Genomic DNA, 72,089 nt, shown 5'->3' on the forward strand with positions numbered 1-72,089 from the left:
GGAGCAGAATGTGAAGCTGAGCGCAGATGCAGGTGAGCTTCTGGAAGACCCTACTATGTACAGACGCATAGTAGGAAGCTTGATTTATATGACTATTACCAGGCCAGATTTGAGCTATGCTGTTGGATTGGTATGTCAGTTTATGCAGGCTCCAAGGAAACCGCATTTGGATGCGGCTAGACGCATACTCCGGTATGTGAAGTCCACATTGCAGTATGGACTATTTTATGAGACTGGGGTTCAGATACAGTTGCATGGATACACTGATGCTGATTGGGCTGGTAGCATTTCTGATAGACGATCTACCAGTGGATATGTGTTCTCTTTTGGGAGTGCTGCAGTCACTTGGAGCAGCAAGAAACAGTCTACAGTTGCCTTGTCGAGCACAGAGGCTGAGTACAAGGGTGCAGCAATGGCTGCATGTGAGGTAGCTTGGTTGCATAAGCTACTTTATGATATGCATCAGTCTACAGATGGGCCAGTTGTCATTTATTGTGACAACATGAGTAGTATACACTTGGCAAATAACCCAGTCTATCATGCTAGAACAAAGCACATTGAGGTGCATTATCACTATGTGCGGGAGAGGGTTTTACTAGGTCTTATTGATCTAGTTTATGTCAGCACAGAGGATCAGGTAGCTGACATATTCACGAAGGCATTGGGCGCAGAGAAGCTGCGCAAGTTCAGAGACCTGCTTGGTGTGCAGGAATTGGGATTGAGCTCGAGGGGGAGTGTTGAGATATCGAGCTCCACTCGTGATATGCCAGGGTGACCGTTGTGCATTTATGTCACCGACTTGTCAGTTGCAGATGCGGTTGGTACACCGCCCATGAATAATAGCTACATGATAGCTATCCTTATCTACTCTAGTTTGTGGCTCAGTTAGTATGCCACCTTAGTTAGTTGAGTTTGGTTTGAGACCCATATATAGGGTTCTTCTATTTCTTTGTATGAGAGTTCTTTTTTTGGCTTACACAACTAAGAAGAGAAAAACTGTTTTCAGCCTCCACCCTTGTGTGTATTCCCCCATTGTGCAAGCAAGAAAGCTACAAGTGAGACTCCTTCCTTCTCTCCCACAATCTTGACACCTAATGACTTGCCTACCCTCCTTTGGAAAATCATATCCTTGATTTCCTTAGGTGTAGAGAAGGGCCTGTCAAGCAAAAGTGATTCATTGTTGGGGATAGACACATCACAACTACCTAGGAAGTCCTTCATCCTCCTATTGTAGTGGCAAAGGTCAGAGGGTTTTGTATTGACAATTGAGGCTAAATGGGCTTCAAAGGCTGATGTAATACCATGAATGTCTTGTTGCAATTCTCGTGTGGGGGTTTCAATAGCCGCAATAGTTTCTCTCTTATGCTTGACTCTAGGTGCACTGAAGAAGGACTCTAACATGCCATCTCCCATAAGCTTCCCTTTCCCTTTGAGCTACACCTTGGCTACTTCAATTCTCTTTTCTTCTTGGAGTCTCACATAGTTCTCCATATTGATAATAAGCATCTATTGCATAAGGCCATCATTAGAAGAGGTGGAGAGAGCTTCAAGTAGGCATTGCCTTGAATAGGAGATAGAGGTGTGGTCTCTCCATCTTTCTTGAGCCTTCTTCCTACCAAAAGACTTAGATAGTCCTATGATGGCATGTAGACATATTTTCCATCTAAATTCAAAGGAGAGAGCTAGATCCAAGGACTGCAACCATACCCTTGCTAACTTCCTTTAAGAACCATTTGTCTTTAAGTAATGAGGTATTTAGTGTAAAAGGGGGAGGGCTTCCTTTAAGATTGTTGGTCCTCAAGGAATGATGTATTTAACCTAAAAGGGGAAGGGGCCCCTTCGAGGCTTCTTTCCAAGACAATATTTAGTGTTGCTAAAATGGGTGTATGATCAAAGGTACTTACCTAGTGGAGACCTCTAAGGCCGGGGTGGCTACCTCTCCACCATGCACCATATGTGAGGTAGCATCTATCTAGCCTACTAGCTCTCCATGTGGTAGGAGAGCTCTGAGTTGAGGGTAGTGATGTCCCTCAACTTAGCTTGATATGCAAGGTCATACTAGGCCTGTCTCTCTTCTAGTAGTATGCATGTACCTCCACAAGAACAATCGTTAGGCAGGTATGTTGTATTCTAGTCACCAATAAGAATGGCCAATCTGCAACCTAACGAATGTCATAAACATTCCCATTGTCTTTTCCTTGTCCTTGCTAAAATATTGGAGGCATACAATGAGGTCATAGCAAGTTGCTCACCTCCCACTTTAACTAGGGCTGCAATGCAACTTGTATCCCTTGCCCTCCAAATGAATGTAGGCACGAGTTATTCAAGGACCAATAGCAGGTACCACCACACCCTCTACTAACTACATCATGCATATAGATGTAGTTTGGAATGGCAATTTTATCTCACAAGTAGGCCCATTGAGCTTTACCTCTTGTAAGGTGATGACATGGGGCTTGTACTTATTGATCAAATTGTAGCATATTTGTTTTTTGAGGTCAAAGCTCATTCCACTCACATTCCAAAATAGAACCACGATCTTGGCCAAGATCTTGGCCCTCTCATAGAAATTCAATCGGTTTGTCCAAGAGTTCATGCTCTTCGATCGAAGCAAAGTAATTTGTGTCAACCAAAGGGGTTCTAGTCAATTGTTTGATTCTATGGTTGACTTTGCTTCCAATGTGCTTTGTGGCTTGGGAGGTTCTTCTCCTTGTTCTTAGACATAGATGGTGAATCTTTGTCCTTGGACATAATGATACCTATGTGACATTGTTGAACCCTCCTCATTTTCCTACAACTTTCCTAAGCATATAAATGTTGCTAAAGTAAATGGATGTGTTTTGTTGTTACCAATTTACCATTAGAGTAGATTTTTTCTATTATTTACATGATCACATATTAGACTTACTTGCAAGTGTTCAAATTATGTCAATGGCTAACAACAATAAGATTTAGGACACAACATGATGTTTTCAATGTGGGATGAGAGATCAAATAATTGGCCATTGATATGGTGGTTATTGGCATGCACATTACATTTTCTTAATTTATAGACTACTATTAACTTAGCTCATCTTGCTTTTGGAATTGTCATCAATCAAATATGTGAAATCCTAGCTTTTTCTAGCAACTCTATATACTTATGTTGTGCTATTGCAATTTATATTGTCGATTATGACTCTTTTGCTCTCATGTCCTCTCCTTAAAGGAACAAAATTGTTCATCCATCCACATGCACAGTACCTTGGCACTTCAGGCCCACTAACCGTGCTTCATGTGATTGGTATCATTGCAAAGATTGCAAGGCCATGCCTAACTCATTTTATGTTTTGTGAGCAAAGGGAAGCAACTGTGCTATTGCATGGTTACTTCCCTTTGCTTACAAAAATTAAAATAAACAATGTGCTTCATGCATAATAAACATGCAATCTGTGTGTAATAACATGTCTTTTAAAGCTACTTGAGGCTATGATCCAAATTCTTTGATATTAACTGTAGGTTTTATGTGAGACAAATACTTTATATTTTTATATCCTCTTTGCCTAAAACCTTTAAAGAATATATCCTTGCTTATCACTATATAAGCCCCTTATTATCAATTGTACTTTATTTGAATGAGTCTCATTTATTTTGAAGCTATCTATGCATTAATAGCTTCACACTTTTTAGATAGTGCCAAATCCATGAAGTGGGATGCGCCCTTGCATCTGAGATTCTCATGTACATATTTAGGCTAGATGTATAAAGATTTAGCAACTTGAGTTATGGTTTGATTTCTTTATTTTGTAGAGAATTTGTATAAATTCAAGACCAGCTAAGGGTCATTTTCAAAGATAGATTCAAAAATTTTTTATAGCCTTGTAAAACACCTTGTAAACATCTTAAGGCAATCAAAATTTATTTTCTAATATGTGCACATCTATCCATAAGGACTACCATTCCTTTGACTCTACCAAAAGCCCTACCATTCCTAAGTGTGCATAAGGATGTAGATGCATACTAAAGGATCATGCACACATACACACTTGTTATCCATTTCTAAATAGATGTTACTCTAGAAATATGTTTATAACAAAGTATCAAAACTTGGGCTCAATACCATTGGGGTTTATTACTTTTTTTAAATCTATACAATGGGAGAAAATAGTATGGTCTAAAACTCACTTGTGTATCCCAAAATAATATCTAGTACCAAGTGGTCAAGGTTTTGGAAAATACTTCAACAAGAGTTCTCAAGAACAATTGTTTGCATAATTAGAGGTAAGGCAATGGTTTTTTCGATTGGGATATCAGCCACCAAGCTACTTACTTACATACTAATCATTAACAATCAACAATTTATCCCTGTTGTACAAATATAAATAGACCATGGAATAGTGCAACTATAAGACACTTTCAAGGTGTCTTTTCTCTTTAGCCCGTATGTATATGAATGACATGTAAAGTGATATAGACATGTATAGGCCAAGCTCTCTCTCTCCTTCTCTCTCTCTCTCTCTCTCTCTCTCTCTCTCTCTCTCTCTCTCTCTCTCTCTCTCTCTCTCTCTCTCTCTCTCTCTCTCTCTCTCTCTCTCTCTCTCTCTCTCTCTTTATATATATATATATATAATGTCTATTGTAATGGATGAGCAACAAAGTATCATTCTATTAAGCTCTTATAGTAATGCTCTAGACACCCATACACAAATGTTGGCCTTCTTAGCACATGCATGCATATATAGTGTCACTTCTCTCTCTCTCTCTCTCTCATATTTGTGTCTATTGTGGATTGGTAAAAGATTATTGTTTCATGTGTTAAGCTCTCATAATAATGCTACACATATATACCCATGCATAAGATGATGTTACTCTTAGCTATATTTGAGATCATTATAATCTGTTGGCAATAGTATTGTTTCCAATCTTTGAAGCTCCCATATGCGTGTATATATTGTCATCATAAAAGGTCCTCAAACTTGCATGCACCCACACATGCATGTGCACGCGTGCGCGCGCACACACACACACACACACACACACTCTCTCTCTCTCTCTCTCTCTCTCTCTCTCTCTCTCTCTCTCTCTCTCTCTCTCTCTCTCTCTCTCTCTCTCTCTCTCTCTCTCTCTCTCTCTCTCTCTCTCTCTCTCTCTCTCTCTCTCTCTCTCTCTCTCCCCCCCCCCCTGCCTCCTCTTAAGATGGGCATACCATCACTGTTTGGCATGTGTGATATGTGCTTGTCAATTCAAAATTAGATAATTGATTTAAAACTAAGGCCACTTGAAGTTTCACAGTTGAGCCACTTGGGGTTGGTAGTTGCAAAACCGCTTGAAAATGTATTTCAAAAGATACATGTAGATTTGGAACTCATCAAACCATGCGATTTTCAATGATCATTACAACTTTAGGACCATGATCCATGCCTTTGTTTGTAGTAACTCCCATAAGGCAAATGACATGCATTATTATTTCCTACAACATCACGATCTTCATTCATATAGCACATTGTTGGGGCTCAGCTTGGGGCTACTCATCATATATCGCATCAATAATAAGAGGTTGATTGACTTGCTTGGAGCTAGCAAGGAAGAAATCCTTCTCATTAAGTGCTAAAAAGGGAGTACTCTGATCATTGCTAGCATCAATATTGCTATTGTTGTTGATGATGATATTGGTGTTTGTTGTTACATTATTTTCATTAATACTCATAAAAATATTGCCTCTTGTTACAAATTTGATCAAGCTTGAAAGAAAGGTCATAGGAAAGTAAGGCTTGTTAGCATTGGGGTAAAGGGGATGATATCATGATGGGAAGACTTGCAAAATTGATTGAGTGCGATGAAGGGCAGCGGCAAAGGAGAGTCTAGAGGGAGGGGGAGGGGGGCACTACTCAACATAAAGTGAGTGAGACCTATCCATAGACCAAGGTTGGAACACTAATCGGGTGAAACATAAACACACAGATGCACAAACACACACACACACACACAAAGAAAAAAAATAGTATTTTGTTTTTTTCATCAATGTTTCAAGAGGAGATGGATGATGATTACCTTGTATGTCCCCCCCCCCCCCCTCTCTCTCTCTCTCTCTCTCTCTCTCTCTCTCTCTCTCTCTCTCTCTCTCTCTCTCTCTCTCTCTCTCTCTCTCTCTCTCTCTCTCTCTCTCTCTCTCTCTCTCTCTCTCTCTCTCTCTCTCTCTCTCTCTCTCCGTGCACACCCCCCAAATATATAGTCAATGTTAATTTAGATTACAATGTTGAAGGTTTAGAAAAAAGGATTACAATGTTGACAGAAACTACCATGTAGGGAATGATCTCAACAATGCTAGTAATTGCAAATACACCAAATATCTAATTTGAAATATGGTGAATGCCACATTATAAATAAGCAAATCTCTCATCATGAATATAATGAATGAATCAAAACTATTTCCATGAACCTCCTTGGTACAAAGAATGTTGTGAAAATTTTACAATAGGTAGTGAAAATAACTAAAAGGAATGGTGTAAGAGATGGCATCTACATGAGATTGTCATGAAAATGATACTTTGTTGGATAGTCATGGAGATCAAGCTAACTTATTGGATTTGTGTGATAATGGTGTTTAATTTCAAGATCTTTCCAAAGCCAAAGTCAATAACCTTTACATGCATGACCAAGGCAAGCATTGCACCTTGCATGTCAAAAGAATGGTGGCACATGGCCCATCATGGGCACGACACCTTTCCTCTAGTCACGTCCCTAAACTTTCAACTTAATATTTGAATCTATAGTGTTTCACAAATTGCATGCAAAAGAAGTTGAATTGCAGATCCATAACTATGATGGGTGTAAGTTCTTGTTGTACAAATGGTAGAGGCATATGGCAATTGGACTACACACCTTTATTAGATGTCATTACTGACAAAGACCAAAATGCTTTGAAATCTCTCATCCATTCAACTATTATAATCATCCCCATTCTCTTGCACATTTTCAAGATGCAAGAAGTGCAAGGAGCTCAAAAATGCAAAACTTCAAGGATAAGTCTATTAAAATCCACACCCATGCACGTGCGTGCACACACACACCACACACACGCACGCACGCACGCATGCACGCACGCACACATGCACGCACACGCTCACATGCACACGCACACGCACACACACACGCACATGCCCACACGCCTGTGCACACACACGCACACGCACACGCACACGCACACGCCCGCACACGCACACGCACATCCACACGTGCGCACGCGAGCGCGCGCGCACACACACACACACACCTCACTTGCACAAGAAAAATGTCATTAATAAAAGCCCTCATCCAACACTATTGCTCTATGCCAACCAACACACACACACACTCTCTCTCTCTCTCTCTCTCTCTCTCTCTCTCTCTCTCTTTATGCATCAATGTGTCCATGGACGTTGGTTTCTTTCCCATTAAAAAAACACATAGAAATTGGAAATACATCGCCATCAAAGCTGTGACATCTGTATGACATAGTATGGTAGAGAGAGAGAGAGAGAGAGAGAGAGAGAGAGAGAGAGAGAGAGAGAGCCTGGCTTTAGCTCCATCTTCCCCCTACAAATATGTGAAAGCAAAAAACATTATCTTCATCACCATCATCATCTCCTTTCAACATTATGCTCACATTTGCACCCCATCCACTTCTTAATTTAGTTATCCCTTGGGATGTCTCTTCTCCTATTTGCATGCTCCTCATGTGCTTAGATCCTTCAAGATTGCACAAATCCTTGGTAGCATAGCACATTGACAAAATCATGCCCCCATTACTACACAATTGACTCTTGGAGACCATGGGCATCACCTTCATTGTTCATAGTACAATGGTGTGTGAGAGCTCACCCTTTCACATAGCCTCTCTTAACCTTAGCTCTTTCCATAAATCTTATGCTTTACACTCTTGAGACACACATGCACCAACACAAGCACCATGATGTAAGAGAGGAAGAGCACCAAAGCATTGCCATGCATTGCTTGCAAGATAAAAAACTACTCTAATAAAATATAATAAAAGATTGCATGGATATCAAACACAAACTTGAAGTAATTAGTGAATGTCCTTGCCTTGAGCCTAACTAATGCTTTGGCAGATCCTACTGATCTTAATAAGCAAGCGATAAATGTAAAATTAGAGCCAATTAAATCTTAATAAGATATAAGATATGTCTTTATTTTTAGTACTGATTTTAGAAATATAAAGCCATGCATCAAGTTTGGAAGTTCTTGAATATCACGTGCATCCACTTGGAAAGTTCATGCATATTTAGCTATCTAATATTACATCCACCTTTTCTTTTGAGAGGTTTGTGGTCATTCTATATGTAGCTCCCACTATTTTTAGCTATCTAATATTACATCCACCTTTTCTTTTGAGAGGTTTGTGGTCATTCTATATGTAGCTCCCACTATTTCCTTTATGCATGGGATATCATACATCAATGTAAAGTGATAGCCTTGGGGTTGGTCATGGATAGGGTCTGTTGGTTTGCAAAAAGGAGAGCAAAAACAATCAGTGCTTGTGAAACATGTACTCTTAAATCCTTTTGTATTGCATTTTGCCTTAAAGCTTTTGATGTTTAGACCTACAAGTATCATGCACACGAATCAAATTTGGTAAAATTCTAGGGGACTCAAATGTTGACTTTTCATGCTTTGATTGTCCAACAATTTGTTGTTTCTTAAAGGCAATCTAAGCTTGCTTGGCCAGCTATTGTTGTATGTTTCCTACATTTGTGTGCTTATCACACATGAATTAGCCACTTTTAAAGAAGCAATTGAGCATGCAATATCTATTAGTACAATATGAAGTTGTTATTAGATCAATTTAAGTTATTTCCTTGTAGTTATTTGATTTCTTTTCATTACGAGAATAAGAAAGTAGCAAAATCCAATCATTTTGTATTTCAATAATTTGGATTGTTCAACTATTTTATGGAGTATGAACATGTTTCTAAGCTTGTCACCTTTGGATTAGTTCATAGGAGAGCATGTGCTTTTTTGCCTATTGCTAGTTTGTCATACATTTTTTTTGCTTAATCCATTGGATTGGCTCATGTGAGAAAGTGTTGTTTTTGTTGATTTTGTTTTTCTCATTTCTATATCTACAAATTCCCAAAGGCAAGCTTCAATTAGGTGGTTATTGTTGCTTGTTTATCTCATCTATGTTAGGTCTAATCACTATTCAACTACACAACATGATTATTGCACATGAATCAATAGCCACTTCCAAACAAGTGATTGCGTATGCAATAACTCTTAACAACTTCATAGATGTGATAACTCTTAGCAAAATATGAAGTGGTTGGTGGATGGGTTAATGCAATTGCTTTTGATGATATATGTGCCACTTTTACTATGTCTATGGAAAGTAGAATAGGAAATTAGGGTAGGACAACTTGCTAAGATAAAAGTGGTGTGGGGATAGATCCAACCCCTAGTTATTGACTCATCACTATCTCACATGTACTTTTGTCCCCCCCCCCCCCCCCCCCCACCCAAGTCGATGGGATCAATGGTTGAAACCCATGGGTGCATCTCAAGACATCGCGTAACCCATGCAAAAGTGCTGACTTGTAATGCAATGGTCGAAACCCACGAGCACACCTGAAGACATCTTGTAACCCATGCAAAAGCATTGACTTGTGGCGCACAACTTGCCAATAACCCTAAGGGAGCCCTTGCGACTTGAATTCACGACCTCCATGTTGGCACAAGAAGTGCCTATCTATTGAGCTATGGTTTCTTACAAAGATTTATAGCCCTTTTTAATCCTAGAAAGTGATTTCAACCTTTTTGCAACTATGTGACACTATAATGATGTGACATCATGCAAGGATTACCGCCCTATACGTGGATGACACATGTGTCGCTTCGATGTCGATCTCATCGTTGATTGAATCACTTGGGGGGACAGATCTCCATGTGAGAGTGCCAAGGCAGGAGAAAGGAGCCAGGAAAGGGGGGGGCTAAGGGCCCGGGGGCCCACCTATTGCATGTGTGTAACAACGATGGGAAAAAAGTTGGGTAAGGTGCCACATGGGATGATAGTAAGTGTTATCCAGGCAATGTGAACTGAGCTCTCCGCGTCTGTCTCTGTTTCTCTGTCTGTCTGTCTGTCTCCGTCTCCCTCGATCTCTCTCTGTGGTGAGAGGCAGGTGGCGCTGATTAGATAGATGCGCAGGAACCATGGCCAGGGCTGGAAGCTTCGACGCAGACAAATTTGATGCAGGAGGTGCAGCAGCAGCAGGAGGAGGAGGAGCGGGAGCAGGAGCAGATAAGCCCTCAGGCAGCCACAACGGCGGGCGCGTCTTCCGAAGCTTCTTTCTTAAGGCGCTGTGCATCGCAGGTGGAGCTTTCCTTCTTCGCAAGCTCACGAAGACCACCACCAGATGGGACCACGCCAAAACTGTCGCTCAGGCCCTCAGTGGGGAGAAGGTATGCGAAGGGGGGAAATGGATCAATTTCTTGAAAATACATGGATTCTGCACATTATTTACGCGAGTGAAAGGATGTGCCCTATTTTGATGCATGAAGATAATTTGTGGATTCGGCATTCCCTTTTTAATGTTTGTGCGATAGAAAGGATGTGTTTTTGCTGCCTGAATCTAATAATCAGCGGATCCTGCATTCCTTTCAACGTTTATGTGACAGAAAGGATGTGTTTTTACTGCCTGAATCTAATAATTAGCAGATTCTGCATTCCTTTTAATGTTTATGTGACAGAAAAGACGTGTTTTTGCTGTCTGAATCTTCACATGATGGCGACTAGATCATGCTCATGATGTCAACTCCAGTTTTTGAAGCATCTTCATGCTCTATACAGAACATTGTGTATGGGACATATCCGACGGTTGGCTTGGGGTGTTTCTGTGGATATACTGGACTCGATGTCTGTAGGAGGATCTTTCATTGCTATATTCAAGTGTTGCAATTGGAATTGAAATCAATCACACCCATGCATGGTTCATGGCAGTAAGTTGGCAGCCATTCCCTCTCATAATTAACAACTCATAAGGAGCACCACATTCTGAAGGGATGGTTATTTTACCTGCTTGTGGATTCGCTTATCCACCTTCAGTTCCAGTAGGTGAACATGGATCATAGCACCACATTTTGAAGAGATGGCCAATTTAACTTTTGATATTTGGATTCTGGAGTTGCTTATGTGCATCCCTTCACTTACAATATATATGCAGATATGGATCATGGGATACAAGCCCGGATGTGGGAATCCTATAGAACCAAGGATATTTGCAGCCAAAAGCAAGAACTGCCATTCGGTCAATGGTTCATCCAAGTTTGCAAAGATTATGCTTCAAGTTGATGAGTATAGAGTTAGGAGACACAAGATTACACATGGCAACTGTTCCTAAAACCTTTATTATAGAAGCGACTCAAAGGATTTGGATCATAAGTTGATGCATTTATACGATAGAGATTATTTGCATCAGCCATTAGAGTTATATGCTCAAGACAATAAGATACCTACAACAGACGCTAAGTCCTTTCACACATCAAGAGGTCCCTTAGACCTCATAAGGCCATTAGCCCTCCTAGAAAGTGCCGCAATGTGCTACGGAGTTTCCCCCCACCTACTTTCGGGTTCAGTGGCTTCCATGACTCTTGGCCTCATAGTCCACTCTATTGAGAGGCAATGGCTGTTCGCTACCATCTTCAGCTCCATAGTCTACTCCATTGAGAGACAGAGGTTGCCACCCACGTGTGGCTCTTTAGGGGTTGCACATTCCTTCTCCCTCATATGAGTCCATGGATATAGGGTTCCGCCACAAGCATCAAGGAGATTATTTGTGATTCCCCTGCCTCCCATCCCTCTTCTTCTCAGCTTTAGAAGGCCACCTTTGGTACTTGCTTGGAGGATTGTTTCACTTCCTTTATGACAACCCTAATCCTAGGTACCTTGTTTGACACTCTTGTTAGCATAAACCCCTTGGTCATCCCATGAGTTTTTGGATTCTCTATCTTCTTGCAAGGGTTTTGATTGCTCATTGGAGGTCTCATGGTGGAGATTGCTTATTTAAGGCAATTTTAATGGCTAGGAATTGCTCCAAGGTCTCTGTAAAGACACAATAAGCATTTTTTGCTATGTCTCAATCTATTGTGTATGGATTGTCTCCTTAGTATGAAAGGCAATGAACTTTTCATGGTGGAGATTGCTCATTTGAGGCATGTTGTTAAGTGTTGCGATGTGGAAGTGGATCACTGGTTGATTAGAAATGGATTGAGAGAGAGAGAGAGAGAGAGAGAGAGAGAGAGAGAGAGAGAGAGAGTGTGTGTGTGTGTGTGTGTTCTGATTGGGTCTTTCTGAGGCACAAATACACCACTTGGCCACAACCACATGAGAAGGTTTTGTCTTCTTTTATCTGATTTTAGGGTTGCTGGCACAATTGGGTCACATGAAATGCTTTTGTTTTTTATTCCGTTTCTGGTGTTCAGAACATCTTGCTAGACTGAAGGGTCTCCAACATTGGCAATTGGATGTTATTTAGCACACTGATCTTCTTTCAAGGAAGGACTTGGTTCCTTGGCATATGGCAATTTTTGCTACTCCTTTGCCGTGACTTTTGTACTCTTTTACTTGTGACTTTTGTACTTTTCTAGTCATTTGGTACAATGCAATTACTCATTGCTCATTGTGCGCGCGCGAGAGAGAGAGAGAGAGAGAGAGAGAGAGAGAGAGAGAGAGAGAGAGAGAGAGAGGTGTGAAGATAAATACTAAACAATGAGAGTAGAATATGTACAAGAGAGTGTGTGTGTGTATCTCACTCAAAAACCTCACACTGATTGATTGAATCTCTCATAGACTGTTTGAATTTACTAACCCTAGGTGAGCAAGCAATAAACATAGAATATCAGCAGTTAGTTGGAATGTGAATATCGGCGCGCTTGCTGGAAATAATGACCAAAACAATAAAGTAATGTCATGAAATGCAACATAGAGCCTGTCCGCCTTGTCTTGAACTATCCAACTACCCAAATTTCTTAGGTAAAGTGATCGAACTTTAACTTATATTTAGAGGATTTGGTGCTTGCTAATCGATTGTGCATGAAATGCTGTTTGACTATGCATAATTGACGTGAACAAGAGTCGATCCTCTAACACCCCCTCTTAGATCTTGGATGGGTCATGAGACTAAGGGATCCGGAATGCATATGTGATATGGCTTAAGGACGAGCCTTGGTGAAAAGGTTTACTGATTTGTCTTTATTATTGCAATACTCTATTGTGATTGTACCATTTAGTATTTTCTCCTTGATGTAATGATACTAGATCTTGATATGCTTGGTCAAGTGTGTGAAACACTAGGTTCTAAGTAATGATTATGCAACTCTGGTCGTCACGTAAAATGGTTGTAGCATGGCTTTGAGGATAGGAAAACTCACCTAATAGTTGTCCGGATTGAGAAGTGGATGTAGCAATGGAAGCGCATATGTATGCTGAAATAAACTGTTGAACACAAGACAGAAGAGAAAGGAAAGAGAGAACAAAAGAAAACTGCAAAAGAAGAGAACTTAGAATGCCAGGGAAATGGAATCCATATACCAAGACATGAGACAACACAAAACCAATGTGAGTCATTGGCTATGAAGGCACTGGTACCAACTCCTCTCTCCACAAAAACCTGTTAAATGATGAAAGACTGAGGAGGAGAGACTGACAATAAATAGGCCATACATCAGCCATAAATGTGGGTTGGTCGGCCAACATTTAATGTTGGGAAGTGGCATAAATTTCCATAAAACACATAAAGAAAAGGCTAAATAAAATGCCTAAAATATCAAGGTGCCTAGCCTCTTGAATCACATGCACAGACTTAGCCACCATGAACTGACATATCTGCTAACACCCTCTCTCAGATCATGGGTGATATGATACAATACAATGTCACAACGATGATAACCTATCAAAGTCCATACAACAAGAAACATCAGAAAGGAACCATGGATAGCCAAGTAGTGAGTGGCCAACCCACCACCAAGATACCTCAAAGAGAATTTGATGTTGATGTTGATTGTACTAGCTCCTAAAAATAGAGAAGAATCATAGTAACTCTCAATATCTGTCAATAATGTCTCATAGTACTATACAAGACCATTCTATCAACAATGCCTTTGGACATATGTAACGATGGATTCCCCGCCTTTGGCCAGACTACCAAAGTGTCCTCTCATGTGAGCTTAGTCTAGGAGCCAATCCCGGTCTCTGTCAAAGAACCAGCTCATCACGAACTTGGATGTCAATCCTAGCTCCAAGATTTGAACCTTCCAAACTTCGGTCGATGTGTCAGGGACATTTCTCTTTGGAACATGTGCACTTGTGTACGTGTATAGATGAGGCTCGCCAACCCAACCTCACCACCCTCTCACCCCTTCTCTTTGGCACTAGAGAGTCCTGAGGGATGATCACATCACCTGTACTAGAAAGTAGCAGAGGAAGGGGCTATCAAGCTCTTCCCTTGATCGGAAGATGAGGATCCCTTCCGTGCCTTGGCCTTCGTGATTGCCAGAGGATTTGAGTCGGAGTCTGAGGAGGAGGATGACTTGACAAAGGAGTCCACATCATGCTTTGTCTTCTCCTTCTTCTTGAAAGCCACTAATGCTTTATAGTCCTTTTGCAAATGTCCCTTTTTACCATAGTGATAATAGTGGGCCTTCGACTTCTTTTTCTTGTCACCCCTCTCCGAAGCTGCAAAAGCCTCACTTGATCCTGCATAATGAGATGGAAGCCGGCATTGTAGACACAAAGATGCCTCATGCTCAAGCAACATCAAGGACATATGCATGAAGCTCATAGGTGTAGATGATATCTACACCCTCAAAGCATTTGTGACTTCATTAAACTCCAAGGGGAGCTTGTAGAGTACTGTTCCCACGAGATGTGCCTCGGGAAGGGCAGACTACATGTGTCGAAGCTGGTCATGTACATGTGTAACACAGAGCAAAAATGACTGAATAGTGTCCTTAGGCTTGAACTTCATTTGCTGAAGCTATCTATAAAGTGTCATTGCATGCATGGTGGAAGGTGTCTCCTACAACATTTGAAGCTTCGACCATACTTACGAGATTTCCTACAAGAGGTAACCACCTGTAGAACTTTAGAAATACATTGAAGAAGAGGAGAATAGGCAGGTGTATCATCCATATCCCATGTAAGCAGAACTTCCTCACGGTTGTCCTTATCAAAGTCTTCTGGAAGTGTGAAAAGGACTCTAAGGATGTGGAATAGCTCCACAAACAATGTACCAGATCTGCTTTTGCACAAACTAGGCCTTCATGATAGCACTCCACATTAGATAGTCAAGTCCATGTAACTTATCATCAGTAGAAGTGCATGGAGGAGCTATTGAGAGAGGATAGGAAGAGAAGATAGAGAATAGAAGGTATACAGAGAGAGAATACAGCCAAACCAACAGCAAAGACTTTACAAAATGAGAGTTCACATGCAGTGTGACATAAAATTTGATCAGGATAGAAGGGCAACTGCTGCAAAATGATGAAAACTCAGTCAAAAACTGCTAGAAACAGTGAAAACAGGCTGTAGAAACAGTTGTTCAGCCAGGATTAGGATCAGAAAACCAAAAATGCAGGCTGTGAGAGCAACTAATGCAGCACACTGACGATTACAGGGCTGACAGCTGTCTTAGTCTGAAAATGCAAGGTGCTGGGCACAAAATGCAGGCTGCAGTGGATGATAGACAGGTTGGAATCAAGCAGCAGCAGGTCTCTTGATCAGAAGAGGTGAATCTGACTTGTAATTAATAGAAAAACCAGCAGCGGGAAACTAGATCCTGCAATCTGATATCATGACAGAAGTGGATGTGGCAATGGAAGCATATACGTATGCTGAAATAGACTGCTGAACACAAGATAGAAGAGAAAGGAAAGAGAGAATAGAAGAACACTGCACGAGAAGAGAACTCAGAATGCTTGGGAAATGGAATCCATGTCCCAAGACATGGGTAGTACAAAGCCAATGTGAGTCACTAACTGTGAATGCATTGGCACCAGCTCCTTTCTCCACAAGAACCTGTTAGATGATGAATGACCGAGGAGGAGGAGAGACTTACAATAAATAGGCCAATTACCAGCCATAAATGTTGGCTGGTTGGCGAGTATTAAATGCTGGTCAGCTAGTATAAAATGCCATAAAACACATAAAGAAAAGGCTAAATAAAATGCCTAAAATATCAAGGTGCCCAGCCTCTTGAAAGATAGTAGAATGCTGAAGACTGCAGAGTATGAATGCTGAATATTGAAGGCATATATATACAATGGGCTGTCAAAGTATCATAAAACTAGCCTTCCTCCTCGAAGGGGATGGTAATAACCTAACTTGACAATAATTACAGCAAGTAAATAAATCACATAAACTAAAACACACACTTTACCACTTAAATCTTGGACAATGGACATCCAATTGGCCCCAAAATTGGCGCCCCTTTTAGTATTTTTTAATCTTCAATTGCAAATGGATGGAGTACAATTGAGATTTGCTAATCTCCTCCACTAATCCAAGTGCCCTTTGCTTTAATAAATGACTAACAAGCCTTCAAACCAAAATTTCCCTTGGTTTGCTTGGGGATAGGGTTTCATCTTGCTCCTTGTGAGACAAATTTAGCCCCAAATTTGATATTGGCTGGTTGGCCTCTTGAATCTTCCTAAAATTCTTCAATGTCAATTGTTGCAATTCAAGTCCTAGGCCCTCAATTTTGAGCACGCATCCTGAAATGACTAGATTTTGCTAAGATAACTTGAGAAATGGCTTGAGGATAAGAGAGAATGTTGAGGAGAGAGGAAATTCAGACTTCCATTGCGAGAAAATGAAAGAAATCAGGTGCTGCCCTATCTATACAGTTGTCTCCACCGATGGAATACCCCGAATATGATGTTGCTTGGCTGAACCAACCCTGAAACTGTTGTCACCTATTGCAATAGTCTCTTCTAGGTATGTCACTAGCTCTTGGAGGGTCTCTTGCTGGCTAGAAATGGTGTGTCAATTGTTGTAGTGGCAATGGTAGCTCTCTCTCTCTCTCTCTCTCTCTCTCTCTCTCTCTCAGTTGGCACAAGGCTAGAGTAGACTTCCACCAGCCCCCAGAAACGTTTTTTCCTACTTGCATGGGCAAGTTTTGCCAAGTGGTTGCTTTCTAATCTCATTTTTCAACATTATCCAGCTTATTAAATTAGTTTTCAAAATATTAATTAATTTTGGCCTAGCCAATTTGTCTCCCAACTATCCTTGAGCAGTTATTAGCCCTTAGATCGGCACTAATTAATTAATTAATGCATAGTCTCTAATGTCACCATTGATGTCAATGGCCAATAATTTGGTCTAGGCCCAAATCTAACACTGGATACCACCTAATACTTGTTAGATACAACTTATTACAACTTTTGCCTTTGACACCCACTAATTTCTCAGGGTCCTTGGCCCGCCATTGTGAAATAACTAATTTGCATATCACATGTGCATTTCACATTTGCACATTTGATTAACACTTAATCAAATGTTAAGCAAAGCATCAAAATTTCACATCCTCATGACATATCACTAGCTGGAGCTTTGTCACACTTGCAAGAAAAGTGAAGTGGTTCTGTGACAAATGGGTAGGGCTGTCGAAATAGGTAGGAAATAATGCAAGAAAATGACCACGTTGGCTAGCTAAATCTGATTGATTGCTGCAACATATGGCAAATTGCACTAAATAGAATAAAATAATGCAAGATATGTAGCGAACAACTACATACCTTGTGGCATTGATTGTCCAACATGTTTGGCTTGTCCTTCTTGTTCCAGAGGAAGACTAGACTGTTGCCAAGTTCTCAACGAGTCATGTATTACGTATCCAAGGATGTCCAAGCAGCAAGTCATAGTCAATGCCTTTCATAACAACAAAGTTAATTGAGAATTGTACTCCGGCAATTTTCAATGGCTAGTCTTTTAGTACACCTTGTGGTGGGACCTTAAGGCTTAAATCCATCGGTGACAATTGAATTGAAGTGCACAAGTCGGCACATCTTGGTTAATGATGCTAATGCTACCTCGTGTATCAATGATTTCTGGTCTAATAGAGTCTCTAAGGGCCTGCCCATCAATTGGTGACTGCATAAAGTGGTGCCCGACCTGATCTGTGGAACAAAGTGCAACTGCTCTAAACTGCCATGTACATATTTGTGCTGGCCTTTGGGATGACCATATCTCTAACACCCCCTGGTTAGCAGTCTAGTCAACCCATGAGTGATGTTGGGCATGTGTAGTAGTGGGCTGAGTATTACTGTTTATCTTAGGTATTTTATATTGTCATTGTTATGGTGATTTGGGCCATTATTTGCTGGCTGATTGCATCTATTGTGGTCCCAGATGCTGGCTGACCTGATCATTTTTATGGCAGATTTTTGTGCTATATATTTAGGTTCCCTACTCCAAAGTATCCATTCATCACTCGTAGATTCCAATGCAAGTCTTGTTGGAGAGAGGAAAAGGGTGCTAGTGCCCATCAAGCTAGTGACTCACTATTGTATGTGACTGTCTTGTGTTTGGTGTATGGATTCCATTTCTTGAACGTGTCTTTGAGTTCTCCTTTTGCAGTGTTCTTGTGTTTTCTCTTTTCTCATGTTGTGCAATCTATTATAGCAGTGTTCTATGGTTCCATTGCTGCACCCACTTCCCACATGGTATTCGACGTCTGTGTTTGGGATTTGGGTGCTGTTTTCTGTTGTGGATAGTCTGCCCTCGCAGTTTTCTGGTGCTGATCAGCCTTCTTCTGTCTACTGCAGCCTAGGCGACCAACTTTTGGGTAATTTTTTGCTGTTTTTCAGCCTTCAACCTTTTGCGCTTTCATGCTGCAGTCTGCGATTTGATTTTCTATAATATTTTACTGCCACAGGCTGCATCTAATGCTCTTGCTGCCTGCGTTTTTGTCATATGAATTTGCATTTTCGGCATTTCATCTTCTTGCAGGCTAACTGACAATGTTTCCAGCCTTTGTCAGTGCTCGTTGGCTGTAGCAAGTTTGATTCCCTTGGATTTTGCAGACGTCTTGTGATCAACTTCTATTGCCATTGTGTATGAACTCTTGATAGTGCATCTGTGTTGTGTTTGGCTATACTCTCACTCTCTTCCTTATCTTCTATTTCTATCCTCTTTAGATAGCTCCTCCTTGCTATTCAGCTGTTGACAAATTTTGCAGCCTTGATTACTTAACATGGAGTGCTATGATGAAAGTATGGTTTGTGCAGAAGCAATTATGCTACATGGTAGCCTCCCACTCCTCTTCTAGATGATTGGGACCAGGTCAATCATTTGATGATACTTGTGCATGTTCTTCTCTTTTCCGATGTATCTCTAAAGAGGTTGTGCCGGTGGTTACCTCTTGCATGATAGCTTTAGCAGCATGGGAGAAGCTTTAGTTGTTGTATTAGGCTCCCTCAACCATGCGCATAGTTGCCCTCTATGGACAGCTCTGGCAAATGAAGTTTAAGCCGAAGAATACTATCTAGTCATTCTTACTTTGTGTTACACAAGTACACGATCAGCTTTGGTACATGCAGATTGTGCTACCAAAGACCCATCTTGTAGGGATTGTGCTCTATAAGCTCCCTTCGAAGTTCGATGGAGTCACCAATGCTTTGCGGGCCTAGATATCATCAATGCTAGTGAGCTCTACCCATATGTCCTTCGTGTTGCTTGAGCATGAGGCGTCTTTGCGGCTACAAGGAAGGCTCCCAGCTTAGTATGGTGGCTCCAATGAGGCATTTGCAGCTTTAGAGAGGGGGTGATTGGAAGAAGTCAAAGGCCCATTGTTATCATTGTGGTAAGAAGGGACATTTGTGCAAGGATTGTAAGGAGTTAGTGGCCTCCAGGAAGAAGGAGAAGAAGGGACATTTGTGTAAAGATTGTAAGGAGTTAGCGGCTTCGAGGTTGGTTGCACTTAGGGAGGCTACTTGCATTGAAGTTTATTGGTTATGGGTTTTAAGGCTTATTGCGGGTACAATGCTCCTGGATGTATTGCTTCATGTCATTGGGCACCCGAATGTTATGAGATTTAGGTATTGAGCTTTGCTTGGTTCTATCCGCTTTTGTGGAAGCACTTTGATATTTTATTGCAAAGCATGGACTTTTGAGTCAATGGGAGACTTGCACTTGCTTATGTACATGTGCTCACTTGGTTATGATATATATTACTCATGTATACATTGATGATTGTGGACTGATTTAGCTTTGGTTTATACACCTAGTATTTCCTTGTCGGATGTGTTTGTTAGCTTAGATGCATTCTTGGTTATGTATTTTGAGCTTCATTGTCCATATGTAGTGAGCTAGTTGTAGATTGGCAGGTCTTTGTTGCTTTTGGGAGATCTTGTATGCATAGTTGGCTTATGTACATGCTATACTCTTGTTTGGGATGGGATTTGTGTCTTTGACATTTTTTGGGTTGCTGACATTATTTGGTACCCTGGTGGTTTATGCTCTATTTTGCACTACTAGTCACATTGTATATCCCGGTTGTTACCCATATATTCTTGGCAGTGGAAGCTTTGTCTTTTGCTCATTTGCCTACAGTTGTACATTCATTTATTGCAGCTTTGTGAACATTCATGTTTTGAGCAATTCTTTAAGAGTAGACACTTGTTACAGACTCTACGGTATCTATTTTGTGGAAACTATATCTTGCATTATACCCTGCCTCTTGTAGTCAGTTTTGGGCTGATTTTGGGAGCTGTTTTGCTATTATTACAGCAGCCCATTAACTCTTTGCTTTGTAGTTATTATGGCATCTGCTAATTGGGGATAGTGCCATCTTTAACATAGGCTAGTTGGATGGCACCAACTTCAATCATTGGAAGACTCAAATTTGGCAGGTTTTGGTGTAAAAGAAGCAAATTCGACTGTTGAAATGCAAATGTATAAAGTTCAAGGAGTTTGATATAGAGGCATGGGCTGATTTGGATAAGTTATGCAAGTTATTGAGATAGAAGGTGGTGCATATGATTTATGGCAAAAGATATGTGATCTTTATGACAAGCAGTGTCTTGTATCTTAGTCGTATTAGGTAAAGAAGCTTATGGACCTTCACATGAAGGAGGGCACTCCTATATCCACTCCTTTGAATAAGTTCCACTCCATTATTAGTCAGTTTATTTCGCAGGGCATTAAGTTTGAGGATAACATAAGGTCTTTATTCTTCCTTGCCACACTACTTGAGTGTTGGGATACATTCTGTATTGCTATGAATGCTAATTCTCTTGAAGGTGGGTTTGAATGTTTCGATTAAGAGGGAGCTTTCCTTACAAAGGAAGTAAATAGGAAGAACATTGATGTAGTCGTACTTTTTATGCTCTTACAATTAGAGACCGATATGATGGAAAAAGGAATAATAATTGCGGTAGAGACTCACAACCCAACAGGTGCAAGTCCAAGTCTCGTGGGCAATTGTGCAGTATGTCTCGTAGGAAGTGAATAGGAAGAACATTGATGTAGCCGTACTTCTTATGCTCTTACAATTAGAGACCGATATGATGGGAAAGGGAATAATATATTGTGGTAGACTCACAGCCCAACAGGTGCAAGTCTAAGTCTCGTGGGCAATTGTGTAGTATGTTCCGTACTCCTTAGTCCTCTCTTACTTGTGATTATTGTGGGCAACGGGGTCACCTAAGGCGATAGTGCCATAAGATGCATAATGATAGGTGTGAAAAAGACAGATGGGAAGCATAGAATAATGCTAAGTTTTTTGATGATCTCACCATTGTTCCTAAGTCCAATGTAAGATAGAAGAGATAAATGCCTTGGAGTACAACTCAAATGATTACATACTTGTTGCTTCTTCATTTGATGTTACTCAACTGCTTGATGTTCAGTGTGGTTACTCTTAGTGTTGGCTTTTTGATTCGGGGTCTTTCTTCCATGTTACCGCACATCGTCATTAGTTTTATTCCTATTGCATTATTATAGGTTCAGTCAGACTGGGTGATGATCATGTATGTGACATTGTCACCGCACATTGTCATTGGTTTTATTTCTATTGCATTGTTATAGGTTTAGTTAGATTGGTGATGATTATGTATGTGACATTGTTGGCATAGGTGATGTGAGACTATAGTTTGGTATTGGTGCTCCATTTATGCTTCATGATGTACATTATGTCTCGGCTTTGACTAAAAGCCTTAGCTGAGTAAAAGCCTCATCTCAGCTAGATAGTTGGATGATGACAGGTATCATGTCTCTTTTGGTGATTCTGCATGGTAGATTACACATGGCAATCTTATTTTTACTAGAGGTGCCAAGGTTGGCATACTATATACCTTGCTTGTATCTAGGTCTATTGATCATGTATTGGCTGTGATTGAGCTTCCTCATGTATCACTTTGGCATCATTGTCTTGGGCATATGTTCCTTAAAGGAATGAAAGTTGTTACTCGTTTGCAATATTTGTTGCCTCTTGACTCCTCATGTTTTGACTCTTGTGATCATTGTTTATATGGCAAGTAGATTTTAGAGATTGTCATCCCCTGGACGGGCATTTTCCTCAGTTAGCTGTGTACATATGTATTTTCCAGCCAGGCAGCCATTCAAGAGTGTTACAGTGTGCGGAGCAGGTTGAGGTCAGAGTAGCAAACACGCAAGTGCATGTTAGCAGCCACGTCATCGTTGCTAGGTTAGATGCCATGTGGCAGTTTGCAGTCGGAGAGTTTTGCACTAGTCGGCTGCATTTAATGTAGCCGACTTGGTCATTATTTGGCATTTCTTTTCTGCTATATATAGCAACTCTCCAGCACATTGTTCTACATTTGTATCTGACAGATTTCAGCCTGCTGGTGATGGAGATTGCACTCGAGGCTGACGCAGATAGAGGTCCTCGAGGTGGAGACATACGTAGATATTTTCTCTGCACCCATGTATAATTTTGCATCCTTATACAACATTCTTCACTGCAGATTTTCTGCGTTTCACTGTCTCTTTCGCTCTCTCTTCTCTCTCTATTCACTCTTTGTCACGGTCATTCACTTTTGCATTACTTCACTTTGACATGATATTAGAGTATTGAAGGACTAACCTAGGGTGGACCTATCTGAAGAGGAGTTTTCAGCACGACACAAGACTACGTTTTCAGGGTTCAAGTGCGAGCAGGTGGGCTGTGCATCAGAACGAGGCTGAGGCGAGTGTGGGCGTGCGAGAAAAGAGAAGATTTGTTGAAGCTACTGCTGTTTTTTTGCTGTTAGAGAAGGAAGAATGTTGCGTTTTTGGCCTTCAAGTGCAGATTTTACATTTTCATCGCCTTTGGTGACTGAAGAAAGTTCGAAAAGCGGAGAAAAGAGCCCTAGTAGGTTGCATTCTCACAATCAGAGGGGGTTTCTTTTGCGTTTATGTAGGCATTGCAGGTGAAGATGTTTACAGAGTCTGATGTGGAAGTCCAGGCGATCATGGACCGAAAGGTGCCCGGCTTACTGGCTCTTCCATTAGATCAAAAGCTCGATGGTGACAATTACCGCATTTGGTGTGTGATGATGTTGGCCATATTGGAGTCTTATGATTTGGCGGAGCTTGTGACGGAGATTGACCGGCCCTTGGTGAGAGAAGAGTCCAAACTCTCTTCAAATACTCGTGCGGAGTTGACCAAGGCTGAGTCTCATTGGGACAATTTGAATATCAGGATTTGTTCTTTTCTTTTTCTATCTTGTACAACAGCCGTGATAGCCCATATAGAGCACTTGACGGTGGCTCAGGAGATATGGCTAGAGCTTTTGACCAGATGTATAACTGGATGACCCTTATGAAGAGGGTTTCTTTGGAGGTGCAGATGGAGATCCTGTCCATAAATAAGTTTTCTTTGCTTTGGGAACATATCAACAAGCTTTGACAGCTTCAAATGTAGGTTCAAAATGCGGGGAAGCCAATTTCCTCCGAAGATATGGCGATCACCTTACTGTCCCAGTTGCCGCCACGATTTGGTGCCTTTTATTCCGCTCTTATTGCTTCAGGGTGGAGTCGACTCTTCGTTGGGAAGAGTTAGTTCCTGTGGTCTTAGAACAAGAGGAACAGTTAAAGGGACAGAATGCTTCCAAAGTGGAGGCATTGATTGGTCAAGCCTCTCAGAAGAAGGGGAATGAGCAAAAGAAGGAGGAGGACAACAGACCCAAGAAGGACAAAGAGAAAGAATCGACATGTCATATTTGTGGTAAGACTGGCCATTGGAAGAAGGACTGCCTCGAGAAGGATTCTGGAGCGGTGGCTGCACCCTCATCAGTCGCTTTTCTACACTTAGTGGTCATTGAGGACTCTACACTGAAGACTTATGATGCTGCGATGACGGCTCCCCAGGCTCGAAAGTGGATCGTGGATAGTGGTGCCTCACTGCACATGACTCCTTTGACAGTTGGTGTTGCCCATTTGCGACCCTCGCGTGGGTAGATTCTCATAAGAGACAACTTTTCTGTGTCTATTGCTGCACGAGGTGAGATGCAGCTGATTCCAGATGGACATGGTGGTACTCACACTTCTGAGGTGTTTCATGTGCTAGGTTTAGGGTATCATTTGCTTTTGGTCCATAAGATTTGTTCTCTTGGTCTCTTGGTAGAGTTTGACAGTGATGTTGTTCAAGTCCTTGATCGTGGATTGAGGAAGGTTCTCTCTTTAGGGTATGAGGAGAATGGCATCTACAAATTGACATCTTTTTCAGCTCTTACCTCTCAGACACAGTCTGAGCTATGGCATGCTCGGTTTGGCCACCTGAACTATGAATATCTTTGGAAGGCGTTGCGAGGATCGCTTGTTCGAGGTTTTCCAGACATAGTGGTGAGCCAGCAGCCATGTGTCTCCTGCATTTGTGGGAAGCAGCATAGGGATGCGATTCCCAACAAAGCTTCGAGGCGGTCTACTTCACCTATGGAGCCTGTATCTACAGATCTTTGTGGCCCGATGAGGAATGAGTCCTTGAAGGGGAGCTCATACTCATGTTGATCGTAGATAACTACAGCAGGATGACGTGGGCCTATTTCTTGGCACTGAAGTTGGAGGCTTTCTCCCACTTCAAGGATTGGCTTCTCTTCGAGGAGAATTGATTGGGCCAAAGATTGAAGACCTTGCGATCGGACAAGGGTAGTGAATTTGTTTCTAATGAGTTTACTCGGTTTTGTGCAAATAGAGGCATTCACCAAGAGTTTGCTAATACCAACATCTCTCAAGAAAATGGCATCTTGGAACGGAAGTGTGATTGAGATGGCATGCACCATGATGGAGCACCGACAGACACCTTAGTTTCTGTGGGCCGAGGCAGTGGCTACGACAGTCCACATCCTGAATCGATCCCCCACTTCGGCCGTGAAGGAATCGATTAGGCACGGAGATTGAGACAGACAGTCATTACGCGCAGTGAGAGTGACAAGGAGAGTGCGAGAGAGCAGAGTATAGAGTGAACACATTTTTGGGTACAATGACGAGTGTACCACTTTAGGTTTTAGATAGATATATGTATGAAAGTACAATGTGCCTAAGGGTGTGTTCACACTCGTGCACATTTAAAGGCACGATGGCCTTTATTCCCAACAACCTCCCATCTAAAGGCAATGTGCCTTAAGAGGAGAAAAAGAATCAGCTAAGTCTAAGTATGTACAAAGTTGAAATAAATATATCTATCCAACTCCCATCATCTGTCGGCAATGAGCAAACCGCTCTGTTGGAAGACCCTTCGTGAGAAGGTCTGTAGGATTATCATCTGTATGCACTTTGACAAGCTCAATGCTCTTGCTGTCAAGTACATCTCTAATGAAGTGATACTTCACCTGTTTCTGCTTTGTCTTTGCATGAAAGACAGGATTCTGTGCTAGCATGATAGCACTCTGACTATCACAATGGAAAACATGTAGCTCCGTGATTCCAAGCTCTCCCACCAGACGTGAAAGCCATAAAGCCTCCTTGCATGTCTCAGTGGCAGCTACATACTCTGCCTCTGTAGTAGACAAATCCATAAGTGGACTTCCTGCAGTCCGCATGACCAGCATAGTCTGCATCCGTAAAGCCAACAACAGATGCTTTCTGCTTTCCAAAGCAGATGCACAATTCCTTTGTGCCTTTGAGGTATCTCATAATTGTTAGCAGATATTAGTCAGCTCATGGTGTGAGTCTGTGTGCAGAGGCTGGGCATTTTATGCAGTATTTTATGGCGCATTTTTGTGGCCATTTATGATGTATTTTTAGCATTTATTGCTGGCCGACCAGCATTAAATGCTGGCCGACTTGCATTTTATGCTCCCCACTTTTGTGGCTATTTATAGGGCTCCTCCTCCACAGTCTGTGGTACTTCAGCCATCAGTGGAGATCCTTCTGGGAGAGAGGAGCCGGTGCTGAGGAGCCCACGCAGCCAGTGACTCACCGTTGTATGCTGCTGTCTCGTGTTCGATATGGATTCCATTTCCCGAGCATACATCTGAGTTCTCATCTGTCTACTGTGTTCATTCATTCATTCTTTCTTCTGTCTTGTGTTTCAGCATTTATTTCAGCATATTCTTCACGCTTCCATTGCTGCACCACTTCTGACATGGTATCAGATTTCAGGCTGCAACCTATTTGTGCTGTGTTTTCTTGCTGATTTCAGGATTTACACCCTTCTTGCTGATCAGCCAGCTGTCCTTCCTGCTGGCGACTTCTGATTTGCTGCTGGCGACAGTGTTTCAGCATTTGCGTTTTGCGTTTTTCTGGACAGATTTGCGTTTACTGCTGTTCCACTCTTTGCTGCTTGTGTTTCCTTCATCAAACTGCTGGCAACAGTCTTTAGCCCCTGTTTCTTCAGTTTGCAGCCTGCGTTTTGCTGTTTACAGCATTATTTTTGCCTGTTTTTCTGATTATTCAGGCCGTTTTTTCTGTTTTTGGCAGTTTTAACCTGATTTTTTCACTTTGTGCAGCAGCTTTTGGCTTATTTTGGTCAGCCTTTGGGTTATATTGTATGTGAACTCACTATTTTTGGTGTTTTTGGTTGCGTTTTGGCTGTGCTCACTCTCCCAACGACCTTCTTTTCTTCTACTTCTCTTCTTATCCTCTCCAGATGGCTCCTCCGTGTACTTCCTACAAGCTCCCCCCGGAGTTTGATGGAGTGGCCAATGCTTTACGGGCGCAGACATCATCGTCTCCTGTCAGTTTTACACATATGACCTCGATGCTTCTTGAGCATGAGGCATCCTTGAAATTACAGGGGCGGCTTCCGGCACATTATGGAGGTGAGGCTTATGTAGCTTCAGAGAGGGGTGACGGGAAGAAGAAGTCGAAGGCCCAGTGTTACCACTGTGGCAAGAAGGGACATTTGCGGAAGGACTGCAAGAAGTTAGCGGCTTCCAGGAAGAAGGAGTAGAAGACGAAGCGGGATGCTGACTCTACCGATGAGTCCTCTCCTTCATCAGACTCCGACTCCGATCCTCCGACCAAGGAGAAGTCCAAGGCGCGGAAGGGATCCTCTTCTTCGGATCGCGGGAAGGGCTTGGTGGCCCCTTCCTCGGCTGCTTTCTAGTGGTGGTGATGCGGTCATCCCTCACGACTCTCTTGTGCCAGAGAGGGAGTGTGAGCGGGTGTTGGTGGGGCTGCAGTGCCTCATCTATATTTTGATATAGATGCACAGGATCCAGAGAGGGATGTCCCTGACGCATCGACGGTATCTGGCAGTGAAATCCTAGAGACTGGTGTTGATTTCTGGGTTCATGATGAGCTGTTCTTCTTGACAGAGAGCGAGAGGCTTTCGTCTGGAGCTCACATGAGGGGACACTTTGGTGGTTTGGCCAAAGGCGGGGAATCCATGGTCACATGTTCAGAGACATGTTTGGCAGATTGGCTTTGTATGTCCTGAGTGACATAGGTGACATTACACAGAGAGCTGCTATGATTCTTCTCTATTTTCAGGTGTTGTTGGTACGATCGACATCGACATCAGATACTCTCCGAGGCTTCTTGGTGGTGGGCTGGCCACTCACCGCTTGGACATCCATGGTCCTTCTGGTGTTTCTTTGTTGTGTAGTTTATGACTCTCCATCATTGTACTATTTTATTGTATCAGATCACACATGATCTGAGAGAGGGTGTTAGCAGATATTAGTCAGCTCATGGTGTGAGTCTGTGTGCAGAGGCTGGGCATTTTATGTAGCATTTTATGCAGTATTTTATGGCGCATTTTTGTGGCCATTTATGATGTATTTTTAGCATTTATTGCTGGCCGACCAGCATTAAATGCTGGCCGACTTGCATTTTATGCTCCCCACTTTTGTGGCTATTTATAGGGCTCCTCCTCCACAGTCTGTGGTACTTCAGCCATCAGTGGAGATCCTTCTGGGAGAGAGGAGCCGTTGCTGAGGAGCCCACGCAGCCAGTGACTCACCGTTGTATGCTGCTGTCTCGTGTTCGATATGGATTCCATTTCCCGAGCATACATCTGAGTTCTCATCTGTCTACTGTGTTCATTCATTCTTTCTTTCTTCTGTCTTGTGTTTCAGCATTTATTTCAGCATATTCTTCACGCTTCCATTGCTGCACCACTTCTGACAATAATACCTTTCACTGCATCCCAATGCTTCTTGCCAGGGGTTGCCATGTATCTACTAACCACTCCCACTGCAAAAGCAATGTCAGGACGTGTAGCAACCATAGCATACATCAAACTGCCAACAGCTGAAGCATATGGTATCTTGGCCATTTCAGCCTTCTCATCATCAGATGTAGGGCTGTCCTCTGCACTAAGTTTCACATATGGAGGCAATGGAACTCCAATTGTTTTCCCCCCCTCCATATTGAAACGCTGCAAAACTTTGGAGATATACTCCTGCTGAGATAGATAGAGTAAACCTTTAGATCTATCTCTGAGTATTCGCATGCCAAGAATGTGATTTGCATCACCCAGATCCTTCATGTCAAAGCTGCCATGAAGACCTTGCTTCAATGAATTTAAGGCATGAGTATCCCTGCCAGTAATCAGCATGTCATCAACATTCAAAACCAAGATAATTAGGCTGCCATCTGCTGCCTTCTTGGTATACAAGCAATGATCCACTTGACTTCTATGAAAGCCTTGGGATTGCATGAATGTATCAAACTTATGATACCATTCTCTTGGTGCTTGTTTCAGCCCATACAAACTCCTTTTGAGTTTACATACCATTTGTTCTCTCCCTTGTTCAACAAACCCTTCAAGCTGCTGCATATATATGTCTTCATGCAGATCACCATGTAAAAATGCAGTCTTTATATCCATCTGTATGAGCTCCATATCCTCAACTGCAACCAAGCCCAAAATGGTTCTCAATGTAGTCATCTTGACTACAGGAGAGAAAATCTCATCAAAGTCAATTCCATGCTCCTGCTTGTACCCCTTTGCAACCAATCTCGCTTTGTACTTTGGTGAGGAACCAGAAGTGACTTTCATTTTGTAAAACCATTTGCATGGAAGGGTTTTCTGCCCTTTAGGCAACTGCACCAAGTCCCAAGTGCCATTTTTTTCAAGAGATTCCATCTCTGACAGCATGGCTTTATACCATATTTTGCTGTCCTGTCTGTCCATTGCTTCCTTGAAGCAAGACGGTTCACCACAGTTTGTCAACATGACATACTCAGCCACATTAATTGCACCAGGAACAAATCTGTCATATTGTCTAGTAGCCCTAGACGATCTCCTAACCCAATGGTCATTGTTTGCTGGCTGTTCCTGCAAATTTCCATTTTCAGCATGTTGTCCTGGCATTTCAGCCTGCAAATCAGCATTTACAGCTTGCTGTCCTGGCTGTTCCTGCACATGTAATGGCTCATTTTCATGGGCAATAGCTGGCTGATCATTTCCAGCATCATTTCCTGCATTTACAGGTTCATTTACAACAGGTATTTGCTGCTGTACAGCGGGCACATTTTGCTGTCCAATAGGTATTTCTTCCCGGAATACAACCCTACGGATCTCCTCAATCTTTTCGGGCTGTTTGTGCATGCGATCTTCCCGGAAGATAACGTCATTGCTGCGTACTATTTTCCTTTTCTCAGGATCCCACAATTTATACCCCATTTCACCCTCGTCACCATATCCTAGGAAAATGCATTTACAGGACTTTGGCTCAAGTTTGTTGCGTTTTTCTTTACGAATGTGCACAAAAGCCTCGCAGCCAAACACTTTCAAATTAGTAAATGACGGGTGGCTTGCCCGACCACGCTTCTTGGGGAACTCCCCCCCTCCCAAAGACCTGTTTGGTGACCAATTAATCAAGTGAACGGCTGTCATAACAGCCTCTGCCCAAAAACCATGGGGTAATGCAGCATGAGACAGCATCGTACGGACCTTATCTTGGATTGTCCGATTCATACGCACACAGAGAGAGAGAGAGAGAGAGAGAGAGAGAGAGAGAGAGAGAGAGAGAGAGGGGAGGGGGAACAAGGACCTCCCCACCTACACCTAGTCACCTACGCCTCCATGGAGAGAGAGGTTCAGCTGAGAGAGGGAGAGAGGCTCCACCTTGTCATTGGTGGTTTCTAGAGAGTGTGTGTGCTCTTCTTTTTGTGAGAGAGAGAGAGAGAGAGAGAGAGAGAGAGAGAGAGAGAGAGACTAAAAAAAGGACGGCTCTTTGTCAGAAAGTGCAAGAGAGAGAAGATTTTGAATTTTAAATGTGGTTTGGGGCCTCTTGTAGGCTCAAGGAGCCTTGTGGTGGTTCGGGACTTCCAAAAGCTACAACCAAAATAATAATATAGTATAGATGAAATGAGTGAATTTGAATAGAATACAATGCTCAATGCAGCAAGCACACTATGCAATGATGAATACCGAATCTCAAACTCGTGTCTCAAGACCGAGGTAGAGATAGTCGTGCTTTGAGGGATCCTGAAATGTAGCGAGGCAGCCTTCAAAAGTGTCTGACAGCAACAAACACAGCGAAATGAAGCTGGATTAGTGTCGAATGGGTAGTGAGGAGAGAGAAAAATTCAAACACAAATTTGAATGATGATGTGGCAGCTCGGCGGAGTGTTCAATCAGCAAAATGCATATTTTGCGAGTGTTTGAAGCAAGGCAACGATTGATCTAGTCAAGGCGGCAACTCACGAGTGAAAACACAGCCAATATGCAGGTTGCCAGCTGTAGGTGACTCAGGCAGTGAATGTAGCAGGAGATGGGCCACCAACAGCAAACACCACCTCCTGGGGCTGTTAGATAGTAGGTGATAGCAAATGGGGGTGGCAAATTGTGAGAGAAGGCTAGTAAACATGTGCTAGATAGTAGATGATGATGTCGGACAGCTCCGACTTAGATATCCTCCACGAATGGGTTGTGGACAATGAAGCTTCAACACTTGCATATTGCAAAAACGAGATTGGGCTGAATGGAGGTAGCATGTCTAATTATAGAAAGTTTGGTGCCTCCCAAATTAGGATTTGCATGTAGGATAGAGAAACTCACTAGGATCGTGTTTCTTTGAATAAAATTTGGTAGAAGTCATTAATCAAGCATGTTTTGGGGCTGTTTTAAAGAAGCTAATGCAATTTTAGCTCAATCTCCACCTCTTCTACTTTGGTTTAAAGGCCCAATCCAAACAATGGGTTTCTTTCAGAGAGTTGTAGTGAACTTGAGTTGTTCATTAACAAACTAACTGAAATGAGATTTTCAGAAGAATCTTCATCCACCAAGAAAGTGATTGATGGACTAGACATAGTTCCTTGTTGAAGAACCTGATCATGCTAGTGCAACTTTATGGACTTGTGCATTGCCTTGCCATTATAGAAGTAGTTCCCATTGGAGCCAATGCAAGCCGCCTTCTTGGGATGAGGGAAAAGGATCTTGAGATACAATACTAGGAGTTGTTAGCCATGGGTATGTGGGGTGAACTCTTCCTCTTATAATACCTACTACTCATAAAGAAAGGATGACAACATGTACTTGGCACATATGTGTGGACTATCTAGCACTCATCAACTTGACCATCAAGGATTCGTTTCCTTTATTTGGCCACGATGAGCTAGTTTGAGTTAGTTGTCCTACCAAAGTTTTGGAGTGTTGTATTTAATGAACTATTTCTTTTTGAGATTGTTTTAAGTGATTAAAAAAACCCATAAGAATATTTAATTAGTAGCAATTTCTAGGTGGCTTAATAGACACTACCTTGGAGCTCTTGTATCTTTGCCAGCTTCTTCAAGAGTTATTGCATGCAAAACATGCAAAAGAGCGGTGCACATCGTGTACCTAACATTCAAGTGTGTTGTGCTCTATAGACTATTACAAAACCTAGTCTCTCATGAGATAACCAAGAACATTGGTATCCATTACCATCTTGTTTATGAGTAGAAGAATTAGATGTGACCATTTAGCAAGCTTGAATCAAAGGCAAGCTACCATCGAATTTGGATTTCTCCAACGAATGTGCACAAATGGCATACTGATGTTTCAGACTTCTCCATCTTGTTCCAATTTCTAGCCTGGATTGTCCTTCATCATTGCCCCATAGTAGTGTGAGAGTCTTCACTTTATCCTTCTTCTTGGGCTGATGGTGAGGCAATTGTTGATTTGTTGAGGATAGTAGACAATTGTGGTGCACATTACGAGCCTTGAGGTCCCTATTGGCCTCTCATGCATAATCTAAAAATCCTACTGGGTGAAGTTTGAATTAATAAATTGAAATATTTACAAAGGGCCTTGTGGCCAACCAAGCAGACTCAAAGACAGGTAGAAAATGATACATGGAGCCAAAAGGCTACAAAAAACACATCGGTACAATAATAGAGGAAGGGGATCACAAAGGAGACACAACTAGGGTGTCAGTGGTCACAAATGAAATCCATCCATGGAGCAGCCACCTCTTTGAGGATCTTTGAGGTCTTGTCCCGCCTCGCCCTTGCCCTCTACTCTATCCTGCCCCTACCCTTGCCCCTGCCCCTGCCCCTGCCCCTGCCCCTGCCCCTAAACAGTTTCCCCTTTGGGTATCAACAGTACAAATGGAGAAAAAGAAGACCTTTGCCGCAGCAGGCAGCCTCTACATCTACACACCTTTGGTCCCCCTACCAGTAGCAAAGCCTTGGCCATGGAAGTTCTACTTGTCGTAGGATAGGAGAGTTGGCAGCAATGAAACAAGAAATGATTAAGAGGAGGAGCACATCAAAGAATTGCAGGAACAATTGCAAAGAATGAAGAAGGGACAAAAAAAAAGTAAAGCAAGAGCCCATAGGAGAGTCATTACAAGCATAATTGGCCAACTAGATACAAAAAGTGAATTCATCTCGATTTTTGTAAAGAGGTTATATTAGTAATCAAAAAGAATGAAAGGATTGAAAGTAATAAGGGAGAGAGAAGGATTGGTGGTCTGCCCCCGAGACGGGATAGGGAGAATCTTGCTCGAGAACTTGAACAAGATTTCATTTTGGAAATAGAAGTTCTATGAACACAATTTAGCAAGGTTGTTCCTTTCGTAGATTTGAGAGAGTCCATCAGCATTATCTGAAAAGGCACACAAGCAAATATCAGTTAGATGGATATGACAGAGAAGAGAGCAGTGATGAAGTAGACTAAAGTCCCTACAAGGGATAAAAGTGTGGATAACAGACAAGTTGACCCCACTTCAGCTCAAAAATGGCATGAATAAAATTAGCCAAAGTCAGTAGCACGAATAAATTTTAAGTGGGTAGTGTATGGAGGAGTAAAAGCAGTCATCAGGGAGTTACGTACCCCACTTCCCCAGAAGTTGATATACCTTCTAGTCAAATTTAGTTGCCCTTTATATTTGTAATGGAACTTCATGTTGTAATTAAAGCTCTTATGAGTCATAAGAGCTCAGAGTTTATCCCATCTAATTATCTTTATTTTCGTTCTTTCATTTTATGCGCCTTCATGGCACTAATACCCAAAGTGCAATGTACTGAATTATCTGACTTGTCCTATAGGTCAATTTTGGCCTCCAAAGGACGTTAATAGATCTTTTTTTTCGTTTGTGTGTGTGTGTGTTCTTATTTGGAAAATGATATTGTTTCTTAAAATGTTCTTGATGTCTTTAAGAATCATGAAAAATGACTCTCAACCGTGAAATCCTCCTATCAATGCAAAAAGTGTTGCAACATCTTATCATGTTAGACCTATATTTTGGCCACTGAGCACTCGAACCCTACAATTGTAGTGAATCTCTTCTCATTTGTGCAATTGGAAACATTCAAGCTGATGCAGTCGCTATAGTAGAACCAATGTGATGGTGATGCATTTATAAAATTTCTGCAATTTTTGAAGAGTACCTCAGTTTTTATTGGCCTGAGTATTGTGTTTACTGTTTTCAATTGTAGTTCTCAACAGAACAAGCTGCCCGTGATCCAATGAACTATTTCAATATCAGGTACAACTTTTGATGACATTACAAAGATTTTCTTGAGCAGTTTTTCATGTTGTATCAAGGTCTGATTTCTAGACTTGTGGCTCATGATATGTTAGGCCACTTTGATTTGTGACATCTATACATTGGTTAAATTCAGACTTTTGACTATGCCTGAGTGTATCCAGGGTGCTTACATGCCCTGCAACCGTTCTTGCAGATGGATCCAGAGTTCTGTACTTTGAACAGGTACTGGGATGGAATCTACAACTAGTGCACTCCAATGTTTTCTTGAGAAACAATTCTTAAATGTTTTGCTGAGAAACAGTCTTACATTGGCATTCTATGCTTTTTTGTGGCAGTAACAAAGCCTTTACTTGCTTGCATGGTTATAGGCATTTTGCAGAACTCCAGAGAAGCCTTACCGGCAGGTAGATTCTCTCTTTTAATTCCTTTTGCATTGGAACAATAATGTTCACTGCAGACAAAAAGTGTCTCATGAAAATAGATAAAGGAGTTTGTCATTGCAGATGATATGTTTTCATGACATAAAACTGGAATCATACATAAAATATGCACTCAGAAAAAATATCATAGGGGTAACAGAGATTTTTTGTGCTGTTGGCTGGAGGTTCATGAGCTGCTTTTATTATACTGTTATATGAGAAACTGTATGCAATATGTGGAAGAAGAAACATGAACTTTTCCTGCAAATTCAATCAGGATTCCTGGCCGCAAATGTAGCTTGATACTATTTAACCTACCTGTAACTGTCTTGTATTAACTTCACATGCTGAGTCTCTATTGCTTACAGACAGGTCAATTAGTAGGTGCATGGTACACATGTTTGAGCAGCTTCTGCAAGGAGAAACACAAATTTTTCTATTGTACTTGATCAGTGTGTCCTGGTCAGCCGAGTTTCATAATTTCTAGGATGTACAAATTGTGCATTGACATGAGTTTGACAACAATAGTTGTGGCAATTATGGATGACAATTAAAATTCGACGTCAAATTATTGAATACTGTCTGCACTGACATTCTACTCACAATTGGTAACATTGCAGAGATTCTATAAGGTGAAGCCATGCCCTAATGAGATGAAGTGCGATGTAGAGGTGATCATTTTTCTTATTATTACTTTTGCGCTATAAATTATTTCTGCAAATAACATCCTCTGTGATAATATGGTAATGATGAACCACATAGTAACAGTAAAAGTAAACTCACAACTTCATTTCAAATGTAGCTGGCTTCATATGCAATCAGGGACATTGAGGAATACAGGAACTACTGTGATCGGCCAAAAAATCAACGGCCTCAACCTGAGGAAGTAGTAGGGGTAAGGGTTTTCAAACCATAAATTTCCAAACCATAAATTTCCACCTAACTTGTGATCAATATCGAAGCTGAAGTATTTAAGATGAAGATATTGCCGGCAGCATTAGCTGATGCAGTGTAAAAGTTTGAGGAATTCATCACAAAGGTTCAATGGGATAAGTCCCAATACTGATGCCAAGTTTCAGCCCCTAATCACAATGTTTGGGTTAAAGTCTTATTGGATATGTGACATGGTTGGGCAGCTAGATTCACATGGTGTGTTTATCCAAGCTCGGGATCTCCAACACTCTGTTCGTCTGCCTCCTTGGTAGGGTTTCAGAGGTGGAGCATCCTTGTGTGATCAGTCTCTGCTGTTCATTCAGCTTGCAAGCTATCCTATCCAATAGGGGAAGCCAGCACCTTTAGTCCAGGTTAGTACTGTTGCGCTTTCTACCCAAGCATGTTTGTAGGATCATTCTTATAGCCCCTCCTGTTGAGCTACCTCAGATTTGAGTCACACTCAGTGTGCATTTTTCTTTGAATCTCAATGAAATTTAAAGAATTATGAATTTCTAGACTTTAGGTAGGACAACTAGCTCAAAAAGTTCTACAAAAAGGAATCATGGGCACTTCCCACACTTCTTCCCTGGTCCATCACTTTTGCACGCCAGCTCTTCGTTTTTCCTTGCCATCGTCACTCATTGCCATCATCATTGGTGCAGCCCTGCCCACTCCATACGTGTGTTTGGGTCTAGTGCTGCCTCCCTACTCCATCAACCACATGTCTTCCACGCCTGCCATCAGATCTTTCATCGCTACATTTTAGGTTTTAAGCTGCCATCTGAGTTTCCACTGCTTCATTTACAATCATACTTCTGCTACCCAGCTGCTAGGCATTAACATTTTGCTGCCAACCACCCTCCACATAGCTGTGCTTGGCCTCTACATCCCTCATCCACTCTGGAACTGTTGCATTTGATAGTCTCTATTGTCATCACTGCTGCCAAAGCTGTCTATATCAGATTTTTGCATTGAGCATTGGTGGTTTCCTGCACTTGGGAGCCCTCAGCCCACTCCCGTGAGCAAGAGTGGTTGTTGAACAGCCCTCTGTTCCTGGAGCATCTGTTGTATCACACCTAGCATACTTGGTTTGTTCATTTAGTCTCGTTTCATTTCATTCATTTTCTTTCCTCTTCATTTGTATTTTTTTGAATCCGTTTGTTAGTCATGTTTGTGTGCTCTTTATGTTTTATCAACAAACCCTGGCATATCCTCACACATTATTAACGTCAGTGCTGTTTTAAGATTTCCTGAGGTATTGGTAGCATTGGGCTTTGCATAAGAGACATGAATTAACTCATGATGACTTGATCACCTTCACCTTGGGAGTGTTTTGTTTCACACCTCATGAACTCTTAAGGTGGGATAGACACGAAGTTTGGGAATATTTGAAAAGAAAGTATCATTCCTTGAGGCCCAATTGGCCTTCTCAATTTACTCCTCCATCTACTTTGGCACCCACTATCATCAACATCAACTTAACCTGACATTAAGCCGGAGGGAGGTGCATCTTGGGTATGCAACTGGTTGATGAGGATGGCTGCCTCTTAGCTTGGGAGATCAAACCATCTTGCGAGCAATCGGTGATATGATATGTTTATGTTAGCCAAGCCTCGTGTCACAATTTAATAGGACAATAAATCATATCCTTTGAGTACTATTTGTATATTCAACTAGGTTAATTTTGTTTTTCTTTAAAGTTAAAATATGTAGAATAGTGCATTAGAGCTGGTCACACAGTGGATTAGACAAATATAATATATACCTACACCTATATGATCCAATTGGGCTTACATGAGAAGAAATTAAGTATATCAGGGCCAAACTTGCACACAAAAAGTATTAATATCTTGGAGTGTGGGCTAGATCTGTCAGAATGGATGACTATAATCAACAATTTCATTGTTAGATGTAGGGTTGTCCTTTGCACTGAGCTTCACATATGGAGGCAATGGTATGCCAATCGCTTTCCCCCCCTCCATATTGAAACGTTGCAAAATCTTGGATACATACTCTTGCTGTGACAGATAAAGAAAACCTTTTGATCTATCCCTGAGTATACACATGCTAAGAATGTGATTTACCGCACCAAGATCCTTCATGTCAAAACTACTGTGTAGGTTCTGCTTCAATGTGTTCAAAGCATGAACATGCCTACCAGTAATCAACATGTCATTCGCATACAAAACCAACCTAATAAGGTTGCCATTTTCTACCTTCTTAGTATATAAGCAGTGATCCACTTGGCTCCTTTTGAATCCTTGAGATCGCATGAATATATCAAGCTTATGATACTATTCATGCAGTGCATGTTTCACACAACCTTTTAGCTGTTGCATATATATGTCCTCATGCAGATCACCATGTAAGAAAGCAATCTTTATATCCATCTGTATGAGTTCCATATCTCCACATGCAACCAAGTCTAATATGGTCCGCAAAGTAGTCATCTTGACTATAGGAGGATAGAAAATCTTATCAAAATCAATCCCATGTTCTTACTTGTACCCCTTTGCAACAAGCCGTGCTTTGTATGTTGGCGGGATCTAGAAGTGACCTTAATCTTGTAAACCCATTTGCATGGTAGGACTTTCTGCCCCTTCAGCAAATGTACCTAATCCCAAGTGCCATTCTTCTTTAGAGATTCCATCTCTAACAGCATAGCTTTATGCCATTTCTTGTTGTCCTCTTTGTCCATTGCTTCTTTCAAGCATGATGGTTCACCATATTCTGTCAATATGACATAATCAACAACATAATTTGCACCAGGAACAAACCTATCTGGCTGTTTTGTATTTCCGGTCAATCCACGGACCCAACGATTAGTGTTTGTTGGCTGTTCAGCTTGCAAATTTGCATTAGCAGCTTGCTGTTCAAATGGTTCAGCATGTGTCTTGCCTGTTCCGGCTGTTCTAATGACATATTTTCTTGCTGAAACTGTGGTATATCATGGGCAGCTTATTACTGATCAATTTCAGCATCATTACCTGCATTTATAGGGCCATTTACAATAGGTATTTGCTATTGTACAATGGGCACTCTTTGTTACCCTATATGTATCTTTTCTCGGAACATAGCCCTTCTGACTTCCTCCTTCTTTTCGGGTTGTTAATGCATGTGATCTTCCCAAAAGATAATGTCATTGCTGCGTACAATTTGCCTTTTCTCAGGATGCCATAATCTATATCCAATGTCATCCTCGTTACCATATTCTAGGCAAATGCATTTACAAGACTTTGGCTCCAATTTGCTACATTGTTCTTTGCATATGTGCATAAATACCTTGTAGCCAAACACTCTCAAGTGTGCATACGAAGGTGGCTTCTCGGACCATACTTCTTGAGGGACTCTCCCTCCCAAAGACTTGTTCGGTGGACTGATTTATAAAGTGTATGGCTGTCATAATAGCCTCTCCCAAAATCCATGGGATAATGTAGCATGAGATAGCATGGTACGGACCTTCTCCTAAATATTCTTATTCATATGCTCCGCAATACCATTTTGGGGTGGATTATGAGAGGCGATGAGCTCCCTCTTTATCCCTTTGCTGTCACAAAAGGCCTAGAAGGCTTTTGACACATATTTCCCACCATTGTTAGAGCGAACACACTTTAATGTCTTACTGGTCATATTTTTAGCAATTGCCAGGAATGTTTTAAACTTATCTAATGCCTCGTCTTTACGACAGATTGGATAAACCTATACTTTGCATATGGCATCATCAATAAACGTGATACGATATTTCTTTTCTCTTAGAGACAACCTTGGCATCTCACATATATCTGAATGTATCAACTCTAAGGGTGAAGTTACTCATCACTGTCCTAAAAGTGTCCCATTTTTCAAGCAAAGTGCATAGCAAAAATGTTGCCTTGAACTCTTCATCAATATTGAACTTCAAAGCAAACAACTGGTTGAAAATAGAGTTAAACTCATTCAAATGTACAGACATCGATGTACCTTCATTCATACGAAGGTCCATTAATTTCTTCAACTAGTAAACCTTGCTTGCTACACTTTTTTGAGCATATAACTCAAGTCTTTGTCACATATCATATGTAGAATTCAATTTCTCTATATTAAATAGCAGTGTCTGACATTGAAAGCTCTATGGTAGAGCGTGCAAGCTCATCTAACTCATCCCACTCATCTTGATCCATGGTTGTTGGTTTTACCCCTTCTGTCTTTATGTGCTTCAACTGTTTCTTCTGCACCAAGGCATTATAGCATTGCTTATGCGATATAGCAAAGTTCAGTGCACCCTCAAGCTTCTTGATGTGCAAAAGATTGCTGCTATCACTGCTGCCAGCCATGATTTACGGCCCAAAAATGACTAAAACATCAACAAATACAAGCCCAACTGTCACACAAATGACCATGGTACAAAATAAGTACCAACCAGCAATGAAAAAACCAAGTAATTGCGGAAATTTCAGATCCGTAAATCAATTTTCAGAGTCACAAAATGTGTGCTACAGCACACCACAAGTAATTGCAGCTATTCCATTGGCTAATACATCAAATTGCATGAGAAAGCCCCAATTTTTGGCTGCAATTTCTGCTCCAAATGCATCCACATGCCCAAATTTGAGCCACACGGTCAAAAGCCCCAAATTTCTCTGCTCAAGCTGCTCAAATTGCATCAGACATAATTCCCAGTAGATTCCACAAGCCAATTTTGCAAAAATTTCACAAATTTTGCAAAATCCCCAAATTTGTTAGGGTCCAATGTGCTCAATTTGCATAGAGATTTTACTGGAAGTGCATTTCAAGACCAAAATTGACACAAATTTTGTAAATTTTGCAAAAGCCCCAAATTGCGCAGGGTCGAACATGTCAAAGTTTCAAGAAATTGTATTTGTCATTGTGCAATTTTTACAAATACATGAAAAATCCCAATTTTTGAGACCCAAATGTGTGCAAATTTCACCAACTTTACTTAGACGAGTAAAATCTCCGAGCATAATTAGAAGCCCCAAATTCCAAGAGTAAATGCATGCACAATCTCTGAGATTCTTCAATCTGTGCTTAGCAAAGCATGACAGGGCCACAAATTTTCCCAAAAGGATGAACCTTAAAAAAAAAAAGTGATTTCTACCCCAAAAAAAACGTGAATTGCCAAACTGGCGCACATACACAAGTACAAGTGCTAAGGGTTGACGCCCATGCATATATAAAAGGCATGGTGGCCCTTTATTCCCAACAGAAAAGATATTTTGGAAAGCTTCTCTGTGCATTGATGCAATGGTGCATTCCAATTTGTGTGTTTTTGAGTCTTGTGGGAGCAATGGATCCATTTATCAGGAAAGTAGACGAGTCCATGTATTGGATGATCCAGTGATTCTGAGGCTTTTAGTCCATGGAGAAAGATAATTTTCCATCCATGATTTGGTGCATGAATGACTATTACTCTCTAGTCCATGTAGCTGCAGTTGTATTCAATCCAGAATTTCAGGGAAATGTTCAGGCTGCTTGGAGAATCATCTTGCATAGAGTGGTAGTGGTTGATCCCAACACAAGGTGCAAAAACAGAAAACAACTTGCTTTCAAGTCATTCCCTCACTCATGTACCTCCCCAACTGAACAGGAGGTCGATTTAAGATTGGGACAGCTTTACAATGCAAGAAGATGGCCTTGAGCTATGACAGTAGGCTATTTGCATTCTTGGTTTAGGAAGTCACTGTTTTGAGCCCCTCCTGTTTGAAGAGCTATAGAGCTTCTAGCTTTCATCACCTCAAAGAAGAGGACGTGCCTTGTTGGTTTTTGTTAGTCAAATTTGTACATGCCTGGTAAGAATATGATTTTGAAAGCCATTTGCTTTGTGAAGTGGCAAGGAGGTAAGGGTCCTGGAGAAGACTTTCAGTATATACTCGTGATCAGCTGAAGATCTATGGAATCTCAATAATATTTAGCTCTTGCATCTCAGCCTTGCCTGCTTCTCTGATTTAAGCTCTTAAGTTTTGCATTTTCATTTTGGCTTTTCATTGTGTTTAGTTATATACACTGTATTTTGGTAATACAATGCTCTCGAAGTACAAATTCCAACTTCTAGAGTTTAAAAAGATGTGTTAGTATTTTGTGCGCTTGTAATTACCACCCCTAATGTTTGCCCGTGTTTGTGCACTCCCTGTCCCTGTCCTGAATCCCCATGCCATGAGACTCTCTACTACATCCTCTAGTCTTTATCACTCTATCTAATGAATATACTTGCTGTAAGTACCTTAGTTTCCAGGATATGGTTGAATGTCTCACTACGGTTTATTCTATTGTTGCAAGTGTGGTCAGCATATATAGATTTTACTTTGCTCTGCTGTTTCTCACTCTGCATCACTTTACAGGATATTGCTGAGCATCTGGCTACGGTCTATTTGTCTCGTTGTAAGCATGGTCAAAAGTGTCTTTATGAAGGATCGACTCCTCCTGGCGGTTTTCCAAACTCATGGGTAAGTATGCTTAGGTTCTGTACATGCATGATTAACACACACATCTGTTTAAGTAATGAGGTTGGAATCGATTCTCAGGTTGATTGGCTTGCCCCAGCTGATGGTCATTTCCCATGAGTAATAATACAGAAATCAAAGAAGCAGTTGCATTCTGTAGCTATCCCTTGATTGATTCTGAAGTATTGTTTGGCCACTTCAACCACACATTACAGCTTCTTAAATGTTGTTCGTTACAACTTCATTACTGCACTTATTGAATCTTTAATAATGCTGTAAACTGCTTTAACAATCCTATGACAATATGTTTTAACGACTGACCATGTTCCATACTGACACATCCTAAATCTCCATGGTTGCTGATTTTTCTAGAATGGAGCAACACATTGTACATCAGAACTTACCATATACAGAAATGGTGAAGTTCACCCCTGGGACCGAGGATACGATGACGAGGGAAACCAGGTTCCTGTTTTGTCGATTGACTCGTCTGTCTGAAAAACTGATAGACTTCTGCTTCTTCTATTTTTCTGACTATTTGAGAGTGATCAGGTTTGGGGAGTGAAAGATGGACCCTATGAATTCAAACTAGCATCTTCGTTGACAGTGGGTGCTTATCGTGATTCCGATCTCCTCACCTGCAGCAGTAAGAAATTGGAAGAGAACATGATTGAGCAGTAGCATTCGAACTTGTGAATTTGCTTTTGAAAGAAGCAGGATGCATACTGAGGCCTGTGCCTGCACAAGCGACATATCTTGTAAGCAATTGAAATTTCACCAGCCTCTCTGATCCAATACACTCTCTCAAATTGTAGTAATGTTGTATCTTCTTGTAGCTCCTCTTGGAGTTCTGCTGTTGATGATGAGAGATCTCAACTTTGATGTGTGCTAATTCTTTGGAACCCTATTGCAGCGGTATCATGAATGGCCATACCAAAACGAAAAACAACCTTAACATAAACTCTAGTGCTGCATTTTAGATGCCCTCTATCCAAATAAAATCTATTCATAATATACTCAATTAGAACCCTAGTTTGTCCTCATGATTAGGAGCTTCAATTAAGATAAAAAATGATCTCATAAAGGGCACTTGAGCACGAACAAATTTATCTCATCATTGAGTATTTAGCTCATCATTGAGTATCTCATTTGCAGTTATGCATGAAGCAAATCTTGTTACCTGCAATAATAGCTCTCCTTATACCTGATTTCACTTGATTAGGTACAATGAGTGTATGTAAAATTCTAAATTGCACTCAATAGGATAATAGCTTTGTGAATTCTGTGTCTTTGTTCCCTTCTCATTGAATGGTGTTAGCGAGTGTGAGCATAAATAGTGTTTTTCGGTAAAATAGTCCAATTGATAGCAAGAATGGTCTCCAAAGTAGATTGAGATATTGTTGTTGGGGAAACTGTAGGTGTGCCTTGCCCTTTGTATCTTTTAGCTAACAACATATGTTGTTTATGGAGACTTTTAACACTTAGGTTACGATGTGACATGCATTACTAGTAACATTATTATAGGGTGCATGATAAGCAACATATATTTTTGTCATAACATTATAGCCTTCTTGCTTTCTATATCATGGGAAATGATGACATATCTTGGATGCATGATATCCTTGTGCCAAAAAGCTTGGTTCTTGCGATATCACCAAACGGTTAGCTTTACTAGAATGGGCTACCATTAGTATTAGGGTCCAATGGGTAGCTCGAGGGGACATACACCTCCTATGAAGTGATATTCAAGGTGAGCATGACACTCTTTTTGTGGAACGTGTTGGGATAAGGCATTTTACCACGTGAGGGTCAGGGTTAGCCCCTTTTTCTTGGACTGCTTGGGCCCGTCAATGGGGTGCTTGGTATCTACCCTCGCCAACTCAATGCTAGTATTCTTAGAGCTATCAAAATTGAAGGAAGTGGAAATAAATGAACTTCTCCAATGTAAGCAAGGGTGTAAGGGTTTGGCCTTCTAATAGCACTTGGGCAACTACTTGTGCATAATCAACTTGCAAAACAAACAAAACAAAATCTTCTATATCATTTGTTTCTACTTGTCCTTGTTTAAGCCCTTATTTTGGTTACAAGCAATAAAATGCAACTTGGTCATATCCCTCTTTGTGTGTGCTTTTTGTAGTATTCAAAATTCTATAGGGGCAACTAATGTGAGGCAAAATTTGCCATTTGTCTCTAATTTTTAAGTCCCTCTTACCATTGCATCAAAGAAGCCATGAATATTTTGGAATTTTAAAAGTCACTTGTCAAATTGCTAATAATCTTGACTAATAGTTTGAATTGGGTGATTTCCTTAGGAAGGTTGAAGTATGATGTTGGCAAAATATGGTGGTGTAGAATATGCAAATATTTGTCTTTACTATAATTTCAACGATGTAATCATTACCACCCAAGTTGATTGCCACATTGAAAGCAATAGTAACTTTCAAAGTGAATTTTAAATTGGTCCTTTTAGTTAAGTTTTCAACTTTCTTAATAAAATGTACTAGGAACCTTAAAAGGAATGTAGAAGGTAGACTATAAAAACACATTGAAAACCATAAAATTAAGCATCAGGTGGTTGCCAAAGGTCTTGCAAGAGTAGGATAAGTGAATTTTAGCATATAGTGAGGGTTTGTGTTTCCATCTCTATGCAAGAATGCAATGTTATTGATGCCATGTAAGGGGGTTGCTTCTGCCACAAAAATCGTGTGAAGCAAAAATAAAAACAAAACCATGTGAAGGTAATTTTGAAGGGTAAAAGGAATGTTTGTATGCACATGTTTGTGCATGAGACATATGTACATGTGTGAGGATGTGCACATGTAACATCCACCATGCATGTGGTGCACATTCACACACTACATTCTAGAAGAGATTACATTAACTTGGAGTGCAAGTTAATGTACACCCTCATTCTATACTAGAGGAAGAACTAACCTCTTGGATGTATCAATATATTGCCCAAAGGCTTTTAAACATTTTATATACATAAATTGCCATTTTAAGAATAGTCAAGTGAAGGATGAGTGTGGAGTGGTTTTATTTCACGCGATAAAGCAAGACCTTAAAGGCCATATAGTTCTTGTTGTTTGTGTGGCCAAGCCTTCTCATGCAATACTTTGCATGGGAATTGGCAAGCGAGATTTTGTGAATAGGCGAGTAAGGAAAAAGGAGATGTGGAAATGCTTAAGTTTAACATCAAATAAGAAGTGCACTCGCTAGCTCAATGGAGAAGATTCTAGGAGTGTTGACAATATCAAAGGAGAAAAACTAGTGGTGGTTAATGAAAGTGATAGCGAATCAATTGAACAACTATAGTAAAAGTAGGATTTGAAGGTTCAAATGAATAAGGTTGAATAAGACAACTAATTTCATATTGAAGCAAACTTGCAAATAATCTCTAATTTGGTAAACTACACCAATAAAAACATAGAAGAGAAGATTGAAGGGGCTTGAAAAAAAGTCAGACCAAATGTTGATAAAGTTTGTGCTAATGGATTGTGTTTTAGCTCTAAGGCCATGCTGGTCTTTTTCATTGGTAAGCCTTTGAAGCCCATGTAAGCCACCTCCTTATTTAATGTTATTCTTAAAGAAGTTGGAGCTACCATCAGATATTTATGGTGCACACGTTCTTTGAGGTGGTGTTTGGTAAAAGGGAGATGGTGTAGAAAGTATTGACACAAGGAGTGTGTTTTTGGGACTTGGATTTGATATATGTCATGTTGAGCTTGGTCATGATTTCCTTAAAAAAGAGTACCTCTCTTGACACGAGTGGAGGTATCTAATTTGACTGCCTATCCATGGAATTTGTTTTTAGATATTGTCAAATGGCTTGGGAAACCATTATGTGTACCTCCTTGGTTAGGCCATTCAGAGGTAGACTTTGCATGCTTAGGGACATAAAAGTTGAGAAGCTTGAGTTACTTGACATTGACGTTCCGTACATTGGAGGGCTTAAATTTAGGCTCACATGGAGCAACTTTTCAAGTACTTGCTTCAATTGTGCCCTTTGGGACCATTAATGTATGGAGTGCCTGAATTTAAAGGAAGAGCATGAAAAAGCAAAAACACAGCCTAACAAGGGGAGCTGGTTTGATGTTATCAAGGGCCATAAAAGCATGGAAGTTGGGGCTGGAAGAAGTGATGCCAGAAATAGTAATGAAGATGGGGGTTGGCAAATGGTCAGTCATTAAAAGGGAAAGATCTATAAACCAAAATAGAAGGAAATTCTAGCAAATACATGGAACATGTTGCTGCCTCAGATTCAGAACTTCTGGAGCAAAGCCTCGATACCAAAGGCTAGTATTGGTCGTTCTTATTATGTCTTCACTAGCATCAATAAGGTGCCGGTTGATCGACTGGACCAAGAATACCTTGTGATCAATGCTAAAATTCAAATGGTGGTGGTGTAGAGCAGCTCAAGGATGTAGGAGATTGGATACCAAAGGTGCTTATTGCATAGCCCATTGCTTTGTTGAAGGATTGGAGCAGCGACTGGACCAAGAATACCTTGTGATCAATGCTAAAATTCAAATGGTGGTGGTGTAGAGCAGCTCAAGGATGTAGGAGATTGGATACCAAAGGTGCTTATTGTATAGCCCATTGCTTTGCTGAAGGATTGGAGCAAAGTGAAGATGGAAGGGAGAGCATGCGGCTCAAGGACCATGAAATACTCGAGAAGGGTGATAAAGGTTTTGAGAGAGACACATCTAACAACAACCACCAGAATGGGCATGCGGAGAAATCTTAAGCTAGTATGCTTAGCCATTGGAAGCCCATCTCTTTGATGGGAGTTTTCCACAAGCCTCTCATGAGAGCCTTAGTCCATAGGCTTGCTCCCATTATGCACCGCCACATTCATCCCTCCCAATATGGATTTATTAAGGGCAGGTCCTTTATGGGACAATGTACTTAATGTTATAATGGCCTCAAAATGGGCATCAATTTCTTGGTTGAGATATGTTTTCTTGCTTAATTAGCCTTGAAAAACCTTTGATTTTGTTTACTAGAAGTATCTTAGGTTGGTGATGGAAAAGATGGGTTTTGTAGGAAAAGTTTCGAATATTGTCTCCACCCTTGTTGGAAATGTGTAGGCGTTTTGTCACATTGGATGGCTTCTTGCTCCAACCATTCTTCATAGTACAAAGGGGAGTTAGGCAAGGATGCTCGCTAAGGCCCCTCTTGTTCGCAATTGCTACTCACCCACTATTCTACTTCATTGACAAAATGACTTAGAATGGGAAAATAGAAGGAATCGAGGAAATTAATGATGCTTAAAGTAAGCAAGGGAAATGTTTAGCAGCACGGCACATGTTTTAACCCTCTTGATAAGGTAGCTCGCATTAATTTTCACAAATCCTACTTAATTAGTGCAATAGAGGAGATGCTCCTAGACATAGGCTAGAAGAGGAAGGTATTGCATAGGGGAACTATATATCTAGCCATTAGATTATACCTACCTCTAGTTAGTTGGAACAACAAAGTTGATCAAAACTTAGGACTCCTTTGTTGCCAAGGACTCCTTTGTTGGCAATTTTCTCTGGGGTAAATATGGGAAGAATAGGTGCTTGGCACCAATAGGCATGGATCACTTGTGTTGGGAGGATGGGGGTTTTTAGCACATGAGGATAGACTTGGAAGAAGATGCTCTTTGATTAAAACTGCCAGAAAATTATTGGCTCCAAAACACCTTGGGCCTAATTATTAGGAAAAAATTGTACTTTCCAATAACAAGAATTTGTGAGCTTGGGACCTCAACCAATTAAATATATTTGTCTCGTAGGCTATCTTCAAAGTTGAAGCACAATGCTTCATACTAAAGACGGATTTATCTAATAGCATATGGAACGTATACTAGAGAAGCTATGGTAATTGAAACATCCCTTAAAAGATAGAGTCTCTTCACCTAGAGGGCTATTACGAGGGTAGTTATGATAGTTGAAAGATGAAAGGAAGAGGTATATTAGATGGAAAATGCTCTTATGGGGAGGATGGATTTGTAAAGTACTTGCTTTGGGACAAATGTATCCTGGTTGACACCTCCCTTTGTGTTTTTTTTGTTCTTATTGATTCTTTTCTTACATGTGGCTACATGTTGTGAGATTGATATGTGATTGGAACAAGATTGTCTATCAAGAAAGATGTCTTCTTTTGCAACTTGTTTATTGGTCCGGATGATAAGAATCAACCTTATATGCTATGTAAGAGAATAATTTTCCACATGTATTATGTATGAAGATATTGTGGTGAGAGGAATTTAAAGTGATGAAACAAGACCATGTGGATAAGAATAGGTGATAATTGTGAGTAGGATTGTGGAACCAAGATAGAAAGGTCAAGAGATAGTGACCAAAGTATAGGCACTTAGTAGTGATTGTTGCAAACCAATGTAATTGAGAGTGCTTCCACTAGAGAGATGATTAGGAGACCTAAATTATTGAAAAAAACCAGGCACGTTTTACTTGACATTAAAGAAACTCTTTGTGATAGATTTGACTTGGTGGCTTGTCCTTATGTCATAGTAAAGTAGGAGAAATTTCATGCTATAATCATTAAAAGTGGTGCTTTGATCAAGCCATGGGAGAATCAATCATCATGGCTATGGGGTGCATCCATACCATGCAAGCCATGCACATTTAATGATAACTGATTAAGGATGAAGCATCTCCTTTGGTTGTAATAGTGGGTAAGTATTGATTAGATTAATTTTATGCGGGTCATTGGCCAAGGCATGTGACACCCATTGTAATTGGTTTTACAAGGTTTCACCTCTATTTGATCCATAGAACCATGTGCTAATTATGGAGCCTTAATAGTATTTGGTGAGGACTCCAAGATAATATAATCCAAAAGAAAAACATCAATGATTGCATCTTCCTTGTCAAATCCAAAATAGAGGGATGGTGAGGATGACAAGTGGCTAATGGGATGTTCCTCTTTTGTAGTTGTAAATGTCAAATTGTCTCATGTTTGCATGTTGTCGAAAATTGGGATAGGTGTGTGTAAAATAAGGATTTGAACATGATTATTGTGACCTAACTTTAGTTTGAGATATGCAAATGCTATGTTCGAACTCAAAAGGAAGTTGACAAATGGATAAATAAGATTTGTGACAGAAAAAAATTGAACTAGATGGTTGTGATTGAGTTAGCATTTGAGAAAAAACATGATGGAGATGAGAAGGGATAAAATAAGATGACAAAGGAAGGAAATGTAGATGTTATGGTAGGGGATCAAATTTGGTAAGAAAGAAGGAATAGAAAGAAGAGGACGCTGAGAGCTCTAGACCAATGAGAATCAAGGAGACTAAGAGTGGTTGAGTAAGAGATAAGGAGAAGACATGTAGCTATGGAGCCCAATAGTAAGACAAAGAAATGATCGTGAGGATTGATGTGTAGATATATTGGAGCGATGCATGTGGATGATGGCAATGATGCCATAATGAGGACTACAACATTAGTTATAGGAGATGCTAGAAGATAGTAACTAGGTGGTGAGTATGGCATTGAAATCAGGTTATGAGTGTGCGTCATAATGAACATAAGAAGTTTTTAACATTTTCCCATGTGGGAACTAGGGGAAATTTGGACTTAAAGGTTGGGCCTTATAAGAAATTCTAGCTCAACTAGGGTGAGGTAATTCAAAAATAATTGAAAATAACATAAATTTAGTTTACCTGAAATTTCTATTTTTTTCTCGAAATGCATGAATTAATGAAACTTTTAAGTTATCAGTTACCCTTAATTAAGAGTCTAAAGGTCAATACACCTAAAATAGACTACTTGGAATTTGATGGTTCATATCTAGATCAATTTGAAATAATAACACACTTTCTTTTAATCAAAACTTGAGCCAAAATACCATGCCAAGGCTTGAGCTATCTTTGACATGTTATGTTTTGACACATTCTTATTTGAGGTATTCTCATTTCTTAGAAGCAAATTAAAAAAAATAGAGAAGCTTGGGAGGATGGCTTGGGCCGAATCAACATCGCAAAGGGAGATGGACATGACCTAATCATCATCAAAGAGGTACAAGAGAGATGTGTATCACTTCCATGTCAGCTTGCTCCACATAGATGTCTAATAAGATGGCTAGATCAATATCAAAGAGACATACAGTATCCTAACAAGTAGGTTGATTATGAGTGTGAACCCTTAAGTAAGAAAAATAAACCTTGTCCTTTGTCTTCTACTTCTAAAGAAATATTAGGGTCTTGTAAGGTAACAAAAAAGCTTTGAGACATGTAAGGTATGAAGTTTTTAATAATGTTTAGTTAATATTAAAATAGGTAAATGGAAAAATTACAACATCCTTAAGATGCAATGAGGCCTAAGCCCTATGGAAAAACTTCCTGAAAAAAAGTTTGAATACCCATCCTTTACTTTTAAGAGAACTTAGCACTAAGAGAATCTCCTATCACTCATGTCAACACTAAGCTTGCTCACACTTCTGAAGACCACCCTATTCCTTCTAGACCATATAAAATTGATTACAATACCACAAAGTAGACTTATTAGCTGCCAATAGCTCTCATCAAACTTTGCATGATCCCCCAAAGAGGGTGAAAATCATCATGCAAATTAGCTTGCCATAACCATGCTCTTGCTGCTTCCCATTGTTGAAATGCATGGATCTAGAGCATGGCTATGGCAGATGGAACACAAAGACAATATTCATGATGAAATAGATTAGATAGACCAACTATTACTCAAGTGAATTAGGTTCCAAGATGGAAGCTTGGACTCATAAACAAAATCTTGAGTATGACACTAACTATGACTGAAAAGACAAAGTACAGTTGTATTCCATCATTGAATAATAAGAAGGTACACCACTTTATAGGCTCATGATGGTTCCCTTTTTCTCCACTGTGCTTATGGGATTCATGCATCCTCTCTAGTAAACTGTTTGAGTCTTGCCCTATTGCTCCATATAAAGAGGCTGTCACATGGGTGTGATTGCATATTTCTTAACACCCCTCCTCAATCACAACCGTAAAAGAAAGCACTAAGTGTACAGAGACTTCCATGAGTAGAACCTTGCTAAGTGTGGGTATGCCACAAACATGGTAATCATTCCTTGAGGCTATCGTAGAAAAGGCTAAGTGTGGGTACTAAAAAACATGGCTAACATCCAGGGGCTGTTACAAGGCCTCACTAAGTGTGTAGAGGTTTTCATGGATAGGCTTACACGAGGGGTTTTACAAGGCATATGTCAGGAGCATTAATGGAAAGTACATACAATAAAAAGTTCTAGTGAAAAGTAGAGACAAGGACCGACAGGCCCTTGTGGTTTTCTTCATCAGATATGCCATGGTAGGCATAACATATCTTCTTTTCTTTGTCTTCTTCTTTGATGTAGTCCATTTTGCTTTCTTTAATGCTCTTTTTATCTTCGTGGTCTTCATTTTCTTCGTCTTTTTCTTTCTGGTCGGTTTGGTCTTCTTCTTCATTATGGTCTTTCTAGTCTTCATTGACTTTGTCTTCTTCTTTATGGTATTTTTGGTCTTTTTCTTCATTGACTTTGCTTGTATTAGTCTTCACTTTGCTTGCATTAGTCTTCATGTCCATGTCCCCCTCAAGCAAATATGTTACAATCTTCGGTTTTTTCATAATGGCCAAGGTCACTGGAATGTCTGCAAAATCTTCAAATAAGATCATTGATTGCACTTTAGAACAAGTAAGTCTATCCATCCCTACAAGTGGAACAAACAATTCTTCCATGTAGTATAGATGAGTAGCATGAGTCATGTTACTCTTCATGAGAAGCATCCATTTAAAATTCTTCATTCTTGGCATTTCATGATAGGAAATCAACTTCAAATGACTGAGAATAACCAACCCAGATGATCTTGAATGTGCTAAAAAGCACAAGTGCCAAAAAAAAACACTAGGTTAGTATCAAGAGATATTAGATGTCAAGCTTAATGATGAGCTTGTCTTGTAACTTGAGTCCCCTTCTTGCTGGTAAATCAGTTGAATGCTTGCTGGAAACTGAGCTGGGATTCAGCTTAGAAAGAGTGTTATAGTAGATTAGAGTGGCATTGGCAAGCTTGAGCGTTGAAGAAAGTAAGAGATTAAGGTAAAATATGAGCCTGATGTTGAAAATGAGTTTGGTTTCTTGCTTCCCTTGTTGATTTGAATTGGAAACTGATAGATCAGAGTGAATCAAAATTGCAGAGGGTTGGTTGAGCCCAAAGGAGTGAGAAATTGAAGAGTCTTATGAGCTTGAGCTCAAAAGCTATGGCTGCCCTTTAGGGTTTGCAGGAGGCGGCTATTTTTTTGCTGATTACAACAGCTATAGTAAAGCATTTGCCACAATATTTGGTGGGGGAGAAGCTTACATAACAAGCTTCAAATCTCCTATGGTTGTAGAATGAATTGTGGTGGTGTGTGTGAGTGGTGGAAGCTGTATGACTGGGATAGGGCGCAAATCTAGCAACGAGCTAAAAAATCCACAATGCCAGGCAGAGGAAGAAGCAATGTCATGATTTTATGTGACAACAGGGAGCACCTTGAGCAGAGAAGGAGGTCCACGGAAGAAATCATGAGTTGATATGGCTTATTTTGAGAGATCCAAGATCTCCACTGTGATAGGGTGCAGGTTGGCTATGGTGGCTACCCTAAGGTTGAAAATGAAAATGAAGTTGAATATGAAGTCATGAGCTACCACTGAGTTGGACTGAGGTTGAGATAGACTAAGAGAGTGGAGAGAGGAGTTGAGTTGAGCTTAGCCATGCTCACCATGGCTTTGGTACCATGTTGAAACGCATGGATCTAGAGCATGGCTATGGCGGATGGAACACAAAGACAATGTTCATGATAGCATAGATTAGATAGACCAACCGTTACTCAAGTGAATTAGGTTCCAAGATGGAAGCTTGGACTCATAAACACAATCTTGAGTATGACACTGACTATGAGTGAAAGGACAAAGTACAGTTGTATTCCATCATTGATTGATAAGAAGGTACATCACTTTATAGGCTCATGATGGTTCCCTTTTTCTCCAATGTGCTTATGGGATTTAGGCATCCTCTCTAGTAAACTGTTTGAATCTTGCTCTATTGCTCCATACAAAGAGGTTGTCACATGGGTGTGATTGCATATTTCTCAACACCCACAAGGGAACTTCCTTCACATAGTCCCAAAATAGACGTTTCTTTGATTCCTCAACTTTGCCACATAGAGGGCACAATGATGACATTCTTGCTCAACCTTGTCCGCAGAGGTACTCTCTTTTAACATCAAACGCCGATGCATAAAATTGATATTGTAGGATGGGGTGGACCTCCTGAGCCTCTTGACCCTTCTCGTCAACATAGACAACTTAGCTAAGGGAAATTCTTTCCTTCAATGTGTCTACATGTTCATCAGAATTGCAAGTGAAGGGGCCTTGTAGTCTCTCCAAGAGTGACGTGACCACATCCGCTTTCTTATAGGAGAGACTAGTCTTTCAGAGGAGAATCAACAACTCTCAAGGAAATTCTATATCTCCTTTGTTGGAGTACAAGCTCAAGCCTACTAACTTCTCTATCATTCATGCCACCAACCTCCTGAAGATTCGACAAATGCGATAGGTCAAGGTCCCATAAGTCTGCCCAGGTCATTAGGCCTTTTGTTAGGAATTGCCTTGGACAATTTAGGATCCTTGAAAGGCGCGGCCACCTTCGGATCAAAGGAAAAGGGAGAGATCCAAATGTTGCATCCTAGTGATAAGTCACCTTCTCTCACTCCCCTTAAGATCCATGAAGCATTGCTTTTTATCATCTTTTGCCAAATGGAAATCAATGCTTGTGCAACATCAGATTGTGGGACCCTGATATAAGCTTGCACTCTAGATAAGAGATCCAACCAATCAGCCTCATTCCAAGTCATGCCACAGATTGTGGATGTAACAATCCAATTATGAAGTATGATCATCCATGGCTACTCACCATCATTCAATCTCCTTGTGAGTTTAGCTATAAGAGCTTGTGATTTGAGAGCTAGGTTCTCTAGATCAACACCTTCCATCCTTCTATCTTCAACGAGCACATTCCAACTTATTTGTGGCAGGGACTTTCTATCCTAATGAGGCCATAGAAAGTCCATGATAACCTTTTCTATCTTCCCCCATGTTGGTTGGCTGAAGGGCAAGAGAGATCCCACATAGACCATCATAGAGGACATATTCTTGACGATTCTTGCCTTGCTTGCTAAGGAGAATGGAGCATCCAAAAATCCCTTCATCTTAGCCTAAAATGTACTTGAAAACTAGTTTAAGCGCTACTTCATAATGACTCTGATGCTAATGGGAGCCCCTAAATGCCTAACCATTTCACCAGGCTTTGTTACTTGGAAGCCAAGTTTCACAACACAATTATCAAGATCCTTCCAAGGTAGAAAGAACATCTCTGACTTAGCAAAATTGGCCTTTGATGTAAACAGTTTAGAAAACTCTGCATAAATTCCTTATCAGCTTCAATGATAGAGGCGTTATCAATTGCCAAAAATTGGATAGAGGTTTGAGAAACATCAAGTAGGGCCCTAGTTTGAATCTTCCCCCTCCCCCCCCCCCAAAGCAAGAGGGGGTCCATTATTAGGGTAAATAGCAAGGATGCCAAAGGCCAAGCCTACCTGATTGACCTTAATAGAGCAAATGGAGTGGTAAAATGTCCATTGACATTGATGGTTGCTAAAGCCTCTTTGAAAAGTGATGCTTCCATATTGATAAAACATGCCCAAACTTTAATGAAGTGAGAACTGAGAGAATAAAGGCCTTGTTCACCTAATCATAGGCATTATCCCAATCCATGTTTATGAGAATGAAATCAGAAGACTACTAAGTGCCAAATCTATGGAAAAGATCTTGTTCAACACCGCGTCGTGGATGTGCCTCCCTTGTACAAAACCAAATTGCTGTGGATGGATGATTTTGGTGAAAAGATTCTTCACTTGAAATGCTAGGGATTTAGCTAGTACTTTATTTGAGAAGTTAAGCATAGTTAGTGGGTGCTAGTTTGTTGGTTTGGAGTGATCCTAAGCCTTAGGGATAAGTTTTATTACCCTTAAGTTCATTTCAGTAGGTATGACACCAAAGGCTCTTACATAATTAAGTAAGGCCACAAGGTCTGCACCATAGACAACACCATAGACGAGCTAGATTTTTTGGAAGACCTTAACAAGAAGCCCATTAGCTCTAGGGGACTTACTAGCTTTGAAGTTGGAAGACAAAGTCCTTGACTTACTCTAGGGAGAATGGTTTGTTCAATAACAGCACTTGCTTACTTAGTTGGGATAAGGGATACCACATCCCCTAAGAAGGATTGGAGCCTTTGTTCAAAGTGAGGGACACACGGAGGTTTGTGGCTCACTATTGATCCTAGATGGTCTCTAAACACTTGAGCAATATGCCTTTCTTCATACACTAGGTTACTAGCTCTATCCTCAACACATGTAATTGGCTTCTCCTTTTTCTTGGCTTTTAGCTTGATAAAATAAAACTCATCGGGGATGTCACCCAAGACCTCCCATTGACCTCTTACTTGCACTTATTGCTACTTGCACTGCTCCTTCGTTTAACTTTTTGATGAAATCATTGATGTCTTTGGGATAACAATGCATGATAGCATCATTAGGGTATTCGTTGAGGGCTTCCAAGATAGCTAATCTTGCCTAGTTAATCACTTGAGAGACAAGCCTCTTGCTGGCTAGTTTGTATTTGCCATGGGATTTAATTAGATCAATGAGGGTTGCCTAGCATTTTTGCCATATGTAACCCAAAGAAAGGGAAGAATCCCTAGCTTCCTCCCAAGCCCTAGAGATCTTGGACATAAATAACTTGTCCTCAAGAAAGGAAATGTTTGTCTTGAAGGAGGGGGGGGACCTTTAGGGCTACCAATGAGGAGGATCATTCTGAAGGTGATTAAAATAGGGATGTGGTTGGATGTAACAATATCCTAGAGTTCTTGATACCTCATTTTCCCCCCAATCCACCATGTTCCCTGAGTGGAGTAAAATCTATCCGGTCTTGCACCTCTTCGAGTAGACCTAATGTGGTGGTTGTGCTAGGTCCTTAAGGTCACAAGTTGACAAGAACAACTTCCAATTCTCTCTCTCTTCAATTAGCATGGATCCAGAACCATGTGAGCAATCCACTTCCCTATAGGTCATATTCCAATCCCCTCCAAATACTACATTATTTCCCCATAGGTGTTGTTATAGAAAAATCTATTGCTTTGATCTGCTTGCACATAAATTGGATGCATACACCAAGCACACAAGAAACTCCTCTTGTGTGATTGAAACCTTAACTCCTAGACTATTGCTATCACTCGTAAAGAATATGAGAGTAGGAGCAAACTCATCATGAATTAAGAGCATAGTACCACCTTTCCCTTTGGCAGCCACACCATAGAATGTAGTATAACTGCTCACACTGAAGGACTTGCATGCATCCTCATCCAATTTAATAACTTGAGATTTGTATCTCTTGACTAAACCAAACATGATATGCTTCTTGATATGTGAGGCAAAGCCTTGCACATTCCAAGAATTTTTTTTAATTTTGGGGGAGAGAGCAAACCTCTCATCACACCTGATGTATTTTAGCCATTAGCTCATGATTATGGAGCATAAAAGTTTTGATCCACGTGAGGATTTCTAGCCAACTTTTTGAGAGAAGTATTTTTATTGGACTTCTCGGGTTTACCTTTGCCATTGCGACGATAGATCTTGGGTCCCAATTTTCTTTGTTTCCTTGTTTGTTAGCTAGAGGGAGGGGTTCCTTCCTTTGATGTGAGCCTTTCTACAAAGATTATAAAGATGAACCACCATTGGCTTCCTTCCTGATCGACTTGGGAGGCTCTTGTTGAGTATGAGCCCCCTTGCTAGACTCGTCCCTTGCTCTTCAGTTGCTAAATTTTTGGTTCTCTTTGTCAATAGCCATGCAGTCTCAGCACCAGCACTTGAAGATTGCAAAGCGCTAGGCATGTCGACTTGGAAGAATAGTTCTTGGAAAAATGGCCATTTTCCGTGCATAAATAACAAGAATTAGGAAAACAAAGAACTTGAATTGAGAACCACCTCCATTCCTCTTGGTACTTACAACTGTAGAAACTTACGGGGTTCAATGTATTTATCCCATAGAATACATGTGTGGCTAGATGGTTGGAGGCGGCCCCAAGACATTGTTGGAGTAGGAGAGTAAAGGACCTTACCTAAAGTAGACACAACAAAACCCACTTTATCCACTAGCCATGGAGGGAGGTTTGTGAAATCAGTCCACACAAGGCATTCATGCACCAAGATTCCATTAGGAGAAAAGGAAGATGATCAGGATAGAGTATAGACAAGGTTCCTTGTGAAACCCATAGTTAGTGCAAGAACGCAATACCTTTCAACTTTGGACCCAAGAAGTGACAAGAATATGCCTTTAGTGAGATGAACCTAAACATATATTTAAGTGTCCACCTCGTGTCCAAGATCCACACAATGCCAGCCTAGACCTGCACAATGCAAGGAGGGCATCGAGATTTTTATGTATTCCCTCGCCCATTGGATCCACACAATGTGAGGAGAGGCAGTTGAAAATTTCAAGGCCTAACCCTTGTGTTGCACACGTTTAAAGCTTGCACAATGCAAGGAGGAGCCCACTGTAGACAATATTTAGAATGGAATTATTGCACTGTATTGGCCACCATCCAATTCCTTTATAAATGGTCTCCTAGTGTTTTTTTTGAGTGTTTTTGGACACCCCATGGGACTTTCATGCCATTCTTGATAAAAAAAATCAATTGTTAGTGCCAAAGGAAAAACATTTGTGGAGAATAGAGCAAAATTGACGGTGGCATTGTGTCCAAAGCACCTAAAACCCCTAATTGGGATCGAAAAATGCTCAAAATGGACATTGGGAGACTTTCCAAACACACTATGGTGGGCTCCCCTTTGTTATGTGCTTGACCTACACCTTAATAATGTGAGGGGAGGTCCTCAAGATTTTCGCATTGTGTTGGCCCTAGGCTAGCATAAAATGAGAGCACCTTGGACCAACATGATGCGAGGGGGAATTCTCTTGATAGTCTCGAGAGAGCCTCACGTTGTGCTAGCCCAAGGCACCCCTCATGGAATCCACCTCTGGTTGTCAATATCTAAATTGTCATATATTCTAATTGCTCTGATAGAGGAGAAGAGATGCTAAATATGTGTAGCTACCATTGAAATAGAAGTTGAAGCAAAATAAGATGTTGAATGAAAAATAAGAGTGAGAATAGCAAATTGTGTGCAAAATTTTTGGATAAGAGACACTTCATTGAAGTATTGGAGAGTTTCAAGGAAAAGATATGGATACCTTGATGGAGGGAGATAATTTTAATATAATACTCAAGAATTTCAAGAAAACAACAAGAGAATGCAAGGATGTACAAGGTCGACAAAAAATGTCACTACCTAGTGTCTTAAATCATTCCATAGCCTCTTTCTTTTTATGCCTCAATGAACTTGTCCCCCAAAAAAAACCTTAAAATTTTTTATGTTGAAAATGTTTAAAATGAGATAAAACATTAAAATTAAAAAAACCCTATTTTTACATGATGATTTAGTTGAGAGCCTTTCTTTCTTTAAAACTAAAAGGCCCAAACGTGAGTCTAAATTTCCTCAAATGAGAAGGGCCTACTTCCCCTTGTTTTATCCTATAGTGTTTGACATCATGAGCTTCTACTCAAGAGGGACCATGTACCTAGCTAGATGTGATTGGGGGTATATGGATTATATGGGAATAAACTAATTGTAGTGTTAGGAAACTTGGCAAGCCAATAGCTGCATTGACAAGGGAAGATTAAGATTGGCTATACTAGTATGTGTGGCTAGCCCAAATGAGAGATGTCTCCTTTAATCATAGGGGCATTTAGGCAAGAGATTGTAGGGCTATGTGGTCAATGATGGGGTGAGGTGCTAACAATTAGACCCATTTTATACTTAGGGAGCTAGTTAGAATGTCTACAAGGATCCATTTTTGCTTCAATATATAGTTAAGTGTCTCAAATTCATTGACAATTGTTCGGATGCTTTGGTTGTAAACATGCAACTTCATTAGTTTTGGATGGACTACTATGAACCCAACCTTATACCACTACTATGCATGCCAATGGAGATGGCAGTTGTGGCAGCAAACTAACCACAAAAAAAATTGATATTTAATGTTAGCCCTTGTTGACCTATAACAAACAACCATTGTTGACCTAGAACAAATGGTTGTTGGCAATTCAGGTGTCTACTAATAAAGCTAGAGGCTCACACAATGTGAGAGTCATGTGAAAATAGAGACAATGCTAGATTAAAAGTGGAATAAATCATGGCAAAGGTAGAAGTGAGGTGTTATTAATGAGCATCCCTTGTCATCATAAATGATGATGTAGATGCTATAGAAGTGAGAGATGAATCACTAATAGTTAAAGTTGAGGGGAGTGGTGGATTGAAGATGGTGATTGTTGAAGCGAAGTAGTTGTTTGAGGTTGTGAGTCAAGATTTTCTTATTCCAGACTAGTCAATAGATAAAATGTATATAGATGCCTAAAGAGTTACAACATTGCTTTTCTCTTACTCCTCTTGCTCTTCCTCCTCCTCCTCCTCTTGATCTCCTTGATTATAGTAATAATCAATGTTGTCCATAGGAATGATACTCAATGGTAGTACCTATCCAAATAATTCAATAGTAAAGTTGAAACAAGCTTGACTAGCAATAGAGATCCTTTCAAGGTTTGAAGTGACTTGAGACTCTTATTATTCTAATCCACCTTCTTATCTCTCTTCCTTTAAAATGTATGTCTATAGCAATAGGTGTATGCTATGTGAATCTTAAGTTGGTAAGATCTTTGGTTTATGTATGACCATTTCCTTTTCATTCTTAGGCTTGTCAGAGTTTATGACCATCTTCTTGGTTGAGCACTCGCATTTTGTTGAGGTTTAGATGATTCTAGCTCCATATCCTTGGTAACTTGCATCGAAGTTCCTGTCAATCTCCCTTGGGTGGCATGAGTATGAAATTTCCTTGGTAGTATCCTTGAGCTTATAGAGCTTTTAGCACCCATCTTAGCTTGGTGCTCCATCTTGATAACCAAGAAATATGTGCAAATAAAGGCACCAAAATGTGCTCAACATGGAAACATCCTTTGCAAACTAACACTTTGCTTTTGTAATCTCTTGTAAAAAAATCAAATATGAAGCAATGTAAAATGTGTAGTCCAAAAGGCTCACATTAAAAAATGTTGAAAAGAAAGGGAAGGTCAAACACCTTTTGTCTCATTCCAAAAATTGAAGGGTCTTTAGATCTTAGCCTAAATGTATGCAATTCAATTTTATAATATCAAGAAAAGAAAAGGAAGAGGCTTGTCGGGTGATTTGGGGAGGTGGGAGGTTGAGGTGGTTACACCCTCTCTCTTCCTTTATCTTCTCCTCTCACGCTTCATTTCTTTCTCTCCCATTTTGGCACAACTCTCATCTTTCTCATTCTCGTTTTCCTCTCTTGTGCTTCATGCCCATTTTTATGGAGAGTGAGGAAGAGGAAGAGGGTGAGGATGGAAGAATTTCTCTCAATTTCTTGTGTGCCATTCACTTGTGTGTTTTGGAGCAATGGTTCTTGGTGAAGAAGGAGAGTTTTCTTGCAGCTTTTCATGGCCAGCAAGTGTGCTTGCATCCTCTCTTGGCCAGTTCGTGGTTCTTATGGTGCCGTGGCAGGGTGCTCTTCATTTGGTGCACTAGCTGGGAAAGAGGTGGCTATGGAGCTTGTGAGAAACAAAGTTTTTTGAGGTTGATCCATTAAAGGTTTCAGAAATCTTCAACAATGCATGCTAATTTCTTGGAAGAAAGAAAGAGAAGATGTCCTTCCATTGGCTACTGCAGGAAGGGCAAGGAAGATGGCACCCTTTTGTTTTCACTAGTCTCTTTAACCTTCCCATCATTCCACCTTTCAAAATCCATGGCTACCATAATAGCTCTCATCTCTATAGCCTTTATGTGCATCCCTCTCTCTCTCACCAGAGATTAAGAGACGGCTATTTTCTGTCAACACCTCGCCACCCCATACAACACTTCCTCCCCACTCCCTTCTAGCACCTTCCTCTGCACCTCCCGTGATAGGTCCACCACCCTCATGTACAACCGATCGGGAGCTGCAGGTCACCCAAGTCGGGGCCCATCTAGGCTGTGCAGTTGAAGTGCGATAGGATGCACGACCAGTGCCACATCACCAAGCACCCGTCGCCTGCCTCGACTGCCATCAAAGATGATAGCGAGTTCGTCCTCCTGGACGCCTGGGGCGTTGCCCTTTGGAGTAGCCAAAGTCTTCCTTCCACCCGTCTTACTCCACTATCCTCTCCTCTTCCTCTCCCTCTGACATGGACTTCTCATATAACAACTCGTATCCTCTGATCTCCCCGCCATTCTTTGGGCTCTCCTTGCATCATCCCTAATATGCATATGGCTCGAGCTCCTCCGCATTCTTGAATCCTCACATCTAGCCAATGTCTCTGTCATCTCCATCTTCCCACGTCTTTTCTGCGCCATACGGTTTCAAAGCTCCAGTTGTCTTCCAATCTTTCCATGTGGCATTTCAGATATTTGAACCATTTTCTTACCTTATCCTTCATTAGGTGGTGAAAGGAAAAGAAGAATTATATAAATATTTGACGTACTCCTGTTTCAATTCTTCTCAATCCCTTTTTCACACCAAGAAATATCTAACTCTTTCAAACATACACAACCTTTTGTTGTTTTTACTTATATCCTTAATAAAGCCCATCTCTCTTTTTCCTTTCCAAAAGCAATTGGGTGGGAGAACTCTAATGCAAAATCTTACGTAAGGGTGTGCTTTATTATTATTATATCCTTTTTGGGTTTTCTTATGTGCTTCATTGGTGGTTATCTTTTAGCCTATGTTGAGTGTGATGCTCATCCTTGTATGCAAATTTGTTTAAAAACCCTATCTTTCTTTATGATGTGTGTCTATTACTTAGTGTGCTTGCTACCTAGGCAAATACGACCTAGTTATGCAATTTCTTTCTATGTGATGTGTGTCCCATTTCTTTCCCCCTTCAAGGAAAACAAAAGGTAATCATGAAAACAAAGAATAAATATCAATGATGAAGATGAAGATTGGTTCAAGTGCTGATCGTGGTTCTTCTTCAAGTTTGTTTGCAGGGACGCTTCACACTTAAGCGTGGGAGGAATGATAACCAAGAAATATGTCCAAATAAAGGCACCAAAATGTGTTCAACATGGAAACATCATTTTCAAACTAACACTTTTCTTTTGTACTCTCTTGTAAAAAAATCATATATGAAGCAATGTAAAATGTGTAGTCCAAAAGGCTCACATTAAAAAATGTTGAAAAGAAAGGGAAGGTTAAACACCTTTTGTCTCATTCCAAAAATTGAAGGGTCTCTAGATCTTAGCCTAAATGTATGCAATTCAATTTTATAATATCAAGAAAAGAAAAGGAAGAGGCTTGTCGAGTGATTTGGGGAGGTGGGAGGTTGAGGTGGTTACACCCTCTCTCTTCCTTTATCTTATCCTCTCACGCTTCATTTCTTTCTCTCCCATTTTGGCACAACTCTCATCTTTCTCATTCTTGCTTTCCTCTCTTGTGCTTCATGCTCATTCTTATGGAGAGTGAGGAAGAGGAAGAGGGTGAGGATGGAAGAATTTCTCTCAATTTCTTGTGTGCCATTCACTTGGGTGTTTTGGAGCAATGGTTCTTAGTGAAGAAGGAGAGTTTTCTTGTAGGTTTTCATGGCTAGCAAGTGTGCTTTGCAGCCTCTCTTGGCTGGTTCGTTGTTCTTATGGTGCCGTGGCAGGGTGCTCTTCACATCTCTAGTAGGTCATGCCATATATTTTGTACCATTTTCAAGGTTTCTTCTTCTATCTCCTCTCTTTATAATGTGGCCTTGTCTTCCTTGGCTTCATATAATTTTGTAGCTATTGCAATAGAAGTAACTCATTTGTCATCTTGCTAGTCGAAGCATTCATTCTAGGTTTTCACATTCTTGGCTTAGTTTGATATTGAGGTGATAGCTTGTCTTAGCTTTGAAAGGTCAACTAAGAAGAACTATCCTCCTTGCATCCTCTCAATTAGGCAACACAAATATTGAATGCACATACTATTATTTTTCCACATCATCGTAATGTTACATTTTCGTAGCATCAAGTAGGGTCCAACTCCAAAATGTCAGACTTGAGCATCAAGAATACAAGTTCTATTTTTCCTAATTTAGACCATACATCATAAGGAAATAAATTATGCTATGTTTCTTTGTTGATATGTGCATCTAGCTTGAATTTCCACTTAGCAATTAGCCTAACTCATTGGTAGGCTAGGGGTATTATGGATCCATCATCATGTAGGTCAAATATATTTAGCTGGAGTGCACATATCTTCATCACATCTATTTCGTTGATATGTTTGTGAATCTTTTGTGGTAATGTGGGATATCCTTGCTTTAGAAGCAAATTTATAGAAATTTTATCAGATTCTGGAATAGTGGAGGTTGAATTGTTCTGTATTCATTTGCATGTCACTACTTTTGGGCATTTTCTCAGCATGCTCTTTATTGTATTCTTATGCTCCCATGGATCTTTCTTTTACTTTTGCATTGGTCCCTAATGTTGCCTTTTGGTTGTATTTTTGACAAAATATAGTGTGTTATCAATTAGAGATTAGAGGTCTTGGTGTCTTTTCTCCCCTAGATTTGGTAGCTTCATATCATCCTCCTTCTAGCCCTTTTCTCCCTTAGATTTGGTAGCTTCATATCATTCTCCTTATGGCCATTTTCTTCTATCTTGGATCTTTTCTTTGAATTTCTATTTGACATGTAGTTGGCTGAAGCTCCTAATAGTCTTCTGCTCTTTGTCTCACTTTGTTCTTGAGTTTTTAGATCTTGAGAGGCCAAACTTCAACCCTATTGGCTTTAGGGCTACAGGAATGCACACACAACTCTTAGACAAAGAGAAGCTTAAGAGAGCATGACACAAAGTGTATTGATGAGTAGTATCAATAGAGAAGATTACGAGATTCTGTCTGCCCAAAAGTGAATATGCATATATACAAGTTTGAGGGATAAAAATTTTCTTAGAAAGGAAAGAAAGTGCCTTGGTGATTCTAAGTTTATCCATGCACATCACTACTAAAATATGGTAACAAGTTCTCCCTAGGAGTGATGTGATGAACAAGAGCTAGCATTCATGTATAGGGAAGTGCCAAGCTCACCCCAAAGGGCAGTAAGGTAAGGGATTTGCAAAAAGCTTCAAACTTCTCACGATGAAAAAAAATTATTGACAAGATTGTCCCGTGTTGGCACTTTGGCTAAGTCAATCTCTCTTAACGGAGAGTCTCTCCATGATATAATGATAATGCACCTCAAAGTTAGTACATGCATGTAACATTTTTCAAGATTTTGTGTAACTATCACTATGCTTTGACTATTAGTGAATGGTGGTGAAAGGTTATTGTCCAATGTCCACATCATCCAAAAGGTACCTAAGCTATGAAAGCTAACTTATACTCAGGTTCAATGAGAAGTATTCATAATGAGCTACTTCTTGCTCAACTATGACATGCATGGGTTGCCTAGCATAAAGTAAAACCCACTTGTGGATACACAAGTGTCACAACAATCATCCTAGCTAGAATCTTAAAAAGTGTGTAATTATAATCTAAAAAGGTGTGTAAATATAGTGGTAATAATCACCCCTTGGGATAAAAGAGTCCAAAGTGCAAGTACTACTCAAGTGGAAAAATATACACTTTAGTTTCTATGCCAATGTTTGGCGCTTGGGCTATGCATAAACTTACTCATTTTTGAGAGTCCTATGAATTAAATGTTAGGCCTCATAATTCATATGTAAATCATCCAAGAATTTGGTGATAGAGAAAGATATCCAAGTAGTCTCTAACATCATGAAGGTTCAACTTCGAATCTATCCCCATAAGAGTAGCAATGGGATTGTAGTCTTCATGAACAAATATTTGTAAAGATGTCTTGATATACTTTCTTTAACACAAAGCAATACTTCTATCACTACTTGAACATAATTCCTAGATAATAATGCAATAAGCCCAAATTTGATATATGAAAACTTGAATTCAAGTCAGCCTCAAAATCAGCAACATGTGTCTCATTAGGACTAGTGTGAGCAGTATGTCATCTATATAAACCAGAATGATTAGAAGCACATCACTTTCATGTATGATGTATAAGGTTCTCTTAATTGGAGTATTTTGAAAACACGTGCAATCAAGTATGCAACCATCTTCCCATACCAAGCCCAAGTGCTTGATTCAAGCTATACAATGCATTTTTCAATCTCTATTCTCTCATCTAGAAGTGGATCATTAAATTCTTGAAATATGCTAACATGACCCCTTTAAGATAGAGAAAAATACACTCCTACAGCTAGGCTCTCATAATGCTAGATGGCCAAGGAGCTCATATAAGTGACACAATAAATATAAAAATTAAAATATATCTTAGAGAATAAGAGAAGCCAAATACAAACCTTAAAGAAATTCTTGGAAGAACAAACATCCCTAAATAAGCAGCAAAGCTATAATGCTATTGGTGCAAGAACAAGCAATGATATCTCTATTAAACATAGAGCTTCAAAGAGCATGGTAGCCACAAGAGCAGCTAGAATTGGCCTTCAAAGGACTTCAAGTAACTACAAGGGATTCCTTGCTCCAAAGTACTAAATTAATCAAGGAAGACATGTAATGAGTGTTTTAGATAAAATGGTAAAAATCTTATGTTATGGAAAAATTGAAATTGCGAAGGTCAACATTTGTTATTATAGTAAGTTTGTCTAGTGTTATGAGTCTAGGAAGGGATAATAGGGTTGAGAAGTATCATTTTTAGTATGCTTATTCTATTTTGATTTTGAGCTTGGCCATGTGATGAGGCATAACATCTATGATTTGAATATGGTTACCCCACTTGACTATTAGTAATACCTATTATTATTATTTTTTGGTGAATGTTGATATTGACAAGGTCATTGATGATAGTATATGATGAGAAGTGTGTTGGACCGGCTAGACTTAGTTACTCTATCTTTTGGTAATAAATCCAAAGAGAAATGGGCGGTATTTTAATGGAACTCCTTTCAACAATTAATCTCAAGTATTGGTTTTGGGTTGCACTATTAGACTATGTAATGCAAGGTCTTCTCGAGCCAAAAGATCAAATACAACCTACAAAAAATAAAAAAATAATAAATAAAACTAAACCTCATTTAAGGAAATATGAATGTCATTATAGGTAAACACCAATTAATAAATTATAACGCTCCGCGGCCTGTGACGCAGAGTACCATTGAGCAATTATTAGCTAGGTAGAGGAGCGAGTGATGCTGCTGCGGAGGCTGCGTTAGTGGTGGCTATTACCACGGAGGGCCTCGAACCTGGGCTTCCAGACGCAGCCGATGGAGTTCACCGTGGTTCGGTAAGGGCAGCTGGGGAGCCACCTCCAGAAAGGTTTGCCATGGCAGGACGTCATGGCCTGCACGTTCTTTCCGTCGGCCATGCTGCGGAAGTAGAGAGTAGTTTCAGCGGCATCTTTCTTGGCAGTCGACACGGATGACACGGCGAAGCACTTGAGGCGCCGAAGGTTATGTTGTTGCCGAGGCAAACCTGGAGGCACCAATTGCTCCACGTACTGCATAGGCATGCTGAAAGGCTCCTTCCAGACGAGCTCGCCCCATCGCATCTCAAACATACAAGAGAAACTCTTTGGTTTTGCATTGTTACTCACCCTTTATGTGCTTGTGGACTAAAGGTGTGTGATTGGTAAGCTTGATCGTGCTTTCTCATACACAACCTTTGGTATCTTCACTCTTTTATGTTGAACTTGTCCATTTGATTTCCATGCCCAAACAATTGAATCAACATGTTCCCATACCTTTCAGTCTGCCTTATTCTCCATCTAATACTTATTCCAAAAATCATGATAAACCTCCACATTAGTCATACCCTTCCTTTTTGCACATGGTGCCCAACACTATGGATGAATTTTTTTTGGTAGTTTGGTGATGTCCTATCCACCTCAATAGTTGACTTAGCAACTGCAAGCCAAATGGGATAGATGTTGCTATCGTTTGGATGTAGCAAGAGGAAATCTCCATGTTGCACATCAATATACAACTTGAAATCTTCCTTTGGTTTCAAAGCATGTGGCCCACAACAATGTTCATTCCATTTCTCAAATTCTAACCAATTTTCATCTTAATACCAAATTTTGCTTTGATTGACTAACATGACTCTCAATATCTTTGATAGCATTATCTCAATAGTCAATAGCATGCTTGAAGTACAAAGGAATATCTTAAACTTTCATGTGTTCTCCCAAAACCTCATATGAGCCTTTATTCTAGATATTACTAACTCATGATCTTTGACAAAACTAGCCATTGGCAAGAATTCATGACATCCTCTTGGAAGCAATGAATTACCTTGGTCATCCTTCTTCCATAACTCTATACCACCATCCTTGGGCATCCAAGTAACTGTTTTTGGATGCACTTTATATTGTATGATTGGACTAGTTCCCTGCATAGAAAACCAAAACCGGAGTGCTTTGAGTGGACAACAAGGGCATCAGGTCCATCACAAAGGTATCATCAACAAAATTTTGAAAGTTGGAAACCTATAAGAGTAATAATGGAGATGGTAGAATTAATGATGCCAATGTTCATGGTATCTCCATCAAATGTGGGAATGTGTATACTATTTCTATTCCAAGGCTTCTGAATATCGACCAAACATTGCATCTACATCCTCGTGTGTATGATCCACCATAAAGAATCCAAGATGCACAGTTTTGAAATCCCCCTGCAACAAGAACTGAGAGATATGCAAATACATAACTATTCTTATTGTTTGATGCACAATTATCCATTTGTAGTAACAAATTTTCTGGGAACTCACAAAATGAGTGCTCGCTACTGGAGGAGGTACTTTGTTTATGTTTGTTGATATCAATCACCATATCCTCTCCATTTGACGAGCAGCCATTTATACGAATTAGCGTTACAAGGATGTTTATTGGGTAGTTGCAGTTGTCATTTGCTAGCATGAGCTATATGGTAACATAGTTCATTTCTACAATTTAAAGCATTAAATAAGAAATTTTTACCCCTTGTTAGACCATTGGTTGCTAGATCCCCAAGCTCATGTCTATTTTCTCTCTCTAGGTTATGCAAACAAAATGCAAGAGATCCGATTGTGAGATTAGCATTAGAAGGCCATAAACCATTTAGCATAGATGCCCATTGTGACCTTCTCCATGACTATGAGTGATTGCTCTAGTAAGTGATCCTTGGAGTTGGCATGGCAAGTGCAAGTCTTTTGGAACTTGAGTCAATCTAGGTATTGCTATCTTCTTTTGATCGATCTTTTCATTAATGATGCACACATATTTTTGTGGTTGAGAATGTATGCTATCTATGCCATGTGTAGTAGAGGGTTGATATAGGCCTCAGGATGTGCTCAAGCCCAATCTCAAAGACACCTCAAAGATAGAGAAGAGATAAGAAATCTATATTGCCAAGCTCCTCCTTGAGAAAGAGAGAGTTGAGAGAAGCTTGAGAACATTCCCAAGATCTATCTAAAAGACATATAAAATAGAAAGTATTGATGCAAGCTTGAGCATGTGCTCAAGCTACTTTATCTCATAGACATCTCAATGGGGGAGGAGAAACTACATTGCCATGGTCTCAATAAAGGAGAGGGGACAAAGTCATACTAGCTTCCTCCCACATAAAGAGAGGGAGGATATAGGCTTGAGCATGTGCTCAAGCTCTATTACAAAGAGATCTAAAAGTTACATAAAGAGAGAGGGAGAGGGCTGATACAAGCTTGAGAACATGTTGAAGATCTTTCTCACTACCTTGCCAACATCCCTCCAAATAAAGAGAGGGTTGATAGATTCTTGAGCACATGCTCAAGATTTTTCCCACATCATATAGAGAAGGGACGACGGTTCATATAGCCTTTATCATATGCTAAAGCACCATCTCAATAAGGACATCTCAAAGACAGAGGAGAAACTAAGTGTCTGTCTTGCTAAGCTCATCCCCCAAGAAGAGCAGGTTGATACAAGTTTGTATGCTCAAGCTTTGTCTCAAAGGCACATCAAAATTGAAGCTTTGTCATCTCATTTCTTGCAAAGCTCCTTGCTCCCCTAGTAAAACATAGGGTTGATACAAGCTTGAAGCTTTATTGCAAAGACATCTCAACGAGAGAGGAGAAACTATTTTGCCATACCCTCGAAGGGAGAGGGAGAAATCTCTTTGACAAGCTCCTTTCCCATAAGCAGAGGTTTGCTATAAGATTGAGCACATGCTCAATCTCCATTTCAAAAATATATCAAAAAGGCATATCAAATAGATAGGTTAATATCTAAGCTTTAGTGCGTGATCAAATGTGCTATCTCATAGCCATGAGAGAGGAGAAACTATTTTGCCATGCCCTTAAAGAAAGAGGGAGAAACCCTCTTAAAAAGATCATTCTCCGTAAGTAGAGGGTTGATATGAGCTTGAGCACGTGCACAAGCTCTGTCTCGAGGATAACATTAAGTCACATAATAAAGAGAGGGTTGATACTAGTTCTTGAGCATGTGTCCAAGCTATTTTGTGTCACTTTCTTACCAAGGTCATCACCCTCCCTATTAAGTAGAGAGTTGATACAAGCTTGAGCACATGCTCAAGCTTTTCCCTAAAGACACCTTAAACTAATTTTAAAAGGAGAGAGGGTTGATATAAGTGTGACCACGTGCTTAAGATCAAAGATAGAGGGCAAACAAGATTACCAAAAGCTCCTTCCCAATCAAGAGAGGGTTGATACAAGCTTGAGCACATGCTCAAGATCTATACCAAAGAGAAATAAAAACCAATGTATAAAAATGGATAGGGCCTATATAGGCTTGAGCACATGCTCAAGCGTTGTCCCATTATCTTGCCAAGTTTCCCTCCTCTCTATCTCAAAGACACCTCAAAGTCATATGAAACACAGAAGGTTGCTATAGCTTGATCACACACTCAAGCTCCTTCTCAAATATATCTAAAAGAGAAAGGAAGCCAATATAAAAAAGATAGTGTTGATAGTAGCTTGAGTACATGCTCAAGATCTATCTCATAGATATCTCAATGAGAGAAGAAACTGCTGTGCTACACTCATAGATAGATGGGGAACAATTTTACTAAGCTCCTTCCTCATGAAGAGAGGTTTGATACAAGCATAAGTAAGTGCTCAAGCTTCATCCCAAAGAGACCTTAAAGTCACATAAAAATGGAGAGGGTCTGTATAGGCTTGAGTACATGCTCATGCTTTGTCTCACTATCTTGCCAAACTACCATCCCCTATCTCCCAAAGACACCTTAAAGTCATATCAAACAAATAGTGTTACTATAGGCTTGATCAAGTTCTCTCTCAAATACATCCAAAAGGGAAACAAAGCTCATATAAAAGAAGATAGTATTGATACAAGTTTGAGCATATGCCCATGTCAAGCTCAATGGGAGAGGAGAAAGTGTTGTGTTGTCCTTAGAAATAAGGAGGAAAAATGTTACCAAGATCATCCCCTATGATGAGAGGGTTGATACAAGCTTGAGTGTGTGCTCAAGCACCATCCCAAAGAGGCATCAAATTCACATAAAAATGGTGAGGGTCTATATGGGCTTAATCATTTACATAAAAATGGCAAGGGTCTATATAGGCTTAAGCATGTGCTCATCCCCTATGAAGAGAGGGTTGATACAAGCTTGAGTACATGCTCAAGCACCATCCCAAAGAGGCATCAAATTCACATAAAATGGCAAGGGTCTATATAGGCTTAAGCGTGTGCTCATGCTATACTCCACTACCTTGCCAAGTTGCCATCTCTTGTGTCCCAAAGACACCTTAAAGTCATCTCTAAAGAAGAAGGATATTCATACAAAAAATACAATCTTGATACTACCTTGAGCATATACTCAAGCTCTATCTCATAGGCATCTCAATGAGAGACGAGAAACTATTGTGTTACACTTGGAGATAGAGGGGAAACAATATTACCAAGCTCCTCACCCATGAAGAGAGGGTTGATACAAGCTTGCTCCATTTCAAAGAGACTTCAAGGTCACATAAAAATGGAGAGGTTCTATATAGGCTCAAGCATGTGCTCATACTCTATCCTACTATCTTACCAAGTGGCCATCCCTATGTCACCCCAAGGACACCTTAAAGTCATATCAAACAAAGAAGATTACTATTAGCTTGATCACATAATCTCTCTCTCAAATACAACTAAAAGAGAAAGAAAATTCATATAAAAAAGACAATGTTGATACGAGCTAGAGCACAATTTTTGAGGATACCATGAGTTTTGAGATAGTTGCATTACCGCCACAAAAGTGGATTTAAGAGCCTTCACACTCAATAGAGAAGGCCATGTAGTTATCTGGGCTTGTTAGGCACTAAAATGTATCTCTCTCTTGAATATAAAAGGTGCAATAGTCGAGGCTCAAGGCCATGCACTTATTTGTACGCTAGACTGTTGGACCATAATATTCATTTCTTGATGGACTTGTTTTGATATATTTTTTCCATCCTTTTTGTTGAATAATCATAGTTCTAAAAAAGCTCAATTGTTTTGTCTTCCTTGAAGGTGGTCCCCACACCTTCCATTACCCTCATGAGAAGTCCCCGTTCCAAATTCACTTAGTGTACCCATGTCATGACTAAGTTCTAGACTCCAATGGCTAGTCTATAAGACCCCCATCCTAAACCTGATTGAAGCTAGAGAATAGACAAACTTAAACAAGACGTATCGCGCTTCCCCAATATTGAGTCTCTTATCAAAGCCAATATATATTCCCTTTGAAAGGTTGATTTTGACCACACAAGCTTGGATGAGCTTGAGGCTATAGTTAGAAAAGTTCCACTCCACATGTCTAATGATTGG

General features: G+C 40.3%; 1 protein-coding gene across 1 annotated transcript; it reads left to right on the forward strand.

Moving 5' to 3' along the window:
* The first annotated feature begins 10,035 nt into the window (after positions 1–10,035).
* LOC148019809 (chromophore lyase CRL, chloroplastic-like) lies at positions 10,036–43,140 on the forward strand. The gene is made up of 9 exons (XM_087699985.1): positions 10,036–10,431; positions 34,280–34,329; positions 34,494–34,554; positions 34,701–34,736; positions 35,372–35,422; positions 35,554–35,646; positions 42,023–42,127; positions 42,497–42,589; positions 42,677–43,140. Exons 1-9 carry the CDS (start codon positions 10,183–10,185, stop codon positions 42,803–42,805), a joined length of 867 nt encoding a protein of 288 aa, XP_087556111.1. The 5' UTR covers positions 10,036–10,182; the 3' UTR covers positions 42,806–43,140.
* The last annotated feature ends 28,949 nt before the right edge of the window (positions 43,141–72,089 follow it).

This window comes from Lygodium microphyllum, chromosome 19 (genome assembly GCF_053477565.2).
Source record: "Lygodium microphyllum isolate KBCC chromosome 19, Lygodium_microphyllum_v1.1.10, whole genome shotgun sequence".
Classification (NCBI taxonomy): domain Eukaryota; kingdom Viridiplantae; phylum Streptophyta; class Polypodiopsida; order Schizaeales; family Lygodiaceae; genus Lygodium; species Lygodium microphyllum.

Coding starts and splice junctions, on each gene's coding strand:
- LOC148019809 (XM_087699985.1), top strand. CDS start 10,183: ATGGCCAGGGCTGGAAGCTTCGACGCAGACAAATTTGATGCAGGAGGT. Junction 35,647..42,022: donor AACCTGAGGAAGTAGTAGGG/GTAAGGGTTTTC, acceptor ATCACTTTACAG/GATATTGCTGAGCATCTGGC. Junction 42,128..42,496: donor GCGGTTTTCCAAACTCATGG/GTAAGTATGCTT, acceptor TGATTTTTCTAG/AATGGAGCAACACATTGTAC.